This window comes from Crinia signifera, chromosome 6 (assembly GCF_055691185.1).
Source record: "Crinia signifera chromosome 6, ASM5569118v1, whole genome shotgun sequence".
NCBI lineage: Eukaryota > Metazoa > Chordata > Amphibia > Anura > Myobatrachidae > Crinia > Crinia signifera.
In genome coordinates, this window is record NC_139222.1 from 133414303 (window position 1) to 133486391 (window position 72089).

At 44.0% G+C, this 72089-nt stretch overlaps 1 pseudogene; it reads right to left on the reverse strand.

Moving 5' to 3' along the window:
* Positions 1 to 10466: 10466 nt before the first annotated feature.
* On the reverse strand, positions 10467 to 31228 carry LOC146007079 (keratin, type I cytoskeletal 17-like; annotated as a pseudogene).
* Between the last annotated feature and the right edge of the window lie 40861 nt (positions 31229 to 72089).

Here is a 72089-nt window from a genome sequence, read left to right on the forward strand (position 1 = left end):
ATTCTTCACACTGTGTATGCTCCATAACCAGGATAATGCTTTTTTGAGCATTATGGTGTGCAGCGTATAGGGCCATATTCAGATCTGAGCTCAGTACAAATTTGTTTGGAAAAGGGGCAAAACCATGTGCACTGCAGGTGGGGCAGATGTAACATGTATAGAGAGGGTTAAATTTGGGTGGGGTTTGCTGAAACTGAAATCTAAATTGTAGTGTAAAAAAAATTCAGCCAGTATTTACCCTGCACAGAAACAAAATAACTCACACAAATCGGGTGTGGTATATTTCCCCGACAGTCGGGATTCCGTCAGTCATTACTTAGATGTCGGAATCCCGACTTCACAGCGTGGGAAGCGCAATGAAGCCCCTTGCGGGCTCGCTGCGCTCGCCACCTATTTTATTCTCCGTCTATGGGGATTGTGGACCCCCACGAGGGAGCAGTCGGGATTCCGAAGTCAGAGGAATGACTGTCGGAATCCCGACTGTCGGGGGAGCCGTACGGCACCCCACAAATCTAACTCTCTCTGCACATGTTACATCTGGCCCACCTGCAGTGCACATGGTTTGGCCCATTTTCCAAACAAATTTTCACTGAGCTCAGATCTGAATAAGGCCCATAGTGTGAGGGGCATTACAGCGTGATATATAGTGTAAGGGGCATTTTGGTGTGTGGCGCATAGTCAGGGCCGTCTTAACAGCAGTGTAGGCCCCCGGGCAAAGCAATGCACTGGGGCCCTTACCCGTTCTCCCCTCCTAGGGGTGGGGGATGCTATCAGCAGCAGCTTTGATGTCCCACGGGAGGCAGGGGGTGCTCTATCTTCCACTCAACATGTAGGACCTGGAGCAGTAACTTCTGCTAATTACTCCTTTACTGCACAGGTGGTGGGAGGGAGAACACTAACATGTGGAAGGGGGCACTGAGCTGAATGAAGGGTCCTTTGTAAATGACTTCCAGGGAGGTAGGGGGTGTTTTATACGCAGTGGAGGGTTGGACAATTGAGTGCGCTTAATATTCGTCATTTTCCGGTGGAAGTGCAGCTTGTTTGACTGCAGATATCTCCATTATCTGGAAATAGATTTCTTAGCCTTCAATAGTATAAAAACCCAGAGTCCCATCTTTCAGGAGGTGCTGGGGACTTGGGGATCAGAGATCAGGACTGAGCCAGAGCAATCCATTGAGAAAAATATAAAACTGTACACCAGACGTTTGAAGCTGGAGCAGAGATCGGCTGCTGGAAGGTTGATATCTCTGGTTCTGGGACTCTTCCCTAGTGTCCACAGAAAGGGAAGAATCCCAGCTTTTGGCATATACTCTCAGAAAAACTCTAAGTCAGACACAACCTGACAATCTGACTGGGAAGTGCAATTAACAGGTTGGATGTGAACTGCTGCTTTAAAGTTGGATATCTCCATTTCCCCAGGGCCTATTTTCAAAATTCTGATATCCCTGGAAAAAGGGGATCCTCATCTATCAGTATAGGGCCCTTATACACCTGGGGCCCATGGGCAAGTGCCCATTAAGCCCATACGAAAAGACGGCCCTGCGCATAGTGTAAGTGGCATTATGGTGTGTGATGTACAGTATATTGCAAGTGGCATTATGTTGTGTGGCATAATGTATATATTATGGGGGGCCTGAAACTATTTTAGCTTGAGGGAGCAAAATTTATAGATATGCCACTGCAGTGATACTCTAACTCTTTATAGCTGGCTACCAAATGCTATCAGGTGACACCTGAATGTGAAAAGTATATGCCATGCAGCATAGTTGCCTTCCCTCCTGCCTTCTGCAGGAGACTCCCTGAATTAGCAGCAATCTCCCTCACTCCCTCATTAGTCTAGCAATCGCCCTCATTTCACCTAGCCCACATTACACTATTACATTTTTGGGGAAAAAAGGAAGGACAGACAGATACATTAACATTGAATCATCAGCACAATTACCCAGCACTTTACCAAGTATAGTAGCTCTTATAAACTGCTTTGGGGCTCATCTATATTTGGATATAAGTCATTTTAAACCACACACCCACGCTTCTAGGTGCCACATTCACAATCTTTTTCCACAATTTCTCCATATATGGAAGTAGCTACGCCCTTTGGGTGGAGCATGAAACGCCCCCTCAATGGGGCGCTGTGGAAAATTTTGCTACCAACCATAATCTCCCTGAAACTAATTTTCAAAAGTAGGCAAGTATGCCATGCAGTGTTAATCAGGCTTTCACTTATGTTGTTGGGGTTAATAGAGGACACTCAATTGAATACTAGTATACAGTAGAACTGTCTCTTCTCATCTTCTCATAACTCTTATACATACAGTATATGGCTCAAATCAGTTAGTTGTGAGAGGTGGGAGTTGCTGTTGCAACATCAGGAATGGCACCTTAACCCCCCTCACACCTCACACACACACACACACACACACACACACACACACACACACACACCCCATGGGACTGCAAACAAACATTGCCATGCCGGCGCTAACATAAATGCAGCATATAGCTGCACTTACTCTGTATTTACCACTAATGTGCCTCTCTTTCATCTTCCCATATAACCATAGGTGAATCTAGAAATACAGTAATGGGTATTCCCAGATGAAAATAATAACACAGAATGGACTTCAGAATGGGTGTAACCTCGTTTGAGGGGGCATGGCTTAACAGAGCAAGTCACTCCCCCTGAGCGATATATATATATATATATATATATATATATATATATATATATATATATATATATCTATCAGGGTTGCCTACTTTTGAGAACTCATTTCAGGGAGAAAGGTAAAAGCCAGGGGGTGGGGCTTGCGGCAATGGGGGGTGGGCCTTGCGACGCCAGGGGTGGGCCTTGCTGTAACCTTGGATTAGTTTTATGAAGCATATAGCAACTATGCTATTCCTTATTGTATATGTTATTTATGCTATTTATTTATGTAAAATGTAACATTTTTGCCACAAACTTTACAAAACATGGAGTAATACTCAGATGGGGGGGGGGGGGGGGAGTAGGGAGGAGGATAGACTACTACAAGGAGGTAGAGGAGGATGAAAATTAAATTCATATTTAATCCATGTGGTTAGGGGATCTTATGTTTTAGAACTGCAGATTAAAATATTACCAAATACATCTAACACATGGGCAGTGTAAGGATTTCTTTTGAAGTGCTGGACTCAAGCATTTTGTTGAAAGTGTTGTACTGTCAGTAGTGCAGCAAAGAAATAATAGCCACACAGTCTTACACAACGATATCATTCATGGAAATCACTCCAAGAGAAAAGGAACCCATTCTAGTTTGGCAACTACCTTTGATGCTGATGGGTCCCCAGGAAACACCGGATGGTCTGCATTCTCTCTGCTGTCATGCTGGCAGCATCCGTTCACTCCCTGAAATGGACACCTTTCCAGTGCAGCTACCGCTGCGCTTCCGCGCGATGTGCACTGCGCATGCGCAATGATGGCACCGTGTCATTGCACATGCGCAGTACAAATCGAGGAAGAGAAGAGGCATCTCCGTGAGAAAGAGACCCTCTTCCGGGAGTCCGTGAGATGTCCCAAGATTCCGGGAGTCTCACGACATTCTGGGAGAGTCGGCAACCCTGATATATATATATATGTGTGTATATATATATATAAAAACTTCATGTCACAGAGACATATGAGGCAGCACTCCTTATTAAAATGCAAAAAGGAATTTATTTCAAATCATGTGGCCAAGGTTCTAGCCAAACATGGACTGAGATGCAAGTGATGGCAAAAGGTAGAGAGGCAAGGAGACATTAATTGGCATAGTCACCCAAGTACAGCATCATAAACGGTCAGGTAGCAGTCAACGGAGCCGTTTCGGCTTATCCAGCCTTCATCCTGGACTGACCCACGTGTATATATATATATATATATATATATGCCGCTGAAGGAGGAAGGACGAGTCACCAATCAGCCGCCCATCGCTCACACTCTGCAAAGGACCATGGGAGGAGCTGCGTGCAGTTGCACATGTTCGAAGCCCTCCCGTGGCCAGCTTTATGGTGACAATCAGGGACAAAACGGGCAGCTGCGGGCGGTCAAATTTAATTAAAGTACGGGTTGGGATCATTTAGTCTACTATAACTAGGTCGACAAGCATTGGGTCCACACCACTAGGTCGACATGCAGCAAAGTCGACATGGGTTAAGGTTGACATGGGATAAGGTCGACATGGATCTAGGTCGACATGGGTCTAGGTCGACATTACATTAGGTCGACACTAGCGTTAGGGCGACATGGGTCGACAGTCAAAAGGTTGACATGGGTTTTCACAGTTTTTTTACCCAAATGTAGACACAGTCAACAATGTCACAGTTTGAAGTGCAACGCATCTGTTCGCTTTGCTCGCTTTGCTCGCGATGCTTCAGGCATGGTGCCTCGCTACGCTCGCCGCACTATTTTATTCTCCCACCACGCCCTCGTGGATGGTAGGACATGAAGGGCCGTCTGTTGGCACATGTCGCCTCAATAACCAGTGAAAAACCCCATGTCAACCTTTTGCCTGTGAACCTAGCCCATGTTGACCTAACGCTAGTATCGACCCAATGTCACGTCGACCTAGACCCATGTTGACCCTAGATCCATGTCGACATTGACCCATGTTGACCTTGACCCATGTCGACCTTGCTGCATGTCGACCTAGTGGTGTCGACCCAATGCTTGTCGACCTAGTTACTGTAGACCTAATGACCGTATCCCATAGGTACAGACATTCCATTAACAAAATGGCCAGTGCACCCCCGGACCACCCCTTAGATTTGCCTATGCATATAACATACAAGAAGTTTTTAATAATCTTCATGGCTATTTTTAATTTATTACCTCGTTTCAAGGTAGGATTAAATCTGTTTACCTGCTATAGTATATCCAGTTTGACTACATTCCAAAGTGACCCATCACTTTAGGTGAAAAGTGATCTAATGAATAAAGTGTCCATGTGAAATGTCTCTGTAAAGGAGAATTTTAAATAGTAGAAGTCTTGTACGTTGTAGCAAGACTTCTACAAAAAAACATGTCATCGTGCAAGGGCGAGAAAATGCATTCATATTTGTCTGTGGGGAATAAATAATGCCTGCTTCTGCATGTATCCTACAGATTTATTTTTAAACTGCAATTTAAATTTCAGTTTGAACACACTCTACCCAAATCTCTGTCTAGCTGCATATATTATATCTATAAAATTAAAACAGTTCTCTTGGAATGATTTAAAAAAATATATTTAATTACCGTATATACTCGAGTATAAGTCGACCCGAATATAAGCAGAGGCACCTAAGTTTACAACAAAAAACTGGGAAAACTTATTGACTCCAGTGGGACCCTCACTCGAGTATAAGCCGAGGGGGGCTTTTTCAGCATAAAAAAAGTTCTGAAAAAGTAGGCTCATGCTGCTTTCCCACTGCAGACCCGTTTTAAGTTACAGGTAATCTTAAACGGTATTTAGCATTCCCACTGCAGCAGATTACAGTTTATAATGCCATTTAAGTACCATTCCCATTGCAGGTAAAAATTTTTAGCTCTTCAAAACATTTTTACAGCACAAATGAGTGCCTGTGACTTTAATGGGCTTTTCAGGGTTAAAAAGGTGCACACCCACAGTTGTTTTCACATAATAAAAGGAGGGGGAGGGGCCAGTGGTGCATACAAATCCCGCAGCCGTCAACATTTGTGCTATGTGTCGGCTCAATTTAACCCATGGTTGACAGTAAAATATACATTGCTGGCCAGTGCCAGCTATGTATATATTACTGCCTAATAACTAAATCATTGGTGCCCAGTGGTGCCTGTAATAAATAGATTGCTGGCATGTGCCAGCAATCTATTTATTACTGGCTTAGGATTCTCATTGGTGCCCAGTGGTTCCAGAAATATATAGATTGCTGGCATGTGCCAGCAATCTATATATTACTGGCTTAGGATTGTCATTGGTGCCCAGTGGTTCCAGAAATATATAGATTGCTGGCATGTGCCAGCAATCTATATATTACTGGCTTAGGATTCTTATTGGTGCCCAGTGGTTCCAGAAATATATAGATTGCTGGCATGTGCCAGCAATCTATATATTACTGGCTTACAAAATAAAACATTGGTGGCCAGTGCTGCTCCCTGTGGAGCAGGACGGAGGGAGGCGGGGCATGTGGCCGGACCCGGCCAGCGTCGCTAACGGCATCCAGCTGCAGCAGCAGCCAGCCGGACACAGTGGGGCAGCGTGGACAAGTGAGTATGACAGGAGGGGTGGGGGGGCGGGGGGTGGCAGCAGGGCGTACCGCCGGGCTGAAAGTGGTTAATCTTTCAGCCCGGCAGCGTACACACACGGAGATGATGGCTGAAAAAATCAGCCATCATCTCTACCGTTTAAGATGCATTCCCATTGCCTCTTAAACGGTAGATTACCGTGTAAAACCCTGCTCTGAAAACGGGTTGAAATACCGTTTAACTTTAAACGGTATTTCAACTCTGGCGCTTTCCCACTGCAGCCTTAAACGGTATTTTGCCCTCAAAAATCGGCAAAATACCGTTTTAAGGCTGCAGTGGGAAAGGGGCATTATACTTGAGTATATATGGTAATATTCAATTTATCAGACAATGGGCCTTATTTTGGTTCATTCTTTCTGACAAAATCCTTCTTAGATGGGCAAAACCATGTGCACTGCAGGTGGGGCAGATGTAACATGTGCAGAGAGAATTAGATTTGGGTGGGGTTTTACTTCAAAGTGAGATCTATATTGCAGTGTAAAAATAAAGCAGTCAGTATTTTCCCTGCACAGAAACAAAATTACTCACCTAAATCTAATTCTCTCTGCACATGTTACATCTGCCCCCCCCTGCAGTGCACATGGTTTTGTCCATCTAAGAAGGATTTTGTCAGAAAGAATGAACCAAAATGTAACACTATTACAATCACTGGCTGGGGTTTAAACACCTATAAAAACAGATACTTTTCTAAGCATTCGACAAATACATAATGTTAATATCTTTATGGCTAATATTCCAGGTTTGTCATAATCTTACTGAATGTCAGTATATAAATATTGCTTCTACAGTTAGAAAGTCCTTACACAGCCTTACATCAGTAAGAGCAATTTCGATGTTATTCAGTGTCCATGCTTGGTGTTGCTCTAAATCATGACCCTCTTATAGCTGTGTATTAATTGTTGCTGGGCACCTAACTGATGTTAGTAAGAACAATAAGCAATTATGTTCCAAATCCATGCTTGATACTACTTAACTTACAGTTCTCTCACAACTGGAGTTAGTAATAAGCACATAGATTGTGCAGTTAGTATTAGGCATATGCAAAAGCAGGATTAGTCAATACTCACGCTTATGAGGCAAGTGGTATTCAATATCCAAGCTTAGCACAGCTTTTACTTACAGTCATGGCCTACTTACAGTCAGGTGCCCTAGGCTAATACACATGTAGCCCCCCTTGCTGTTAAACACATGTGTATGACTATGGGCTCTCAGGGACTCGCCATTCATACTGCCCGTGTGCATGTGACAAAGGTTATACAACTGGCATGTAGGATCTAATGCTTGTGATGTGTGGAGACTTTGGGCGGGATGTATTAATATACATTGCCGCCCTTCACCTGACAGCCGCCACGATGCTGCCGCATATGTACTAACATATGCGGCTAGCATTGGGTTGCGGTGACGAAGACCCCCGCGATACCTGTGATGTGGTCTGCGGGGGTCTCTGTCACATCCCGGCGGCTGCCAGTGTCCCCCTGCGTCTCCTCCTCCCCCTGCAGCCGGATGTCCTCCCGGCTGTGACACCTGCTGGGGGCAGAGGTGATCAAAGGAGGACGGGAGGGGGGGCGCGCAGACAGCGGGCGGCAATAGAAGCCCATAGGCTTCTATAGGGTGGCGATACCCTGTCAGGCGAAGACGGGGCGGATGGGTATTGGTACATAGGAAAATGCGGTAAAACCCCCGTTTTACCGCATTTTCCCTTTAGTACATCCCGCCCTTTGGCTTTAGGCTGTCCAGCTGCCACGGTAGCACAATGTAAATAAAGTAATGGTTCCATCAATAACTTACCATCTGGCAGTCACCTTTATAACTTTACCCCCCCATAGTACATCGGGACTGGTGATAGCTAACAAGTGTTGGCACCCTAGGCTGCAGCCTAGTCAGCCTATTGGTTAATCAGGCACTGCTCACAGTTCTCACAATTATTGTAGTCAGTGACCGAAGCGTAGTTGTCCAAACTTCCAGGCATGAATAAATACTGGAATAAACTCAAGGGATCAAGGTAGTTATGGCCAGCATAGAATGGGGTTCTGTACTGACGCATTTCCCTGCCTGTGGTAAAGTCAGCAGCATTATCAGTTGTTTGTTCACTACCCACTGAGAGTGTGAAAAAGTAGGGAAAAAACTTTATTGTAAGGTAAATATTTCTATACTTGTCTCAGAGCCCCTTGGATTAATGACTAATTAGGCATTTGTAAGTTTTTGGATCAGGGCGTAACTGTAATAAGCGCCCCCCCCCCCCGGAAATTACAGAAGTGCCCCCCCCCCCGTAAAATAAATATCCCCCCAACCCCGCCTTACCCCTCAAATGTCCTCAAATGTAATGTGGCCGCCGGGACCCACAAATCACCCCTTGTCTGCAGTCCGGGTCCCGGTGCTCCTCCTGGCTGCTGCTTGAAAAGGACCCCTCCGCATCCTCTAGCACCCTCAAAAAGTGTCTGTTGTAAGGGGGCAGACATTTTGTTATGGTAATTTTCAAGCAGCAGCCAAGAGGAGCGCAGAAAAGGAGATTTGCGGGTCCCGGCGGCGGCATCACATTTGAGGGTTAAGGCAGGCTGCTGCTCCCGAGCATTGCAGAGTTACAATAGCCCCACAGATATAGCCAATATCCAGATATAGACAATATATCCAATATCCAGATATAGCCAATAGCAGATATAGACAATAGCCCCGTCGCCAACCCTTAACTCAGCGCTTCCCCGCGACCGCGGGGGCTGCGTGGATATTGTTACGCCACTGTTTTGGATTAGTTTACTTGTACCAATAATTAAATGTCAATTTTGGGTTGAAACATTAATAACATCAAATTAACCCCAAATCATTTTTTTTTGTTACAGTAGATTATGCAATGCAGATTTAATTAAAGCATTTATTTCAGCTAATAATCATTGCTTTGGGTCATTTATACTTTACAATGGCCACAAATGACACCCACAATCACTTTTTTCTACCTTTTTTGCATCTTTCATTTAATTTTGTTTAAAAAAAAAAGCACAAATCAGCCATTTTGAATCTTTTAAACTTCATCACGTATTTTCCTTTTGCAAACTAACACAACTCTATATTAATCTGATAATGAGATGAATGAAAGTGGGGGACATGAAGGTCTCCCCACTTTTTCATTTACTTCTCCCACATTTCATAGCTTGCGCATCCTTGCTGCATGCTTCATAAATAAGAAGTTCTAACTGGACTGGAGAATTACTGGTAGTGCACATCTGTGAGGAGTCTGTGATTTTCATGAAATAACGCTCATCTAATAAGATTGACCCCTATATCTGAGTGCAATACATACATGTTTCTTTTTAAATCCTCATAATTACTATAAGCACACAATAAATAGAGGCAGCACCATTGTAATTGCACAGAATAGTGTTTATTGAACAAGAAAAGGAAAACAATAAATACAATAGAGGGATTTCTATAAAACTTGTGCACAGAAAGCTGTAACGTTGCCCATAGCGATCAATAAGATGTTAGATTTAATTCTATAAACGCATTAGAAAAATAGACAGTGAGGGGGAAATTTACTAAGATGGGAGTTCTATTGCACATGAGATGTTGCTATACGCAACCAATCAGATACTATCTAATATCTTCTAGAGGGCGCTAAATAAATAAGGAGTAGATTCTGAATGGTTGCCCATAGCAACATCCCATACTGAAATAGAACGACCATCTTAATTAATCCCCCTCCCCACCTAGAATCTGAGTGTTGTTACGGTCAACGCTAAAATGTAATTGTTGAATTTTTTTCTTAAATTATTATGGGGCAATCTGTTTTCAGTGACATGTTTGGTGTTACACAAGGAAAACAAGTAGAATTAATCCCACCACCAATGTGATTGAAAGAGAAATTAGATGTTTTGCAGATTGCGCAGCCAAGTAGGACTGAAAAGATCAGGATACTGCTGTAAATTGCACTATAATAAAAGCTTAGACTCATCATTATTATTGGTGCTGAACCAGAATTTTTATGTGCTAAAGCTCTCAATGCCATTCAAAGTCAAGCAAAGCCATGACTAAAAACCGTATTATAGTGATATCTGTCTGAGCACGTGTTATTCCCAACACAGCTTCTACCAGTGCTGCCAAGTTCTCTAATTGCTGCAAAATGATAAAGGTTGGAGATGTTTAAAACAACTATGTTCTAAAACACAGATAGTAATTGGCTCTTTATCGCTCAGATTTTTTGTTCGATCTTGTCCACTTTGGTCGAGACCACTCTCCCGTCCACTCTGTCCTCTATGATTGTGGTCACAAGCCGGCTTTTTTTTTTATCTGAGAATGTGTCAAGTAAAGAAAACAAATGTTACATAGAAACATATTGTAGGATTTGATGACAGAAAAGAACCACTTGGCCCCTCTAGTCTGCCCATGTAAAAATGCACTCACTGAAACGCTAGAGTTCATTTTTGTCTGGAGCCAATTAAAAAGTGACATGCAGTGAGGTAAATGGCTGGGGAGGCATTGGCAGGTATCAGAGTCAGATTTACACACATCTAGAGGCCATATTGCATATGCACCAAGCCTAGAATCCAACAGATTCCAGGGCTTGGATGTGATGGACAATGCCATCTTCAGATCAGCGTTGCCCTATAGAAGCCTATGGCCTGTTATTGCGGCTCCCTGCTGTGAGAGATCCCTCTGGATCCCTCCCAGCATGTGTGTCACTTGACGGCTGTGCAGATAGGACTGTGGGACCATAACCCGGAAGTTCTACATCACAAAGAATGGTTCTTACCGCAAGAGCTGTCTTTTGCTAAAATAGATGCCAAAATGCATGCAGAGACTGGTGGGATGTATCACAAACAAATTGCAATAATTGCTGCATCCTGCCCAAAATAGGAGTCCAAGGGTTCATGTGGGCATTATAAAAAGGTGCCACAGTATATACTGCTGGATATTTAGTGAGTTATGACCAGAGACATTTTACTCCAGAGTTTTGACTATAAAAATGGATCGAATAATACATAAGAAGATATTTATAATACTAGAAAATATTTAACTTCTTTGTATTTTTCTTATCATTTGTATAGTTGAAAATCTGGCAGGTATGACAGGTTAAGGTGGCCACACACAGTGCGATGCCCACCGTGCACTTTGAACTAGATCACATCACATCTAGTTAGGAATGCATGCAATGTGCTAAAGCAGTGTGCCTTTTGAACTAGAAGCAATGCATGCAGCACATACTTTTTGGGTTTTGCGTTGTTCGAAGCGCGCATCGCCTCACAAAGCAGAATTCCTCCGCGTATTGGTATCTTTATGTGCTGCCTAATTTGCTTCACTTATCATTATATTTTTGGATAGTGGGAAGAAACTTGAGTACCTAGAGAAAAACCAAACAAGTACGGGAAGAGTATACAAACTCTATATATGATCCTATACATGATGAATATTACTCTGCCCATAACACAAATTGACAATAATCAAGGCCCGAAAAAAGTCTAGTACTAAACAAAAGTATTATCAATTGGAATTTAATTTTATTCTCTGAAATGTTACCTGCTATTGCAGCAGCAGTAGATTCTGCCCTTCTGTCATGTCTAGAAGACCACTCACTAATGTTTGAACCACTGCAAGAAAAAGTAAAAACTTTCATTAACATTTACTTTGCTAACTCTTTACTTAAACTCTAGAAAAGATTAATTCAAAAGATAAGAAAAAGATAAGAAAAAGGGGTACATATGTATTATCTGGACTCCCATGTTAAATGCACCCCATTTTTTCATACCCCTACTACCCAACTACGCATGGAGCTGATTTTATATAGTGTGGCGAGCGCAGCGAGCCACCGTGCCCGAAGCATGGTGAGCGCAGCGAGCCCCGCGAGGGGACGCGGTCTCATAAGAAAAACGGGAGTCCAGATATTACATAAGTACCGAAAAAGGTTTTAGTCTTAAACAGTGGTTCAGACTTCAAAATGGCCGCTGCTTGTAACTTTTTATTAAAATCATGATATGCTATACTTAGGTCACATTCGTTTCACTCACACCCAGATCTCAATTCATGCATACTACACAAATTTTTTGGGAAACTATCAACTTTTTTTTCTCATGGGGCCAATTCAGACCCATTCGTTATTGGCTGAACTTGGTCCCTTCCTCGATGTTTGGGGAATGCAAATGGTCGCACATGTGCATGCTCAAACCCCAAGAGCAAACAGCTTTGGCAAATTTCACACTTGCATAGCCATTTTCTTAGTAAGGGGCGGACATGGAGCAGCAGCCATGGAATGCCCAGCCTTTATGTGTGTTCCCAGAAATGCTCGGCGTTCCTTTGCTAATGCAGGCATGGTTATGCCAGCGCCTGAATTCAGAGTACAGTGAGCATCTGAAAAGTAAGTATTGACTTACTATGGACCCCCCTGCCCAATGCCCGCTGCACCTACAAGAAGGGGGGAGCTGGGGGGAGTAACAATAGTGCCCACAGACCCCCCCCCCAGCACATCCCCGCTCTCGCAGGGGCTGCAGCGCTATAGTTATGCCACTGCTCCTTGAATCCCTGACTGAGATTAGAAAAGCCATCAGGACACACAAAAAACAAAGATGGTGCCAGTCGCACTGGAGATACTACATTTAATATGTGTTTTTTTCGGGGACCCCTTTCAAGGAATGTATCGATTTTATTTAGATTCTTTATTAATAAGTTTCTGTAGGGGGTGCTACCATCAGACACAGGGCAAGACAATTTTTAAAGAAAAAGGAAGAGTGTCACTGCGTGGTGCACATGAAAGAGAAATAAAGTAAAAAATAACTTTTATTAGATTCTTGATAAAACGTTGCGAAATATTGACATAAAAACTATACACAAAATGGACAGTGTGGTTAAAAAGGATACTTGATCCTAGCACTGTGGTTCCCCTCCACACTGCTTCCCCACTGTATATGTCAGTGTTTTTTGCAGCAGACGTCACAAAATAGATATATACTGCAGCCTTATTTTATTATTCCTACCCTTTCACAAGATATAGTTGGATTGGCTTCCTTGTGGAGTCTGTCAGTGTGTATATCACGGTAGGTTAGCAATAAATTGCGTGGCTACAATGTAGCGGGCGGCTGTTAATAAGCAATTAGGTATACAATGTCGGGCAATGTGTACTGCACCACAGCCCTTAGTAGGGGCAAGTGATGCGTACCCGCACAGACCGCTAAGACTCCCTGCTGAATCACTCTCAGCCGCTCAAAGGGAGACCATCGGCTATGTGTCCACCAATAGGGATCACAGGACCTTTACAATTTATATTGTTGGATATACAGAGATTATATTGTTTGTTCTCCACCCTCTCCTGATATTACTACCTTTGCACGGTATTGTTGCAATAGATAAGTGGATCCAAAGTACCATAGTGCACTCTACACTTCTTTCTGCACTTCACGGCCAGGGTGTTATCGCTAAACCACTGTTCACTACAACAATCCTTGTACACAGTGGACAGCAGCATACACCAGGGACTAGAGTGAAGGTGTACTCTTTACTATCCACTTATCCAGTCAAGGTTCTCTCATTCCCTGGGGACCCAATACCCGACTCTGCGCTGTCCTTGGAGCCAGGCTGGTCACCCCTGGAAACAGCAGAAACCTCCTTTCTGTATTCTTGTACCTGTGACGCTCTCAGGGTCCGCTCAACTGTGCATTTACTGATATTTATCATATGCACAGGCAGCAGCCACCATTTGAGTACCAAAAACTCAGGTATTTCATCACCATTTAACCTCACTCTGTTGCTTTAACATCTTAGCAAAAATCTAAGTGGAACTCATTAGCAGCTGCACTGCTCCATGTCTGACTAGACACTTGGACATAGTTGCTACAGTGACTGTTATGTTGTTTACAGGGGGCCAAGTTTGAAATATATTATTAATTGATATCTATTTACTATTCTGAGACCATTTAGGGTCAGCGAAGGCGTTTTGTCTGAAATTTTGACATTTATCTAAATATTTTCTAACATTGAGGTATCCTTCCTCCTACTTTCAGACATGTATAACATTATATTTCACTACTTTCTCCTCTTATGTACTTGTATATGTTATCTGTATGTCTTTGTCTTATGTCCGTCACTTGATCCACTGACAGGATCAATTTTAGTATTAATAAAGTTTAATCTTAACTGATACTTATTTTCTTAGAAGGCTGTGCCCCACCCGGGAGACTTTTTTGATATCCTCTCTTGGATATCACATTTTTTCCATATACAGTGGGGAAGCAGTGTGGAGGGGAACCACAGTGCTAGGATCAAGTATCCTTTTTAACCACACTGTCCTTGTCATTTTGTGTAGTTTTTATGTCAATATTTCACAACGTTTTATCAAGAATCTAAGAAAAGTTATTTTTTACTTTATGTGCACCACGCAGTGACACTCGTCCTTTTTCTTTAAAAATAGAAAAGCCATCAGCCTGATGGTCAGCAACATGGAGTCGCGACCCCATGCTGAGGTTGCTGGGACCCACTTTGAAGTAAGGACCCACAGGTTGAGAACTGCTGGCATATGGCATAAAAGGGGTTGTATGAGGACACATTTGGATGTATACAGTGGAGAAAGATAATGTACAGTCTGCTTCTCACATTTTTGAAATACGGCCTGTAAAAAGGTAGTTAGAACCAGATTAGCTGGAAATTCACTTTATCTCTCTTTAATGCTTGATACATTTCCCCTAGGTAACAGATGCATTTTGGTGAGCATGCCATATAATCACTGTGTTGTACCTTTTCATATAGTAATCTTCAATGCCTAATGGTACTGTCACATGGACTTTTTTTAACATTTCAGAATGCACTGTGTCTCCCGGTCCAACCCCGATGCTTTTACTTTAGCAGATGTGAAGTTGCGGGGGTGATGTTCCTTCCCATTACCCTAAGCCAGGGGTTCTCAGGACCCCACACAGTTCACGTTTTCCAGGTCGCCCGGCAGGTGCAGGTGCATTCATTACTCATTGACACATTTTAAAAGATCGACAGGTGGTGCCCATTATACATATGCCACACACCGTGATGCCCATTATACATATGCCACACACCGTGATGCCCAATATACATATGCCGCACACCGTGATGTCCATTATACATATGCCACAAACCGTGATGCCCATTATACATATGCCACACACCGTAATAACCATTATACATATGGTACACACGTGATGCCCATTTTACATATGCCACACACTGTGATGCCCATTATACATATGCCACACACCGTGATACCCAATATACATATGTCACACACCGTGATGCTCATTACACTATGCCGCCCACCATGATGCCCATTATACATATGCCACACATCATGATGCCCATTATACATATGCCACACAACATGATGCCCATTACACATTTCACACACACCATAATGGCCATTACACATAATGCCACATACCATAGTAATGGGGGAGATTGCGGCCAGGCAGTGCTATACACATAGTGGGCAGCTCAAATGCCCCTTCCTCACCGTATACGCCCCGCGCCTTACAGCCCGCTAATCCCAGCCCCTCAGAGTCCCTTCTCCAGGTGAGGCAACCAGCCCTAATCACGTAGCTGCAGCCTGACCCTGACAGCCAGAGCATCCTTCCCAGCAAGAATACTCACACAGCACAGCAGTGCTACATTACTGCATTAGCCGGGGCACATGGCACCCTGCCCCCAGCCAGCCACTGCACAGCACCCTTCTGTCCCTACAACTTTACTGGTGTCTTCCAAACCCATCTCCCCAGCCCACACTCACCATGCTTGCTGCTCCGACTTCGTGGATGGCATGGCTCCTCTTCAGTGTCCCCCTCTCTTCTAGGACAGCTGGGGATTTCCTGGAGATGGCACCGCCGGGTGGGTGAGGGGGGGGGGGGGGGGAGCGGCTGCCATCTGTGTTTAAGTGGGGATTGGGGGGGGGGTCATGGAGGCAGCTCTGTGAGATGCTGTCCGCCGGGGGAGGGAAGGAGCAATGGTGTGGCTAACACACCGACTGCAGTATGATGTTTGAGCGGGGAAGGGGGTTGAACTTGGGATGAAGGACAGGCTTACAGAAACATCTCTGTATGAAGCAGACCTGGCTCTCCCTTGTGGATGAGAGGGGGAGCCAGGTTCTGCACCGCAGTAAATAATAATTACAAAAAAAAAATCAGTGCCCACTTCGAGCACTGCTGTGATTCTGTGAGGAGACTTGCAAAGCATGCACTGTGTGGGGTCTTGAGGACTGAGTTTGGGAACCTGAGGCCTAAGCAGTGACTTATTCAGATCTGATTGCAGGGCTCGGCTAAATCGCCCTGCTGAAATCAGGTCTGAATAACACTTTTGGCCCATTGCCACTCTCCCAACCCATCAATAACATTGAGGAGCATCAACAGCTTCACATGTACTGTAAGAAGTGAAAGAGTGAGTATCTTTGTACCTGGAAAAACCATGTTGCACAGCAAGGAGTGAAAAAACATAGTTTTTGCAAGCACGGTAAATACTGGCTGCTTTTGCATGTACAGTAGCCCATACATGATGTACATCCTTATTTTTACACTGCAAATTAGAGTTTAGTTTGAACACACCCCTCACAAATCTAAATCTCTCTGCTTATTTTAAATCTGTCCTACCTGCAGTGCAACACGATTCTGCCAAGGTGTACAGATTCTTGCAATTTCTTGGTTTACTCCCATCCCAAAATCAGGCCTAAAGTCCTCAATGAATACCTGATTTTTAGTATTGACCTTAGATCATGCCTTATCACCGTTTACCTCTATGAAAAATACGCGAATCCATGTAATATACTAGAATGCTTTCTTACCCTTCTTCTAGCAAGCGGCGGTACATCTCTATTTCATTTTCAAGCCTGGTCTTAATGTCTAGAAGTAGCTTGTACTCCCGGGACTGCATCTCCATATCGGACCGCAAATGAGACAGCTGCTCCTCCAGGTTGCTCACCAAACCCTGAATTTGAGCCAGCTTGGAGCAGTACCGACCTTCTGTTTCAGCCAACGTGTTCTCCAGAGAATTCATCTATGTGAGGGTAAATTTGCGATTACTCATTTCAGAGTAAACTAGTTACAAATCTCTATCTAGATAAAGGATTGTCATTAAGAAATTTTAAATATTCAAAAGGTAGCTTTTAACATTGAACCACTGGCCCTCCTTTGTAATACCACAGATGTAATTCCCAACTAGGTGATATATTGGGGGACATTTACCAAAATGGATTCGTAGAAAAAAGGTGTATTCATAGGGAGAAATACACCTTTTTTTTACGAATTTGTATTTTCGGGATTTACAATCCCAAAAATACAACAATTCGTAGTCCTAGGGATGAAACATTCGTATTTGTATTTACAAATACGAATGTCCTACACCATCGATAGGATACGACAGAAATTACCATTCAAAAGAATGGTGGTTCCTGATGTACTAAGCAGCCGTACTGACAATACGGCTGCTACTTGGTTTAAAACACCCACGCAAATACTACAGAAAAATAGAACACCATTTTCCTGTTCTATTTGCGTTTTAGCCTGCACGGATCAGTCAGATCCGTGCAGGCTGCGGTGTAAAAAAATAGAAAAATTAAATAAATAAAAAAAAAAAACGGCGTGGGGTCCCCCCCACAGCCGTAACCAGCACCAGGCTGAAGGAGCCGGGGCCGGTAATTAAAAATCAGGGAACCCGACAAATAGGGGTTCCCCGATTTTTAACAACCAGCCCCAGGCTCCAGGTTCCCAAAATACGGGGGACAAAATGACTAGGGGTCCCCCGTATTTCAAGAACCAGTCCCAGGCACAACCAGCCAGCAGGGTAATGCCACAGCCGGGGGGAGACTTTTTATACAAGTCCCCCCGGCCAAAACATTAACCCCCTGACCGGTCAGCCTGGCCAGGGGCCCTGGGGGAGTGGGAACCCCCCCAATGAAGGGGTCCCCCCCCTCCAGGACTTACCTGACCAGGCTGAAGCCTGGTACTGTCCCCGATGCCCCTGGGCTGATTATGGTGTAAAAAATAGAATAATCTATTGTTTTTTACTGTGGCACTACAAGTGCCAGCAAGCCTCCCCAGCAAGCTGGGACTTGGAGAACCACAAGTCCCAGCCTGCGGGGCATTAAAGGGCCCGCTGGCACTTGTAGTTCCACAGTTAAAAAAATAGTGCACAAAACACACTGACACACTTTTGAAATAAAACTTTAATACACACAAAGCCCACACATACTAATACTTACCTATCTTCTTTCTGTAGGTAGCCCTGGTCCTGTGTCGTCTTCTGGATCCATGTCGACGTCCTTCTTCAAGTCGACGTCGCTGTCGGCGATGGCGTCCGGATCCGACGAAATCCATGTGGAGCTGTGGAAGGAAACCATACTCACCTGTCCCAGCGCGACGTAGTCCAGGTAAGTGTCTTGGCAAAAAACAAACCGATAGCCCGAAACCAAGCGGACAGGGAGACGCACGGTGTTTGTTTACATCGTGCGGCTCCGCCTCCCGAATGCCGCTATTGGCCGCCTTGCGGCCTAGCGGCTCCTGATTGGCCGCTAGGCCGCAAGGCAGCCAATAGCGGCATTCGGGAGGCGGAGCCGCACGATGTACACAGAGTACCGTACGGCTCCCTGTTTGCTTGGTTTCGGGCTGTCGGTTTGTTTTTTTGCCAAGACACTTACCTGGACTACGTCGCGCTGGGACAGGTGAGTATGGTTTCCTTCCACAGCTCCACATGGATTTCGTCGGATCCGGACGCCATCGCCGACAGCGACGTCGACTTGAAGAAGGACGTCGACATGGATCCAGAAGACGACACAGGACCAGGGCTACCTACGGAAAGAAGATAGGTAAGTATTAGTATGTGTGGGCTTTGTGTGTATTAAAGTTTTATTTTAAAAGTGTGTCAGTGTGTTTTGTGCACTATTTTTTTAACTGTGGAACTACAAGTGCCAGCGGGCCCTTTAATGCCCAGCAGGCTGGGACTTGTGGTTCTCCAAAACAATAGATTATTCTATTTTTTACACCATAATCAGCCCGATGCCCACCGCCCAGGGGCATCGGGGACAGTACCAGGCTTCAGCCTGGTCAGGTAAGTCCTGGAGGGGGGGGACACCTTCATTGGGGGGGTCCCCACTCCCCCAGGGCCCCTGGCCAGGCTGACCGGTCAGGGGGTTAATGTTTTGGCCGGGGGGACTTGTATAAAAAGTCTCCCCCCGGCTGTGGCATTACCCTGCTGGCTGGTTGTGCCTGGGACTGGTTCTTGAAATACGGGGGACCCCTAGTCATTTTGTCCCCTGTATTTTGGGAACCAGCCCCGGACCTGGAGTCTGGGGCTGGTTGTTAAAAATCGGGGAACCCCTATTTGTCGGGTTCCCTGATTTTTAATTACCGGCCCCGGCTCCTTCAGCCTGGTGCTGGTTACAGCTGTGGGGGGGACCCCACACCATTTTTTTTTTTTTATTTATTTAATTTTTCTATTTTTTTTTACACCTTGCAGCCTGCACGGATCTGACTGATCCGTGCAGACTGCTAGAAATAATTCGTATTAGCAGCCGTATATACGGCCGCTAATACGGATGGTTACACCATCGGAGGGTTACAAAGCAGTCGTATCTGACTGCTTTGTAATTTCCCCTCCGGAACACGACTTTGCATACGACTAAAACAGTCGTATGCAACCGTAGGGGAAATACCAATACGAAAAACTAGGTTTTTCATATTGGTAAATTTCCCCCATTATGTCCATCATGCTTTAATGCCTGTGCATTCCATTACGCGGTTGTGCCGCAAACTAGAATTCCCTGTAGCATTTTTGTCTGCTCAAGAAGTCAGGAAGATGTCACAGGAGTGGTGGTGAGGTGGTAGACAGAGGCATGAGCATGGACAGTTTTAAAGAGGCGACTAGGAGACAACAGCTGGTTAGAAAGAGGCATGAGGAAACCAGGTAAGACAGGAAGCACTGGTGTCATGAAGGAAAGACAAAGGGGGAGATTTATGATCAGGTGCAAAGTACTGGAGAGGTATCTGTGCCCACTATGAGCCGCAGATACTGCTTCCTGAATGTATGATGTTTGCCTTCTGTGTTCTATGCTTTTTGCCCCAGTCATTATCTGCAATGCTATACAAGATGTGCCTGCGGATGTATGAATGGAAGTTACAGGTTGGCATAAGCGAATCTAAGGGGTGGTCTGGGGGTGCACCGGACCACCCATTAGACTGCCCGGCGTCTGTACCTTTAAATATTTATTCTGACCACCTCTACCCAGATTTTACACTGTAAACATGGCCACCGGACTCGGGAGGGCTGCGCGCATGCCCGACTGCACGCAGCTCCTTCCATGATCCTTTGTGGAGCGTGCATCTGACCTTGGGCGGCTCCTTCCGTGTCCTCCACCCTCCTCCATGTGCTGCTGCTGCGGCGGCGGCTAGCGCGCGCATGTGTGTGCGCAGCAGCCAGCAGGGTTCGGGTCACGCGGCGGTGGCGGGGATTGACAGTCCCGTCCTGAGAGAGACTGCTCCTGACTCCTCTCCCTCTGGGCACCGGTAAGTGTAGTGAGTGACTCACTGTGATTTCTGCAAATTGACTTGCCTGCCCCTGCATTGGGTGCATTGGGGTGTGGGGGTGGGGGGATGGGTGGATGGGTTGAGGTAGTGTGTGGAGAGGTTGTGTGACAAAGATCCAGGGAGAAAAAATGTGGGAGTGACTTGCCCCTGTTAAGCCATGCCCTCAAATGCCGCTCCAAATCCATTATATTTATTCTGGTACAACCCATTGGCATATTTCTAGATTTCTCTATGCAGGCTGGGCCTGGAGGCAGACTTGTGGGGATGCCCTGCTCTCCCCTAATGTAGCAACAGTGCATTGCTTAGAACCGCATAGTGCATTACTGTGCATGAGCGAGTCTTGCAGAAAGCTGATTAAAGTAAAATAATAATTTGGCATAACTTGATATTTAAGTGAATATCCAATTTGGACCTCGGTACTTCTGTTTATGTGAGGAGAATCAGGTACCGACATTTATAGGTTAGTATTAGCTGTCTCTTCTAGAGACTGGAGAGGGGTTTGGTTAGAGATCTGCACACAAAAGAAGAAGGGAAATTTTTTTTGACCCTATTGAGTCAGGGTATTGACCGCTATATTGAATTCTACTAGCGGGGGGTGCTATCCTATCGACTAAATACGATAATTATAGTAAAAGGAGAGAAAGAAAAGTAGTCGTAGCGGATGCACACCACATTCATTTGGGGTAGTTATTGTCTTGATGAATAATTATTTTAGTTTTATATCTTAAGTGGGGAATCCTTTTAATCTTTATTATTATTGGGATTCAGGATACACCCACTGTAGTTTGCGAAATACAAGAAGTTAAAAATTGACATACAACATGTATATACAATTAGTGACAAAAAGATAAGAATAGGTGCCCAATAGTTTTTTAAAATATAGGTAGACCGGGTTGTATGGTGTGGCGCCTGTTATGAGCTTGGGATTTATATCACCGGGATACACACAGTGTGGTATGATTGAGTCCCTTGTGGGTATGTATCATTCATGTAGTGCCTCTACTGGCTTATCATACTTAAATGTTGTGTGTATCTCTGCTAGACCCCTATTAGACACTTGTTATTGGATGTTACTCTGAGTTATATGGAGATCTATAGGATGCATAAATCATCTCATGGCATCCCCCCGGTATTTTTGGAACCAGGACAGGCTCAATGAGCCCAGAGCTGGTTATGCTGGGGGGGGGGACCCCACAATGTTTTGTTTTTCTAATTTTAACTTTTGCACATTCTTTTACACAGAACCCTGTACAGATCAAACTGGTCTCTGCATTGTGGTGTCAAACTCATCAGGCTGAACCTGGTCTATTTTTTTTTGTGCGATTTTTGGTAATTTTAAGGGTGCAAATTGAAATTTGGCACCCTATTACATTTGCAATTTTGATGATTTCTATGAAAAAACATTTGGATTCGATTTGTAATGTGGGATTTTTTAGACAGGTAAAAACGTGCAATTTTTACATTTCGCAATTCGGAAAACGTGCAAATTCGGACGTTTTTGTCCAAAAATTGCACAAGTCTAAAAAAATCACACCCTTTTATATCTCGCCCAGTATCTCTGAGCTGTTGTGCTCAGAGATGAAGTGATTATGTGGTGGCACACATCTGTAATCATTGCTTATACATATTTTCTTTCCATATAGATTTTCTATGATGGGTTCATTGTTAAATATATTTAAAAATACAGTAGTTCCTATGCTATCTCAACCTTTGCAATCTTTACTCACTACAAACTTATCATGCAGTTGCTGTTATACATGTAGAGCAGGCATGTCCACACTGTGGCCCTCCAGTTGTTGTGAGACTACACATCCCAGCATGCCTTGCAATAGTTTCAGCATTTTATAATAGCAAAACTGTGGCAAGGCATGATGGAACTTGTAGTTTCACAACAGCTGGATGGCCATAGTTTGGACATGCCTGATGTAGAGATTAATACTATACCATAGAATGTTGTGTTTGCAAGTCTATCTCCATGGTTTGCATAGTACGTCTCAGTTCCGTGATCTCAGAATTACCCGATTCAAGTTGCTTGCTACTACTTGATATCTCACTGTGCAGCTCTGTGATCTAAAACAATAAGTATAAATACAAAAACAAATGAAACAGACAATATAAAGACAAACAGGTACATGCAGTGATGGGAGAAGATATTTATGTGTCCAAAAGTGAATGGAATTTGACAACATTACAGTTGGATGAGCTGGAGAAATGGCAGTATGGCATCATGGTGTACGAGTACCACATCAATAACTCGGTATATAAAGATATGTCATCTGATGCCCAGGGAGAGGATGCACAGTAACTGTATCTCTCCACATAAGAATCTATAATATAGTTCTCCACAAATAACTTCTGACAGATGTCCCAAACTATTGCTAGCTATTGGGCATCTCTACAACTGCTTGTCGGATGCTTTCCTGTTGTACATTTATATAGGTATATGTGATACATTTGAAAGGATATTATTTTAGAAGTATTAGCGATTGGCCACGTCATTAATTGTTTTAACAGCAGAATGTCGAACTTATTTTTTTTTTTTTTACATTTAGTAATTTTTATTACATTTTCTGATACACAGATTAACATATCAAACATAAACAAATTTATCGACTGAAATTTAGAAAAAAAAAATATATATATATGTATATATACATACACATATATATACATACATAAACATGGACAGGAGGAGAGGATACACTGCTACAATTCCTTAATCATCTCAACTCACTACCCGGCACCATCAGATTCACTATGAGTTTCAGCGCACATACAATTAGCTACCTTGATGTCACCATAACCATTAAGGACCAATCTCTATCAACCAAAATCTTCTCTAAAGCAACCGATAAGAACACACTCCTCCATGCGGACAGTTTTCACCCAATTGCACTCAAGAAAGGCCTCCCCTACTCTCAGATGCTGAGAGTTAGCCGCATAAACTCAGACTCTAGCACGCTTCCAGAGGCTCTAATGGAGATGGGGACAAGGTTCCTTGATAGAGGATATAACCAGCATGATGTTGAAGAAGCCATCTCTAGAGTACTTGCGCTCAACAGAGACGAGCTATTGATAAGCAGCAAGTCAAGAGGAGAAGTTGAGCAACGACTCAACTTTTGCAGCACCTACACTGTCGCTTCCCAGTTCATCAAGAAGAAAATTTTGGAGCATTGGCACCTAGTGGCCACTGATCCCATACTTGAACCAATACTTAAATCCCCACCCAGATTCGCTTATCGAAGAGGACCAAACCTCAAAGACTTACTGGTGGTAACCGATCTCTCAGGTAAACCATCAAGCTCTAACACATGGCTAGCACGCAAGAATGGGGTATACAGATGCGCAGGCTGCGCAAACTGTAAGTTCCTATACACAGAAGACACATTCAGTGATCCAACTACGGGACACAAACATAAAATCCGCTACAGACTTGATTGTAATAGCAAGTTTGTGGTTTATGCCCTTGTCTGTCCATGCAACTTCCTCTATATTGGCAAAACCTCCAGAATGATCAAGGAGAGATTAAGCCAACACAGATCTTCTATAAAAAAGAGCCTCAACCCAGCATCTGAGGTACAGGATCTTAAGTACCTACCGGTAGCCAGGCACTATCAGGAGAAGAAACATAAAATGGACCAACTTAAATGCTACATAATTGACCATATCCCACCTCTGAGAAGGGGTGGAGACCGTGACAAACTGCTTTTGCAGCGTGAACTGCAGTGGATCTTCCGTTTGAACACACTCGCACCGAATGGCCTCAACGAGGACTTCAAGATGGGCTGCTTTATTTAATCCCAACAGCGGAACATATCCCTAAGAAATAGGTACACAGATAGGTACCCCTACTATCTGTTGTTCACGCACATATGTTAGTTTATTTCCCGACATTACAGATGGGACCAGACAAGTTGTCCACTACCTTGGACACTTGCCTATAACCCCATCTTTTAATTACACCTCAAACACGAAGAACACTAATTTTTCTATAGACCCATGGACTTTTGATAATGATGGGAGCACACTGACGTTTGCTCAGATACTTGTCTCAATCATTGCAATTAATGTCACTACTGTACCTGAAGACTGTAAGAGACTCATGTTCAGTGCAATCTTTATTGACAGCATGTTGCTATATTAGACATTGCGATTTGTGACTGTCCTATTGCTGCACCGCCGTGTGCACATCTTGCCCTTGGACAGCCTGCCTTATAACTTTACTGTATTAGACACCGCCGAGTGTCAGCAATCCTCTGTCCTGTGACAGCCTGCCTCATATCTTTATTGTTTTAGACACTGCCGAGTGTCAGTAATGCTTTGTACATTCTACCACCGAGTGCTCTAATATTGAATGCCTACAGTATTATATATGTGACTGCTGATGCCTACAGAGATGCTTTCTGTATAACACCGCTGCCTCAAGACATGAGGTTCTGCCTTTGATGCACAGCTACGTGCACTCATTGATGTTAATTGATTTGTTTATTTAAGTGGCGTTGCCATGAGACCAGATAACTTTGAGTGGTGCCTTCCAGTTCATTAACATTCCTGTTCACGTTCTGCACATTCTCTAGCCCCGCGAATACAGCTTAATCACGTAACTCAGTCACAGTCTTGTTACTTTATTAGTTAAATGTAGCCGCTTCCAACACTTTCACTCCTTCACTGTGTAATACGGAAGCTGCCTGACAGCTCACTGCGAGTGCTCTCGGCAGCACAGTTTGAGACCAGCCTACGTCACAGGGATTCCCTGTTGACGCCCCCCCCCCCCCCCCCCCCCCCCCCCCCGGCTTTCTCCAGCATTCTGCACAGCGCAGAAGCGCTATTTGAAAATGGTACTGATTGACAGCTCCCTTTGAAAGGGCCGCCGGTTCCTAGGATAGGTAAGTGCTGTCTATACATACATAAATAAATAAAAATAAAAGTAAAATAAGATAAAATAAATAAATAAATAATAAAAAAACATCAATACAATAATATTATATAATAAATAATAAATATAATATAAATATTAATAATAAATAAGTTACATTAGCAGAAATATATTTATTTTCGAACAAATGGCATTATCAAATTAACATGGATTAGAAGGTAATCTAAAATTAATAAAATTATGTCTTAATAGATGAATATTTTGATGAAAGCCATCGGGACCAAATATGATTAAACTTAACTTCACGAACGAAATTATTTTAATGTTTTTTTTTCTATCTTCTGTCCATCTATCTGTCATAGAGCTGGCACAGTCTCTCTTGGTGGCTTCCTCCTTGCCCTAAGCTTTAAGAGGCAAGGGGGTAAATTGATTAAGATGGGAGTTTTATTGAAGATGGGATGCTGCCTGTAACAACCAATCAGATTCTACTTATTTATTTAGCACCTTCTAGAATATAATAGAATCGGATTGGTTACTATGGGCAACATCCCATCAGGGGCGTATTAAAAGAGGAGGAGGTCCGTGTGCAGCCCATTCTCCTCTGCACAGAGCAGTAGGCACTAGAGTGCTCAGACCCTTCTGCGCATGTGCAAACCTCTGGAAAACTGGCACGATGGCCAATTTTACAGTGATTTTTGCAGCCCAACAGCAGCGCTGCTCCAGAGTCTGAGCACTAGAGCTCTCAGACTCCACTGCACATGTAAGGAACCCTGGAAAAATGGCCGCCAAACCATTTTTCTAGGATCTCAGCAGTGCTCGTGCAGCCGCTGGACTCCGGAGAGTAAGCATTAGAAAAATGGGTGCAGTGTGTGCAGTTTGGGCTCCCATGGGATTTAACGGCCCATGAGCACCGGGCACACCGCAACCATTATAAATACGCCACTGCATCCACTCTTCAATAGAACTTCCACCTTAGTAAATTTACCCCAATAAGGTTTTCTCTGGCAATTGCAAACCTGTTACATTATTGAGCTCTGTTGTAATCCATATGTTTATAGTCAATTAGGATCAGCTCCTGTTTAATTAAAGACAGCTTTTAAATGACGGGGGAAATTTACTAAAGGAAATTTGTAAAAAAATAGGTGTAAAAATAGGTGTATTTGTATACAGAAATACACTTATTTTTGACATTTACTATCCCAAAAATACGGCAATTTGTAGTCGTATTGATGTGCTATCAATACGAATACGAATTGCCGTATTTTCGGGATAGTAAATGTCAAAAATAAGTGTATTTCTGGATACAAATACACCTATTTTTTTACAAATTGCCTTTAGTAAATTTCCCCCGACATGTCAATTAGAAAATATTACACTTTTCCGTGATTTATAATAAAGTAATCCAGCAAAATACTATTTTTGTTAGAAATGTGCCCAGAAATCAAGGCGAGTTTTTAATAGTTTTTTATTTGCCAACTCTCACCTTTTGGTTGTATTCGTCTTCTGCTTTCTTACGATTCCTTTCTGCCAATTCTTCATACTCAGTCCTCATGTCGTTCAGGATTTTAAGGATGTTGCTTCCAGGAGCAGCATCCAGTTGCACATTGACATCACAAGTGACTCCTTGCAAGCTCTTCATCTCCTACACATGGCAGACATGGCAGGTCAGTTGATCGCTCCATGTTAGTGTCATTAGATCTATACATGAGCATGCATTACGTAATACAGCTGTTTGCTCACTGCTGCAGTTGGGTCTCTTCTACCCAAAGCTCAACACCAGTAATTTATGTGAAAAGTGTATACAATATTTATATTAGCCCCTCCTACACAAAAAATATATATTCTTTTATCTAAAAAGAATGCTCTATATCTCGGTGTGGATCATTAGGTCTACAGCATGTTGGTCAACAAATCACTAGGTCGAAACCACTAGGTTGACATGCTGACACTAGGTTGACATCGGACAAGGTCGACAGGTCATTAGGTTGACACAAGCATTAGGTCGACATGTGCAAGTCGACAGTCAAAAGGTCAACATGGGGTTTCAGTGCTGCATATGTTGGATCACTATTGGAGTAAACCTTGTTTCCTGAAATATACATATGTTGCTAATGCATGGCTCACCTCCTCATGGTTTTTCTTGAGATAAACAAGTTCTTCTGCCAGATTCTCAAGCTGACTCTCAAGGCTTGCCTTATCCAGGGTCAAATCATCCAGAACCTTTCGTAATCCATTTATGTCTGATTCCACACTTTGACACATGCTAAACTCAGTCTCATACCTTGAGGATACAGATGCACATTTATATAACTAAAGAATAATAACTTAAAATAAAATGTTAGCAATAGTATGCAGTATATAACCCCTGTGTGTGGTACTCAGTAAACTCAATAGTAAAATCAACAGCCATTCATTTTCTATTATAGTAGTATTCCAGTAACAACCAAAACATTCTAGTCTATAAAAGAACCATTGACAGTATATATATTCCCCACAGATTTAAATATTTACCCAAATTCACAAAAGTGGCCTTAATAGTGGACAGATGGGCTGGATCGGCAGGGGTTTCTGCTGCAATAGGCTCCTCATCCGCCGGGTCCTATGTAGCTACCAGCGATGCTGATCCAAGCCCAGCTCCCAGTTCCCTGGGAATTATTAGCACAACAGATGTATTGCTATTTTACAGCATTAAAATGTTTTAATAGATTTCTTTTTTTTCTAATGCTTTTCTTATTGCAACATATTCATTTATACAGTACAGTATGTTTTTTTTCTGCACAGTCTATGTGGTGTCTTTAGTTACGTACTGTACCTAGTGGTGCAGGAAGAGGGAGCTGTGTACTCAGGGAGACCATAATACAGGGCTGAGTGTCAGTTATGTTTATGATGTGAAGTCAGTTACTGTAATCCTTTTATTCAACCAGAAAATGTGATGAGAGATAAGATAGATAAGGTGGAGAGAAATAAAGGACCAACCAACCAGCCCCCAACAGTCATATTTTGAACCCACCCTGTAACATGGAAATTAGGAGCTCTTTCAACTTTTTATCTCTCCAAGGCTTAGTCAATTTAACTCCCTGCCTAGTTGTAGAGCTGTACCTGCATGTTCTACATTAAGAAACTGAGTAAAACAGAATGTGTTTAAAGGTTCTACATTAATACAGGCAGGACCAGCTCTACCATTAGGCAGCTTTAGGCAGTTGCCTAGGGCGCCAGGATCTGGTGTGATTAAGTACATGAATCCTTGAACCTAATCAGGTGGCAGCTGTAAAACTTCTAAGGTGTCTCCTCCACGTCCAAATGTTACAGTCAATACAAAATTTATGTTGCTCAAATATACAGTATATTTATATATATATCGCATGTAGCCTTTTTGGGATCCTAGCAAGTGCTGCCGAAGGGTGTATTATTCAACAGATCATTAGCGCAGCAGATGAAATGTAGATGCTCTGATCCGATGTGCACAAGACCACACATCGGATCGGATCTAAAACACATGCAATTTGCCTCTTTCCACCCGATTTCTTTGCCCGATGCTTCGGAATCGGGTGGAATCGGTCAAAATCGCACTAGTGTATATCCAGCTTTAGTTAAGTGTTATTTGTGCTGCATTATTACAGAATTTGTAGACATGTCACTCCTTGCAAATTAACAAGAAAGCCCTCTATGAGCTAACTAGAAAGCTCTTCATGATTATCAAAATGAGTACTTTTCTTTTATTAGTACCAATCTAGAACGTTATTGGAAGGTAGTAGTAAATGCTTGCTTTACTTACTTTACTTTGAAATCTTCAGCAGCCAGTCTGGCATTGTCAACTTCTAATTTAATGTGATTATTATCCAAAGTGGCATCATTGATCTACATTGAGAGATAGAATTATACAACTGACTTAAATAAAAAGGAGTGCAAAACAACCTTTTTGTATGCTAAAAATATTATAATATTTAAAAATATGCAGATATTCGGTAAAAGGTGAGATATGAAGACATATGGAAAGATCCATTACACTGTATTTACTTGTGTCAGCCAACCAGGGACACATGTTTGACTTAAAGTAAACGACCCTTCATAAACAATCTCTGCTACATCGTTATTAAAGTTCATTTACTAAAGTACAAAATATGTTCCCCAGAAAAATATGTATCTGCACTAATGTATATAATATATCCATCTTCTCCAGATGGTATGCTTTCAGCATGTCCGCAGTCAGGATGCCAGATCAGTATACTGACATCGGACTGTCTTCAGAATATCAGTGCTGGAACAATGAACGGGCCATGATGCCGAAATCAGATTTTAGGCACCCAGCATCCAGATCAGTAGTTATGTGGGCTGAAGAATGGTTGGGGGTTAGGTTTAGGCATTGGTGGGGAGGGGGGGGACTAAAGGTTATGCTGCGGCTAAGAGAAGGTTAGGTGAGGGGTTAGGTTTGGGGCGGATTGGCCATTAAAGTCACCGGGAAGATTCCCAGGAGGCCGGTCGACCCTGAGGCCGAAAACTGCAGGTGACACTGAATAAAGGGGCCGGGCGCCGCGGAGTTATGGGTAGCGGTGGCCGTGCCCGGAAGCGGTTCCCCGGCTCCAGCTTTGTGCGCATAGCTGCCCCTCTTCCTGCTTCCCACATTTGTATAGCGAGAGGAGGCCAGCGGGTTTAGGCCATAGTTTTTATGTGATTTTTCCGAGTATGCATTTCCAAGTAAGGATTGTCTCCAAGTAAGAGTAGTCTGTAACTACCTAGTTTGTTTTATCCCTATCGAAAAGCACAATGGAAAATTTTCTCTTAAAGTACACTACTATTTTATTCTTAATTCATTTTGAGAATGAGGGCACATCAGGACTATCTTTGATATGTGTCACTTTTGCAACTTTCAATATTTTTATTACATGATTGCTTACATGCACTGTAAATGATCGTACTAGCATCAACAATGGCTGCATGCTAAATATCTGGCCCCTCCTGAATACCCATAAAATGCAAATCTTTGTAATGGAAGAGCTGCTCTAGGGAATAATTTCACAAATATGCTCTTTCCACCTTTTAAATCAAATTCAAATTTAGTATCCCATATGAAAATAAAAACATATTTCTCTAATTTGTAGTTAGAACCTTGAGCGTGCATTTTGATATGAGCAATGATACATTAGTGCAAAAAGTATTGATTGCTTTTAATAATTAGCAATATAATTTATGCTGTAGAAAGCAAATTTAAATTCAAATATGCAGATAACTTACCTTATCTTTTAGATTTTCAATGGTCTTGTAATAGTTGCTGTTGTCAATTTTCTGAGGTTTATGAGTTTCATACCAATGTCTGATTTTCCCTTCAAGTTCTGAATTTGAATCTTCTAATTTGTGCACCTTTTCCATATATACTGACAAGCGAGAGTTAAGATTCTGCATTGTTTCCTTTTCTCCTGCTTGAAGAAGACCATCTTCTCCTCCATGAGTAAAACCACCAAGGGAGACACTGCTAAAGCCTCCTCCATATGCTCCCCCAAGTGAACCTCCTCCAGATAACCCACCAAAACCCCCACTACCAGAAACACCCCTGAAACTACTACCAAAGCCTTGCCGTCCAACTGTGCTCCTGCTACTATATCCAGTTGTTGACATGCTACCAACACCGCCATTTGAACCTCCAGCAGCAGAGTTTCCACCAGAATATAAACTTCTTGTGACAACGTTTGAGCTACCACTAAAGCCTCCTCTTGGCCCACTACTATGGCCACCAGTATACCCACTTCCTGACACTCCACTGGAACTGCCACTAAACCCTCCACTATGAACTCTACTGGATCCACTAGAATAACCACCGGAGTTACCATCATATCTTCCACTATGAACTTCACTAGTACCACCAGCATATCTGTTGTTATGTCCACTATAGCCTCCATTTTGCCTCCCACTGGAGCCACCAGAATATCTGCTTGAGCTGCCACTATGCCTTTCAGCATGCCCACCTTCATTATTGACACTATAGCTGCCACCAGAGCTTCCCCTTTGCCCCCCACTGGATTCATTTGTTTGCTCCACAGAATAGCCACCTCCTGAGGGACCACTGAAGCTTCCTCCTGAGCTTCCTCTCTCCCTACCAGATGAACCACTTCCTGAAACACTATCAGTGCCTCCACCTAGGCTTCCTCTATGACCACTTCTATGCATGCTACCAGAAGTTTCCCTATTATTACGACTTGAGCCTCCATAAGCTGATCCAGTATCCTGCCCATGGTGTCCACTAGAACCTTCTCCAACACTTGATCTTCTTTCATCATGTAATCTTGACCCTGATCTGTTGTCATCCTTAGACCCATCATCAGTCATATGCCGTGAACCTCTTTCTTCAGGTTGTCTAGATGTCCATGTAGATCCTGCATTCCCACAGGATTCTTGGCTGCTTGTACTTCTATAGGACATTTTTTACACAGAGAAAGAAGGGTAGTGTTCCAAGCTAGGTGATATGGGCGAAGAATAAAGCACAAGTGATTTTTCAGCATTTTATACTAAATAAAATAGGTGGTTACATGATAGGATTCAATTAAAGTGTAGGTACTAAAATGTATGCCAAAGCAGAATCCATATAGTTATAATTATAATTGTTAGTAACCAAGTCTGAGGCCATTCGTTACAGTGGGTAATAAATGTAAAGTTGGATCACATTTCAGAAAATAGAGACAGGAGAAGCTAATTTAGAGTTTTATTGCTATGCTGTATTTAATGTTTTTACATGTATTTTTATTACTATGCTGGTGAACTAAATAATTACCATTTTCTGTTTCTGAGAAAATTATCAACCTTTCACATGCTTTAATTGGATTCAACAAATCCTTCCTTGTGTATAGCATGTTTGTAGTATATAAAAACCCTGAATAACCTTAGAACCATAAAAAAATTATACACTTATAAAACCATACAAGATTAATGGTAGCAAATTTTGGGCAAGGCGATAGTTTAAATGCATGGTGGAACTGGCACAAGCTGTTTTTAATTGCTGGATGAGGAGTCAGTGTTAAATAAATATTTATTTATTGACGATGCAAAATTATATAACCAGTGTAGATGGCAGTTTCCTCACTTGTTAGCATTTTATCAGGGACGTGCAGTCAGGGGAGGCAGTGTCATAAATCACAAAATAAACAAATTATTGGTATTTTTTTTTTACAGTGTATTGGGTGAGATGCTGTGTGGGAGGCAGCGGGAGCGGTGCCTCGCACTGACAATGGAAAACTGTCAGAAGCGAGGGCGGTGCTAAATGCGGGCACAAAAAGATAAAGAAAAATAATGGGGAAGCGGCACCTGCACATATGCCTCAGTGCCAGGGATGTCAGCCCACATCACTGAGACAGATGTGATAGGACCAGGGGCGTAGGGAGGGCGCTTGCAGTGGAGAGTGAGCTCCAGGAGCCGCTGCCGGGAAAGAGAGAGCAGCATTGCCGCTGCTGCAGGTCAGCAGAGCCCCTGCTCTGGGAAGTAACAGTGATAAGGACTGGAGACCATCGGGGATTAGCAAGAATGCTGCCGGCAGCACGGAGGAGACCAGTGGCGATTACTGTGTGTTGGCTGTCCGGCTCCTGCTCACCTTGTGCTTTGCTTTGGGACGTGGCAGGCTAGCAGCACGTAGGTCAGTGGGGATTAGCGTGGAGGCTGTCCTGTTCTTACTTGTCCAGTGTGGCGGGGGAGGGGAGGCATGTTAGGATCTGTTAAAATGCTGCTGATTGGGGCCATAGGTGTGCTTTGTTAGCACATATCTTGAAGTCGGAAGGCATTGTGTGCAAGCTCCCGGCTGCTCTGATCCCCTGCAGCACCGGCTGTAGCATCAGCTCTGACTAAGTGTGTGAAGTTTCAAGGAGAAGCAGTCTGCTTTCTCTACAACCAGGTCCCCCGTTGTCACTGTCCCAACATCCCCCCCACTGTCACTGTCCTCACATCCCCCCACTGTCTCTGTCCTCACATCCCCCCACTGTCACTGTCCTCACATCCCCCCACTGTCACTGTCCCCATGTCGATGTGCCTGTCTCCAATGTCTCCAAAAGCAACTGCCTCACCTGACACTAACCTCACCGCACGTCACTGCATTTTATTGTAAAAAAGGTTATAGCACTCTTGATACCTAAAATTACCCAGCAGCATCATTGTATTTCAGCATCAAATACTTTTATGTTTATGGTATCTGTACAAACTATTTCAGAATAGAGTTTAGTTGAATCTTTTTTATATGAATACTCAGATTAGCTCATTGACATTGTGGAGGGTATTACATATATGGCAATATTTTGTGACAGGAGGGCTAGGGTTAGATTTGGCGAAGGTTAAACCCAAACCTAAGTACTCCGCCGTGGGGGCCTATCAGTAAGAAAGACACATGAGCTGCTGTTTGAAAGTTTTATATATGCATTAGAGCCAGCCCTAGCCAATTTGATGCCCAAGGCAAGATTTTGGCTGGTGCCCCCTAGCACCGCTGTCAGCTCTGATTCTGAGTGATCAACACTCTTACAGCATAGCACCCATCGCCTAGCAGCGCAGATCACAGCATCAGCCAGCAACACCCAAGACCCCTCACCCATAGTAGTCCTTATCCACAGAGCCAAGAGTACTGGCGTTCCCTCACCCATGTTATAGATAGGGACAGTGCATACCAAAAAGGATCATGCTCTTCCTGGAAAGGGCCTTAGTCACACAATAGTACTGCCGATTCAAATTAGGCCACACAATAGAGCAACCTTATTCACATTACAAGACACATAGGGGGAAATTTACTAAGAATACAAATCCGAAAAATCAAATTCATATTCTTAATACGAATGCATACGGCTGTTTTCGTATTCCGGAGGAAAATTTACTAATCAGTTGTATTTGACTGATTCCCGATGGCGTATCCATTCGCATTTTAGCTGATACAAATTTGTATTTTTAAATACAAATTCGTATCGGAATCAGTGTGAAAAAAAAAAAGAATATATAAATAATAAAAAAAAAATACATGGGCTCCCCCCATGGCTGTAACCAACCCCAGGCTCAAAGAGCCGGTCCGGGTTGTAAAAAATCAGGGAACAATTGACATAGGGTTCCCCTTATTTTTTACAACCAGCACCAGGCCCAAGGGCCGGTCCTGGTTCCCAAAATATGGGGGACAAAATGACTAGGGGTCCCCCGTATTTTAAGAACCAGCATCAGGCACAACCAACCAGCGGGATGCTGTCATTTGGTCTACAGCATGATGGTCGACAGTCATTAGGTCGACATGGGAATAGGTCAAAATAGTTCTCGGTCAAAAGGTCATTAGTTCAACAGATCATTAGTTCGACAGTGTCTAGGTCGACACTCAAAAGGTCGATTTTGGGTTTTTCACTGTTTTTTGAGCCAACATGTGCCGACGGTATTTCATGCCATACCATCCACTAGCGATGCAAGGGGATGCGGTGCACTTTAAACGTTGTCCATGTCGACTGTGTTGACATTTGGGTAAAAAACAGTGAAAAGCCCCATGTCGACCTTTTGACAGTTGACCTAGACACTGTCGAACTATTGACCTGTCAAACTAATGCTCTGTCGATCTAATGACCTTTCGACCTAGGACCATTTCAACCATTTCCCATGTCGACCTATACCCATGTTGACATTTTCCCATGTCGACCTAATGGTGTCGACCTAATGACTGTCGACCATCATGCTGTAGACCAAATGATCCCAACCCCCAGCCATCAGGGTAATGCCACAGCCAGGGGGAGACTTTTTATACAAGTCCCCCGGCCAAAGCATTAACCCGCTCACCAGTCAGCATGGGCAGGGGTCCTGGGGAAATGGGGACCCCCAAAGAAGGGCTCCCCCCCTCCAGAACTTACCTGCCCATGCTGAAGCCTGGGGCTGTCCTCGATGCCCCTGGGCGGTGGGCATCGAGCTAATTACATTACAACATTGCTTGCATCAGGCCCTTTCTCTCACAGAGTGCAACTAAGCTGATCATTCACTCATTGGTCATCTCACGGCTCAACTACTGCAATGTTCTCCTCACCGGCCTCGCTCAATCCCAACTGGCTCCTCTCCAATCTGTCCTCAATGCTGCAGCCAGGCTTTTTTTCCTCTCCCGCCGCTCTAATTCTGCCACTCCCCTTCAACAAAATCTGCACTGGCTTCCATTCCCCTAAAGAATCCTCTTCAAACACCTCACACTCACATACAGGGCCATCTCTAATTCCATTGCTCCATATATCTCTAACCTCATCTCCATTCATACACCCTCCAGCCCTCTACGGTCGGCTGACGACTGTCGTCTCTCCTCCACCCTGATCACTGCTTCCCATGCTAGAGTACAGGACTTTGCCCGTGCTGCACCCCTTCAGTGGAACGCACTCCCTCGCTCCATTAGACTCTCCCCGACCTTGCAAAGCTTCAAACGGGCACTGAAAACTCACCTATTCATCAAAGCATACCCGTCCACTGCATAAACTAGCTGGTTCTCCGACCCCTTGCCTGTTTACATCCTGCTATCTAACCACCACCCACTCGCTTGCACCTCTTGTAATCTGTCTGTCTCCCCTTTCTACTAGATTGTAAGCTCCTCCGAGTAGGGCCCTCTTCCCTCCTGTTGTCAAAGCCCACTTCTCTTCACATTTCACTCACAGCTCTCCTATACTCCAACACTCAGTGACCATCTTTGTCCGCATACTCATCTCCATCATTGGCCTCAAGCCTCTAGTTGTATGTTGATTGAGTCCTCACTACTTACATTTAAGCTGTAATGTGTATTGATCTGTGGCGCTCTTTATTTGTACTGTATTTTTGTTATTTATTCAATGTTATGCCAAGCTTTGTCTCCCTGTATTGTTCCTTTGTACGGCGCTGCGAAACACTTGTGGTGCCTTATAAATAAAATTATAATAATAATAATAATAATAATAACTAAATGTGTAAAAATTAGAAAAACCATTGGGTTTTGCTGTGGAACTATGAGTCCCAACAATCCTGGAATGCATACTAGGACTTGGAGAACCACAAGTCCCAGCTTGCGGTCCACTAAATGGGCTTGCCCAACTCTTAGTTCCACAGCAAAACCAGTAGTTAAATAAAATCACACTGACACATAAGAAAAATAAAGCTTTAATTCATACATAGCCCAAGCATACAGATACTTACCTATCGTCATTATTATTATTATTATTATTTTTACTAATAAATCAATTTTAATCTTGTGATACCCAATTGATCTAACTAGTTATTCATATCACGACAAACTATATATAGCGCTCCACATACCATTCCTCTTTTTTCTTGTATGCTATTTTTTGGAGGAGTGACCTCCCTCTGAGTGTGAGCTGCTGGTCAAGGCAAACCACCTAGTGGCGCCCACTGCTTGTTCCCCCTAGGGTGATCTTTTTGTTATTCAAAAAAGAAGTCGACCTAATGACCCTGTCAACATAACCCCATGTAGACCTTCTGTCATGTCAACCTTCATGCTAGTGGTGCGACCTAATGCTTGTCGACCTAGTTGTTGTAGACCTAGTGACTTTTTCCCGTGCAACCTAGGGAACAGGTCTGAATCAGGACCTACCTTTGTAACGGTTAATCAAGGGGACATGTTATTAAATGGTCAGTAGTATAATATTGGCTTCTCCTTTTAAGATTGTATAATATCATAAAAAAAATATTTTAGGACTTTATGATGTTTGAAAAATGTTATGGTGCTCTAAAATTAGCCCAGGTGTTAAAACAATAAGCACACATATAAATGAAAAGCTCAAACTATAATTAGTTATATCTTAGTCATGGTTAAATTATAGTTTCTCCATTAGTCTGAATACTCTTTGATAATGATACTGACACTAACTTATCACAAATATGGCAGGGATCATTTAATTAACTCACCAATCTGTTTTTATGGAAGAAAGTCCATCCAATAGAGCTTTATGTAGGTTAGAGATGAGCAAACTTATAAACCACTATGTTACACACTATTTGGCTGAAAATCTTTGGACATTTAATTGATGGAAATCAGCCTTTTCCATTATTACCAATCAAGGCCAGATTAAAGCTTGAGGGACCCCGGGACAAATAATGTAGGAGAGACCAGTGGCAGGAGGGGGTGTACAGTGGCAAACGCAGGATTTTCAGAAGGGGGTTTCCAGAGGGGCGGAGCAAAGCACGGAGATGGACACTTAGGTGACCCAGTATATGCCGGGTCAGTTAAAGTATTATAGATAGACCAAATGTATATAAATATATATATATATATATATATATATATATATATATATATATATATATATATATATATATACACACACACACACACACACACACACACATATATATATATACATACATACATATATATATATATACATACAAACATACATACATACAGGGGTGTCAACAGCAGTGTAGACCCCTGGGCATAACAATGTATTGGGGCACCTACCGATCCTCCAGCGGTAGGGGTGGGGGAAGCTTTGATGTCCCCCGGGTGGTAGGGGCTATTATATCAACCGCTCAGCATGTAGGGCATGGATCAGTAATTTCCACTAATTACCCCTTTACTGCATAGACGGTGGGAGATGGGGTGGGAGAAGGGGGCATTGGGTGGAATGAAGGGTCCCTGATATATAACTTCCAGGGTGGTAGAGGATGTTTAATACGCAGAGGATGCGTGTATAGTGGAGTGGGCTTATTATTCATAATTTTCTGGTGGGAGGACAGCTTGCTTGACTGCAGATATCTCCAGTTCCCAGAAATAGATTTCTTAGATTTTAATGAATTAAAAACTAGAGGATCCCACCTACCAAATGGTATTGGGGACTAGGGGATCAGAGTTCAGGAGGCAGAGCAATCTGCCAACGAGGATATAAAACTGCATTCCAGGTGTGTGGAGCTGGAGCAGTAACCAGGTGCTGGAAGGCTGGTATCTCTGGTTCTGGGAAAAGTAGAGACAAGCTACTAGTGTCCATCAAAGAGGGAGAGTCCCAGCTTTTGGAATATACCCTCAGAAAAACTAAGTCAGACAGAAGCTGAAATATCTGACTGGGAAGAGCAATTAACAGGCTTGGATGGGGACCACTGCTTTGAAGTCAGATATCTCCGGTTCCCAATGGCCGATTTTTAAAATTCTTGTACCCATGGAAAGAGGGGACCCTCAGCTTTCAGGTTATGGCCCTTAGACTCCTGGGGGGTTTCTGTGTACTCAGAAACCCCCCCTGCGTGCGCTACTGGTGTATTTTGAACTGTGCATACCTCCAAACATGACCCATTCCGGGAGCGACAAAATGCTATCTGGACTTCCTTCTTAATATATGATTGGTGTCACCTGTATTGAACTATTTGTGGAAGAGACAGCATCTCTCATCATGAGAGTAATGTGGAGGTTCCATACCAGGTTTTGGAGCAGTAACAGAAGCCAGGTGTGTAATCAGCAGCACCTGTGATCTCTTGATATAAGTGTTTCCAGGTCAGAGTGCTCTTGCTCTTGATAATGGATTAGCTGCCCAAGCGCTAGGCCAGAGTATAAGCTATGGCAGGGAACACTGGAGCCTTTGCAAGAGTCTATTTATGCTGGGATTACCTCTATGCTACTACCTGTAACTACACTTGCCTTTAGGCTATGCTATGCTGTGACCTGCATTATAAAATAAAGAACAAAGTCTTCATCTGAATCCCCATGTACAGTATGTGATCATTGTCACATATTTAATTTATAATAAAGGAATATCAACATGCAATCATAGAAAGGAAAGTCAAGTCACTTTTGCTTCCTGGAATGGCTCATTTGGGAAGTATGGATTGTGGATATTAAATTGAAACCACTATAGTATATTCGATTTAAACTAATAGTTGAAAATGTCTGGGTACTGTTTATAGCTCCACCTAATTGAGAGAAAACTATTTTATAAATGTATCTTGTAGTGGAACAAAGACAATAAAAACAACCTTAAAATCTATGTAGAAAATGCACTGGCCTTGACAGAGGGAAACAGTATCCAATGTGCCCTCCCCATCCTCTTAATCTGGCTATGGTCTCAGTCTTACCACAGCCACACTACAAAGCAGAGTTAATTTATCATCATGTGCTTGACTTTATCCTTAGACTAAACTCAAATCCACAAATTCCATATTGCCAAACTTATATCAGTTTTTCACTTACTGCATGGTCTAAATTAAAATGTGTAAGTTTGTGTTAGCATTTTGGTCATCCCTAGTGGTAAATATATTAATCACAATGGTTAGAAAATTTACTAGACAACTAGACATGCTAATCACAGAGGTTAGCATTCCACCTTCAGCCAAATATTACCGTTTTCACTTTGCAAACACAGGTCAGACACAGCATTGCGATTCTGAGTCCAATCTGGCTTCAACCTGGGTCCGGTGCATTCACATTAAACCCAGAGTGTGACCTGAGTTTAACCCTTCGTATAACTGAACTGCTGGGTTGCTCAACTTGGAATATAAACACACTTTTGAAAAAAAATATTCATTTGGGTGGCGGGTGCGCTGGACGCCAGGTCTGAGAGTGCCATGGTCAGCTCTGTAGTGGTGGGAGTGCGGGCGGCCAGGCGCCGGGCATTTTTTTGTCCAGAGTCTCCCATTGGCGAGGCCTATTAGTGAAGCTCAAGAGACGGTATATGCGGCGCTGGGTAGGCCCCGTGTATGAGGAGACTGCTGAGCAGCGGCAGCTAGTGACAAGGGGGTCCTAGGCAGAGGCAGCCACATTGAGACAGGGCCCATGGCGAAGAAGATGTGCAACCTGCTCTTCAAGCGACGGGGACTCAGGAGTGGGCTTCTCCAACAATGACTTCAACACCACCATCATCTCAACCATAGGTAAGAGGCGGGGAGACACAAGGGCCTGTATGACAAAAGAGGGAATACCAGGGTCTGCGTGATGAGGATAGGGGGGAAGCTGGGGTTGGGGCCTGTGAGATATATATATATAAACGTTTGTTTGCAGGTTGGCACTCCAAGCAGATCCTTAAGATTGTTACTTGTGCCAGGCACATAAGATAATGAATAGAAAGCACTTACCCCCCCACTTGGAGAAGGAATGGAGTCGGCACACACCAGTTAAAGAAGAAAAAACGGTTTAATGTACAAGCAAAGTTGCAGACAGTAGCAGCTGTAGACCTGACAGCTGTTTCAACTGCTCTCAGGCAGTTCTCAGACCTCTGATGAAAACTGTCTGAGAGCAGTTGAAACAGCTGTCAGGTCTCCATACCCTCCAACATTTTTAGGGCAGAAATCGGTACACATACTGAAAGGGGTGTGGCATGGATAAAGGGGGCGTGGTCAAGTCCCCTTTCCAAAAGTATACTTGGTATTTTTTCAGATATATGCATTTAAAATGCAGGAGAAGAGGGGGGGGGGAGCCAAGCCATGTTGGAGGGTATGCAGGTAACAGAGCCCTGGGGGCATATGGCACCCTGCCCCCCGGCCCAGCACCTGATGCAGCTCATGTCACATGGTGGCTTGGTGGGCTGCTGGCATATTAAATAAGTATATTTAATATACTTATTTAATAAATAAGTATATTAAATATACTTTTTTAATATGCCAGCAGCCCACCAAGCCACCATGTGACATGAGCTGCTGCCTGCAGCTTATGTCACATGGTGGCTTGGTGGGCTGCTGGCATATTAAAATAAATACCACCATGTGACATGAGCTGCAGCCTGCAGCAGGTGCGTCACATGATGGATATTTGAGAAGAGTCAAGAGAAGTGTGGAGAGAGCCCTTTAGATGTCCCCCACAGTAGTCCCATATAACAGCCCCCTTTAGTGGTAGCCTTAGTAATGCCCCATTAGTAGCTGTAACCTAAATAGTTTTTCTCCTCTCAGTAGTTCCCCCTTAGTAGCTGTACAGGAGTAGATGTACAAAAGTTCCTGCACCATTAGTTTCCCCTTAGTAAATGTACCTTTTATTCCTTCCCAATATTTTTTTGTCACCCTTAAGCAGCCCCCAAAAATGTATAGCTTCAATTAGTTCCCCCCTTAGAATGTCCCCCCACAGTGGTATTTTGTCCCCATAGCTTTTTTTCTGTGTGCACAGACAGCAGGGACACATCCGTGCTGTCTGACTTCTACATGCCAAATGAAGATGGCGCCGGAGCCGGCTCTTTTATAGAGATCCGAATCTGACGCAGGATGATGACGTCTTGGCCTCGTTTTGGACTCAGAAAGATGACAGGACCCGGCGAACTCCTCGGATCCGGCCTCAGATAAAGTAAGTTCGGGGGGTTTCGGATCTCTAGGATACGAACCCGCTCATCTCTATTTTAAACCAATACTATTAGGAGAAGCTATGTAGTGTTGCAAATAGCTCAATCTGTAAGGTATCTGCCTCCAGTTAGACATGTTACAGGTTCTGATACAGGGTGTGACACTTGCAAAAATTATGTTTAGAATAAGAGAGGTTGACGTATGTTGCCCTACTAGTTGGGGGAGTCAGCCACAGAAGCTGAAGGTACTGCATAACACTGTGTACATTTCCCAGCTCATTGGGCCACAGACTGCCCTATGCTCCTCCCTGTGTTGACATTTGGTGTGAACACACAGCTGACACTCTGGGCACATTTCTTCTTTCCCATCAGCTTCTTTGGACAAGGGCTTTGGAAAGGTGAAGGTACTGTACGGCACTGTGTCACCAAGCAGGGATATTGTAGAGTTAGATTTAGGTATATGATAAAACTGGGTGAGAAACAGCCAAATTCTGCTACAAATGTGAGGTTGTGGAAGACAGTTTCATGTCATTGGTCATACACATTGGCAAGACTGAGCACAGCAAGACCCAAGGGGTGAGATTTAATAGAATGAGAGATTCAGAAAGTGAGAGATTTGGTTAGAAATCTCCAGTTTTTTTAAAGCAGTAATCATTTACACTGCAAAACCAGTTTGATTTTGAAGTGTAAATGATTGCTGCTTTAAAAAACCTGGAGATTTCTCACCAAATCTCTCACTTTCTGAAACTTTCATCCTATTAAATTGTTAACAGGTGTTATACTGTATCAGTAAGGTCTCAAGGCAAAGATTTTAAGATGTGCTGTTCAAGCTATTTTGAAGAAGCACAAAGAAATGGGCAATGTTGAGGACTGTAGACACTGTGGTTAAGCACAGAAAAATTAGTGCATCAGATGGAAAACACATCACTGAAGAAATGCAGCCAAAAAGCAATACTTTGTTGTGGAAACAAGGCCAAGCGAAGTGTACAAAAACATAAGAAATTGGATGTAGAATAATGCAGGTGCTCTGGATTAATGAATGAAAATTTTGAAAATCATCAAGCGCAGAAATCACGTGCAACACCTGCTCACGGTCGCCCAGTGACATCATCAGAAGAAGACAGACCGACCTCTGTGATATCACTGCCTGGAGAAAACAGGTGGCGTTCCACAGGCCACTTCCGGTTATGTTCTATTCAGTTGCCATATAATTGGATGTGACACTTACATTTCATTTGCAACTTCCAGCTGCATTCCAAATGGTGGCCATCTTTGATGTGTATAAATAAACGGATTCTTGATTTCCAAAATTATATATAATGCTCAAATGGTGTTTTTCTGCACATTCTTCAGATTGAATCCTATGACATTTAGCTCCATCAATTAATTTGGGTAAAACAGATCCCCTCACTCCCCTTACCGGAAGCTGTACTTCACATTGTATTCCAGTATTGCCCATCCCTATACCAGGGAGGAGGGGACCGTATTAACTCTTACTTGATTCGATACTTCAAATTCAGGCTGATTTATAAAGAGAGAGAAGGAGAGAGAGACAAAGATCAAGGAAGGAAACACCCTCAAAACATACATTTTGTGGCAAGGACATACCACTATGTATATTACGTATCTGGTATCACAGTCCATTTCTCAACATACCATGACTCCATGACTCTAAAGAGTGTTCCCTAGTACATGTTTGGGGTATCCAAGCCATCTTGCCAAGATGGCGGACTAGGGATTTTGAAAAGCGCCTTTTCCAAACTGAAATGAGGTGGATTCACCATTTGGGCACCCTTGTTCCCAAGGGACTAAATGGTGAGTTTGAAGGCAAGCATTTTCTTGAGTTCTTAAGAGCTATTTCACACACTCCAGCTCCTGCCGGACGGCAAAATCCCGCATGGCCAAAGGCAGTGCCGTGCAAAGTAGTTGTCAATGGAGACTATTGTGTCCATTCACACGGGACGGCCATGGCCCGGCCGTCCGGTTGCAGCCGGATCCCACCAATGGAAGGGACGGCTGCTGGGCTGTGGCCATCCCCTCCATTCTAAACTTATTAGTGTGGCACGGCTTCCCGGCCGTGCTGGATTTCGCTGTCCGGCAGGATCCGAAGTGTGTGAAATAGCCCTTAGACTATTCATTAGATTGGTGTATTTCTTACATTTTCTGTATATTTATTAATTGTAAAAGTGCAGGTAATATATGGAAGTGCATAATGCATTCATACATTACTACATAGATATGCATCTGTATTAAATTGCAAGAAATAAAATATTACTACATTTAAAATATTATTAATCCTTACTATTTCCATATAAGTTGCCAGCACATTGGTTTTATAAAATTTTGTCTGTTTATAGTTCTGATATACTTCTTTGCGATCCCAATATAGATACTATGCAATGGAATGCATAATGTGGGACTTCTGGTATGGTCAAACACATCGCCATACTGTATTCCGGTCTGGTAGACATGCGCAGTTGAGTAAAATCAGCGGCACATCTAATGGTGTGTACACCTTCGAATTGGCTTGCTATTCAAATCCGATGCGATCAGATCGCATTAGGATCGAATCACACGGCAAGTCACCCGACATGCATGCAATTTGGACTACTGTATATTGTGCACATCTGCATATATAGTCATTGCAGCCCTGTCTATCTGGGTTTGGATTTGTGCTGCCACAGGAGCGGGCATCGGGATTGCATCAGGATCACAAGGTAAAAAAACCTGTGCGATCTGCATGTGATTTTGTATAGTCAAAATCTCATGCTGATTGTACCCGTGTTTACACACCATAACACAGCTGCTTTTGGACACTTTTGGGTATAAATACCGGTGAGAGGAGAGCCTAAACATGCCTGGGGAAAGCTCTATATGATCTGAAAGGTGTTAAGCATGGCTCTGTTTTAGACTTTATTCCGAGGACTGACTGACTGTGAGCTACCATTCCTGGAGGACTATTGCTGTATCCAGACTACAGCCTGCCTTTTCCATCCCAGGATGGTCGGAACCTGTCAGCTGCTCGCCACGGGGTTCAAATGTCATGCTGTTTACATCTTTTATATTGTAAGTGCATTTTATTAAATTCAATTGTTTTGTCATCATTGATTTGCACTATTCTGCCTCTTTCCGATGTCCCATATTATATGAGCTGGCAGATCTTGCTTTTTCAGAATTCACGGACCAAGAATCAAGGAATTTTTTGAAGCAACCATTGTGGAATTCCTTATATAAAGGACAGTTCCTTATTTGACTATTGTGTCAATTGGTGTTAGCATGTAATTTATTTATTAAGTTAGTCAGCCCAGGAGTGCTTGTATAAAGCTGTGCATTTTACAGTATGTCACTGTTTGTTGAATGTCATTAGATGTAATTCTAGTTGCACTGTTTTATGTTGCATCTGTGTCTTATGTGCACTATATCATATTAATCATATTATTGTCTACATTATCTTGTCTAGTGTGTTTGGGGCTTAACTGTCATGTTAGGAGCTGATTGGTTTTCACGTTATCTCTCTCTGATGAATCTCTCTCCAAGTTTGGAGACATCTCTCCCCATATCGCCACAAGCTAGGGTATATTATAAGTTTTCCTGCATATGGAATTAATGTTTATATAGTGCTTCTGGCAGAAACACAGAATAGTCAGTTTACTACAAGTAGATGCATAGTCCCTGGAACAGAAAAACTCTCAATGCCTCAGGGAGCTGTTTTGGTGGGTGTGCATTTTATTTAGATTAAATTGTTAAAGAATAAAATGAAAAGTATCCGTGATGTATGTACAGATTTATCTTAATTAATTGAATTTATCTTAATTGTCTCTGGAGCTTTGTAGGCAGGTTATTAACGCAAAGCAGCAGGGATGGACTGGCCCACAGGAATACAGGGAAACCCCCACAATGGGCCTCACTGCCAGGGGGCCCAGCTACTTGTCTAATTATCAGGTTCCTGTTTCTACACCTGAACTACAGTAGAACTTTTTGGCCCCAAATAATCTTTTTAAGGGGCCCCCCAACTCAGGTCTGCACCAGAGTGGGTATGACATCTATCAACAACTTCCCAGCCATATAAACCCTTATTCTGGTTCACATGCAGCGCTGCAAATTAATGTAAGCCTGTCCACAGTTCGCATTGCCACCCGCCCACCTTTGCACGGCTGCAAATGGATGTTTTGTATAAACATCTATTTGCAGTTTAGGGGATGAGACGCAAAATGAAGACACTCAGGTGCACAGGGCGGGCAGCTGAATAATAATTGTATACACTGTATAATAATTGGCACAATACCTCCTCATACCAATAAGGTAAATACTAACCTAAACAAACCATCATAAATACACGTTTATGGCCATGGATGTGCTGGGGTTGTGAAGCTGCCATGGACGTACTGGGGCTGTGAAGTAGCACTGGCATGTCCTTATATGTAGTATGACAGGGGGGGGGGGGGGGGTGCTGCCATAGCTGAAGGAGGGAGGGTGTCGCAAGCCATCGGGCATGGTCTCGCAGAATGTCTCCACTTTGGTCTAGAACTAGGGCCAGTTATAGACCAGAATTCACATTGTCGCACAGTAGTGCCTGTAATCTACATTATATCACATACCAGTGCCCATAATCTTCATTATGCCACATAGTTGAGTCTGTTAATCACATAATGCCACACAGTAGCGCCTGTAATTGACATTATGTCAAAGTGTTTTGTCTGTAATTTACATTATGCCACACAGTAGTGCCCGTAATTCACATTATGCCAGAGTTGTGCTTGTAATTCACATTACAAGTGCCTGTAATCTACATTATGCAACTAATTGTGCCCAACATTATGCAACTAGTTGTGCCCAACATTCATACTAAGCACACAGTAATGCCGGCAATACACTTTATGCCAGAGAGTTGTGTCAGTAATTCACATTATTCCACACTATAGTGAGCATAATGCACATTATGCCACAGAGTAGTGCCCGTAATCTACATTATGCCCCACAGCATGATCTGTATGTATGTATGTATGTATGTATGTATGTATGAATGCATGCATGTCCTTTATGTATGTTCTATGTGTGTACATTGTATATATTTAGCAGCACCCCTGAAATTATATGACACACTTGGCTCACCCCAGAAATTAAATGACACGCTTGGCTCACTGCTTGACTGATATGGCACAATTAACAGCCCTGGCAGTAAGAAAAAGAAAAAAAACAACCTTTTTTTATTAAAAAAAGGGCAGCTCCCCTGAAATTATATGGGACACTTGCAGTAAAAAGAAAAATCCTTCTTTTTATTTAAATTAAATTAAACAGGGCAACAGGGTAAACCACAGCAGTCCCATATAGCAGCCCCCCTTAGTACTGCCCACATTATAGTACCTTTGTAATGCCCCTTAGTAGTTATAACCTTTAGTTTCCCAGTCAGTAGTTGTCCCCCTTAAGCAGCCCCGATATAGGGCCTTATTCTGATCGTAGCGGCCAAACGTGCGTACGTTCCAAAACAACGTACGCTATCCGTACGCGGCCGTTGGGGTTAAGTCCACCCACAACTCAGCCGCATACGTACGGCCAGAAACAACGTCAAAGGTGAGTGGCGTACAATTGAGCGTACGCCAACGTACACGGACGGGCCAGCCCTTACACTCCGACACCTGGCGTACAACTGAGCGTACGCTGCCGTTTACGGACGTCTCTCGTCCGTCTTCCCACCGACTTCTTGCGGAGATCTGAGCATACGCCAGCTTGCACGGACGGGTCCCTATTGTTTTCAATGGAAAACTCAGCTTATGTCACCGCTCGTGAGAGTGAGCGTACGTCCGTGTACGCTGGCATACCCTTCACATATATGGACCTGCAAATCTTGCCTTTCAACTAGAATTCTGACAATTAATTAATTATTCTATTTGTTATTCAATTATTGTTTTCTATTAACTCAATTGTCTACCTTAATAATGACCCTAATAAAACAACATTTTAACCCTCATTACATGTATATTTGTTATGTTCTAATGTGGCATTTTAATCATTATCTATGTGTCCCCATATTGCTGTTACTTTTAAATCATGTTATGTTGGTGTTTCTGTATATGCACTAAATTATGTCCATAATTACTTTGTCCAAAATGTGTAACATGTATACCTACCCTGATGTTATGTGTGATGTTTTAATCTAACAACATTAAACATTCATGCATTTTCACTATGTGTTATTTTACTCAAAAACACACACATTCACACATCAATCATTACCCCTCACCTCAAATTACTAATATAACTTACATTACACATCTGTATGTACCTACCCTTACAAGCCCTCTAACATATTTATTATTAAAAACACAGGCAATTTATAACACAATATAAACTTTTATTTATAACAAACATAATAATGGGGGGGGGGGGGATAAAAATAAATTAAATGCGGGCCTCCAGTAGGCCAAAAAGAATTTGCAAATAAAAAAGGGTCAGGAAGATCTCCCGAATAAGGGCTGCCACCTCCTCCTGCTGCTGTTCAGTGTCTGTAGTGAAGGGATAAAAAAAAAAATTAATATATAACATACACAAATGTTTGTTGTATTTGTACATAATAAAAAGTTGTGAGTTATGTGTGAAGGCCACATATATTTTTAAACTACATTGAAGATGGGTCTGCTGTAAACACAGTACTAAAAAATAATATGTTAACACACACATACTGTACATAGTAAATAACATTAATTCAATTACTCCTTCTTGGATGAATGTATGCTGTATCCCAATTGCTAGTTTGGTTTTGGGGGACTCTCCTCTAACCTCACAATTAGGCTGTGCTATTTAAGGGTTATGACATTGTGGCGGCTTAAGCACTCCTTACTATTTTAAATTTAGGACATTGCTGTACAAATTATAGGCCTACAGCTATGTTTGTAAAGCATGCATCCGCATGGCCTCACACACTATTAACAAAACAATCTCTACATTTATGTTGCACATCATGCTGGGAACTGGAGTTACCCAACACCTGGAGCCACATAACTACAACACCACTAATGTCGGATATCTCATTGGATGTACTGTTATGTCAATTATTCAAGGGGTGAGGCATGGCCACACTCCAAAAAACCACCAAGGGGACCCTTGTTCCTGGAGAAGGACAGGCCACACCTCATGATCGCCCTGCAGTGATATGTTGCAACTAATGTTGATGTTGGATACACATATGTGGTTGTTGTGATTGTTTATGTGTAGAAATGTGTAGGTAAACATTAGACACATTATTTACTTACGGCTACTTGAGCCATCCTGGTCGCCGCTGGTTGGGTGTGCGGTGGTTGGGGGGGTCAGGAGCAAGGGGGATGGGATTGGAGTTTGGATGCTGGTAGTGGGTGTGAGTGGGGATTGGAGAGGTTTGGGGGTGGGTGGTGGAGAGGTGTAGGGGGGTTGGAAATGGGGTGGGGAGGGGGTGGGGGTTGAGGAGGGGGTGGGGGTTGTGGAGGGGGTGGGGGTTGGGGAGGGGGTGGGGGTGGGGGTTGGGGAGGGGGTGGGGGTTGGGGAGGGGGTGGGGGTGGGGGTTGGGGAGGGGGTGGGGGTTGGGGAGGGGGTGGGGGTTGGGGAGGGGTTGGGGGTGGGGGTTGGGGAGGGGGTGGGGGTTGGGGAGGGGGTGGGGGTTGGGGAAGGGGATGGGGAAATTTGGTGGGCCCCAGCTTGACCCATTGTCTCCTCTTCCTCCTCCTCCTCTTCCTCCTCCTCTTCCTCCTCCTCTTCCTCCTTCTCTTCCTCCTCCTCTTCCTCCTCCTCTTCCTCCTCCTCCTCTTCCGGCTGCTCCTGGGCTGCCTGGTCACGGGCTGCCTGCTCCCGGGCTTCTATGCGGGCTCTTGCCCGTGCTGAAATGTTCATGTTGATGGCATAGAAATCGAAGATTGGGTTTCAGAAAAAAGGGGGAAAGAAAAATTCACATTAGTCATGCTCATAACCTTCCACATTATCATTGCTGTTATATTTCAGACATTTATCATGCAAACTAATTGATATGCTACACCCAAAAACTGAGCAACTACTTAACCCCCCCTATACACCCCCTATACACCCATATACACCCCATATACACCCCCTATACACCCCCTATACACCCCTATACACCCCATATACACCCCCTATACACCCATATACACCCCATATACACCCCCTATACACCCCCTATACACCCCCTATACACCCCCTATACACCCATATACACCCCATATACACCCCCTATACACCCCATATACACCCCCTATACACCCCATATACACCCCCTATACACCCATATACACCCCATATACACCCCATATACACCCATATACACCCCATATACACCCCCTATACACCCCATATACACCCCCTATACACCCCATATACACCCCCTATACACCCATATACACACCATATACACCCCATATACACCCCCTATACACCCCATATACACCCCCTATACACCCCATATACACCCCATATACACCCCATATACACCCCCTATACACCCCATATACACCCCCTATACACCCCCTATACACCCCATATACACCCCATATAAACCCCATATACACCCCCTATACACCCCCTATACACCCATATACACCCCCTATACACCCCTATACACCCCATATACACCCCATATACACCCCCTATACACCCCATATACACCCCCTATACACCCCCTATACAGCCCATATACACCCATATACACCCCCATACTCAGGAACATATTTATAAAAAGTACAGAAAACATTGCAAAAAAACGCAGTCATACTAGTAAATAAAAACTTACATTGGGCAATATGGCGGCGAAGTGAGCATAGCAACACTGGCTGCCGCCGGCGCAGGTCAGACCAGCGCCGCTCAAGTTGGCCCAGGTTTCTGTTGACGCCGGTCCGGGCGAAAATTAGCTGCCGGGCAGCATTATATGCCCGCCGCTTGTCAAGATTTGACACATAAGGGCCCCTGAGCCCCAGGCGGCGGTCCATGACCTCAACCAAGGCCAATAGCTCCTGGGTAGAAAACGCCCTAGCCCTGGTTGAAGTCATAGTGGCAATGGCGCAGTTATTAATTGCAGGTACATATATAACTTTTGGTGCTTGCTGATTGGTGTAAAAAATTGTTTGTTTAGTATTAACTTTATTAATCCTTCTTACATGAACAAACTGGATGCGAATAGAAACTTACGCGGACCGTTCCGATATACACACACCATAACCAACAGCATGCATTCAATGTATAGAGAGGAACTGTATATACAGTGTGCGAAAAAGAATACACGCAAGCGTCTACTAATAAATACGCTGCTAAAAGGGGCCCAATGCAACATGTTGGTGTATGACAATTTCAGACTCATGACATATGTAAGGAAAGCATTATAACGTGATGTTTTGAAATGTGACTCACAAAGCATACACGAACTCAAACAGATACCAGCTGACAACACTCATCATTGGAATGACAGGTGCACACATTTCACGATGTAGCACACAATGCTCCACAACCTGTGTATGTGCATATACAGGTGATTGATCAGGTGCGTGGAGACCTGCGTAATTTAAGCGGCAATTATCGGCGGGAAATAACGGCGTAAATTAGCAAGTACATTGCGGGGAAAAATATACGCCCCCTTGTTCATGGCGGGAGATTAACATATAAATATTCAGTCAGATGCAGGCCAGAATTGCTGCAAACATGTCTAACTCAGACGATTCCGCAGCTGAGGACGCTCTGCAGAGAGCACAAGCAGAATCCCTGCTTGAAGCGTTACAGAAGAGGGAACAGGAGCGGAGAAGGAGGGCTCAAGAGAGAGGTAGCCTGCCAGACCAAGCGGGCCCCTCACTAACAGGCCCTGTTCAACCTCCACCAGCTCCACAAGGGCCAAGCAACCAGCCAGAACAAGAGGTTGCATCTCTCCAAACAGGTGTGACCCAGCAGGTGCATGGTGAGAGAACTGGGGCCACCAGAAAACGAGCTGCAACATCTAGGGTGAGGACTGAGCAGGATACCACCTCCAAAAAGAGAAACCCTGCATTTGTAGAGGCAGAATTAAGAATTTTAGTGCCCAGAGCACGTGAATGGATAGAATTGCCAATCAGGAAGCCGGGTGCCAGTGCAAGGAGAAACCTTTGGGACAAGATAACAGAGGAAGTGAACCAGGTGTCACCAGTGGTCAGAGATTGGCTATCGGTGAAGAAAAGGCAAGTGTGTTTGTCCCCCTGATAATGTCATATGTGTGTACATATGTTACATGTATGTTTTGAGAATAATAGAAAGGTGTGTTTGTAGATAGTGCTACACTTCAATGTCACATGTGAACACAACCATGTCTAATAACCCACATTGATATATGAAACATGCACCATTGGTGTGATGTGAGGTTATGGGCACAGTTCTGCTCATGTGAAGTATGTGAAGTATGTGATGGGACAAGAGAAAGTGTGTTTTGGAAAGAGTTGTTGTAAAGGTGCCCATACACGTTACAATTATTGTATACAATATTGTATACAATATCGCATCTCATAGCATATCGGTTTAGCGATGAGTACAAAAAGTATGTGCAGCACATACTTTTTGTACTAGATCTCATCTAATCTGATCTCATCGCAAAACCGATATGCTATGAGATGCAATATTGTATACAATAATTGTAACGTGTATGGCCACCTTTACATGTTCCATATGATGCAACTGAAACAAGAATGAGCAAACTGTGCACATGTAGCTGGTGAGAAACTACACATCCCAGTATGCCATCCCATAGTTAAATGACTCCATAATAACCACACTGTCAAGCTATGGTGGAATGTGTAGTTTCACAACAGGTGGAGGTGCCTAATTTGGCCAGGGATGATGTCATTTCTGCATAGTGATCTATGTATGTGCATTTAGTGGCCTAATGAATGAGATGAGACACTGAAATGCCTCCTAATGGAGACATTAATGTGTATGTGGGACACATATGGCTAAAAAACATAAGATCACCCACACTAGGAAATGTAACGTAGTCATGATGTTCACTAGCACAGTGGTGCACATATCTCATGGTGATATTTGTATTTTTAAACTTGTAGGTGGACCGACTTCAAAAGTACACTGAAGAGGAAGATGACTGACCGGTACAACCACAGCATGTCCACCGGGAGAGGTCCTATGCCCGATACTTTGGAGTATACCCCCCTGGAGCAGGACGCCTTGGACGTCATTGATGTGGCCGAGGTCAGGGGGATCTCCAATATGGACAGTGAGCTCCCGGCGGAGGTCTTTGATGCTGCTTTTGATGGTAAGTCACAGTAATGCATTGTATTTTGAAAGAGATTTTTTAGTGCGTATGTGATGGTGACATTGTTTTCAATTATTATCCTAGCAGAAGCAGAAACCCAGGATGTACCGGCAGCATCTTCCTCTGCAGAGCCACAGGTGGAGCAAGTGGTCCAGCCTCCACCAAGAAGACACCCCCAGCCACAGGAGACATGGGATGAGAGCATGATGGTGACGCTGGAGAGGATCGAGCAGCAAGGGGTGGATGCTGCGCTCCGTCAGCAGCAGATTGGGGAATTTTTGGAGGATTGGAAGGCCACAAACAGGCAGCAGTGTGAGGCCTTCAACCGCATTAATGACACTCTGGCGGCTGGCATGCAAAACATTGGCCAACACCTCAGCCGCCTGAATGACATTCTTGCGGAGCTGCTGCCCACCGCCAGGTCCCTAAGGGACAATCCCCCATCTGCTGGCCCACCCCAAGCTGCTCCCCAACCTTCCACCTCTGCTGACCCTCCTGTGTCCACTAGGGGAAGACGCCGTAAGCCATCTGACCCAAAGGCCCCTGTCCCCAAGGCCCCATCTAAAAGGGGGAGAAAAGGGCCCAAATAATGAGACCTGGTTCACTTCCTCTGTGGTTGGACCCCAAATGTTTAAATTGCACTGGACATCCACTTCCTGAGTTGGCCATCTATCCATTTTCGTGCCATGGGCATTAAAGTTCTTATTTTGACCTCTACAAATGCAGGATAAATTTTTGGTGGTGTGTATCTTGCTTAGTATTCACCCTGGTTGTTGCAGTACGTATTCTGGTGTCCCCATTTCTTTCACCATTGCATTTGCAGGGTAACACATGTTTGGAGATATGCAACCTCTTGTTCTGGCTGTTTTTTTATTTTTGTGTCTATTTTATTTGTTTATTTGATTTATGACATGAAAGTGTCTACTAAGCTGTGATGCTGAACAGCAAATAAATTTATTTTACCAATTAAAACAAAATTGTTGTATGTGTAATTTCTTGTGTGAAACAAATACTAGATTTATGTGTACTTACTGACCAGGGTATTTTTGAACATTTGTTGAAGTGTGGTCGAAGTTTCCCATGTGTAACCCTCTCCATGGTCATTCCCATGTTCCTATCCAACTTTTCCCTGCTAATTAGTTTGTGTCAGCACATGTGCAGAGCAACTTAATAGGTGAGAAAGCAGTTTGTGTGCAGGTGAGGTAGCTCCTACAGTAGTAGGTAAAAGCAGGTCCAGAACAATGCTTTCCTCATGGAGTGGGTGAGGCAGACAAACAAGGGTCAAAAGGTACATTTGTGTAGGAATGCATATGTGTCCTCCCTAAAAAAAGATGTGTGAATCGGCCAAACATGATAAAATTGCTTGTGAAGAAACATGTATAAGTTTTTAAATATATATGATTTTACAGTGTCATAAGCAGATGTAGGAATCCTTTGTTAGAGAGATGTGAGTGCAATAATGTGATTGGTGGCATCTTACATCCAGAGTGTAGTAAAATCCAATTCATAGCAGATCAGATAGTGGTACAGTTCTGTATTTTGGGTACTATACAAAGATTGTGTGCAAAATAGTGGGCATGGGCTTAAAACATTGCTGAAACATCCTTTGTAGGTGTTAGATGTGGTTTATGTTATTGTATCATAAATACAAAACCTATGTTTGTATTAGAGTGAACACGTTGACACATGTCGACTTGTGTAGATTGAGTGTGCTACTGTGTAAAGTCTATGAAAGCACGTAGTGAATGTGTGTAACTGTTTAGCAAATAGCTACCTTAGCATATATAAGCAGGTCTTAAAAAGATTCTTACCTTAAATTAAACAAACCTTTAAATGTAGAGAAGTATAGAAAGATAAGCTTCCAATGTGTTTGAGTGCTGTGTGTGGCTTGCAGGTAGTGAAATCATGGTTTGGACTTAATAGACTGCAGCATTGGTTATTACATTCAAGTGTATGTGTTTGAGTAGTAATCAGCGTAAATTAGCAAACCCAGGCGCACGCTGGCATGCGGTATCTGTAGGGGTGGTTTGAGTTGGCGGTTGGCGGCCGCCTGTTTTGTGTCCGAAATGAACGGTGCCTTAGTCGATCGTGCGGTAGTAGCACCGCTCATTTTTGGTGCACACCCCCGTGTACGCCCATATTTACGCCCATTTTCCCTCATTATTTCGGCCGCTCCCCTCTTCACGCCCCTATGCCGCCCCCAATGCCCGTACACTCGCGTATAGGTTTTTTCGCACGTAGAGGCCCGTCCGTAAGCGTTGTGGAGTGTTCGCGCCTGCGCATTAGCGAATGTACGCATGCGCAGATCATAAAAAATCCCGGGACGTACGCGTACGGCCCGGCCGCTACAACCAGAATAAGGCCCTAAGTTAGGTAGCCTCTGTTAGTTCCCCATTAGTTTGTCCCCCCATTAATTAGATATTTTTCCCCTTCAGCCCCAAAGCATTTCCCCTGTCTGCAGACAGCACGGACACATCCGTGCTGTCTGAATTTCACATGCGGACTGAAAATGTCACTGATCTCCTGGACTTTTATAGAGTCCGGGTATCCAGTGAAACCGACAGGAGGAAGATGGCGTTTGGCCTCGTCTTTGACTCAAAAAATGGTGGGACGGTATTACACATGGGGCCTTATTCTAGTTCACTCTTAGAGGCAAATTCGTTTTCAAATGGACAAAACCATGTGCACTGCAGGCGTGGAAGATATAACATGTGCAGAGAGAGTTATATTTGGGTGGGGTTCTTCTTCAAAGTGAGATCTATATTGCAGGGTAAAAATAAAGCAGTCAGTATTTACCCTGCACAGAAACAAAATAAGTCACCCAAATCTAATTCTATCTGTACCTGTTACCAGTGCCAGTGCATGGCACCGGAGCGCCCCATGTGGGGGGGGGGGGCTATGGCCCACTCACCCGCTCCATGGGGAGAATGCGGCCGCCGACGATTCGCTCCGGGGGGGGGGGGGTTGCAGCCACCGCCACCGCTTCGCTCCGGAGGGGGTCGAGTTGGCGGCGGGAAATGTGGCACGGGAGGGGAGTTGTTAGAGATGCAAAGGCCGCAGCACTGGGTGGGCTCCAGGAGGGTCTGTACGGGCGCCACCCCTGACTCAGACAATGACCAGCATGGGGGGGATGCTCTAGGGGGGGCGGCTCACTTACCTGTTCCCAGCTCCTTCCTGCTGCTCTTCTCAGCCGGAGCTTTGCCGCTGCTCACTACCGCCCTCCAGTGGCCGGCGCCCTAGGCAAATGCCTAAGGCTGCCTAGTGGTGGCGCCGGCCCTGCCTGTTACATCTGCCACCCTGCAGTGCACATGGTTTTGTCCAGCTGAGTAGGAATTTGCCTCTAAGACTGAACTAGAATAAGGCCCATAGTTATATAGTTACATACTAGGTGAGGCTGAATACAGACTTGCGTCCATCTACAGTAGTTCAACCTACTGTATGTTTATAATAGTTTATCCCTTGTTGTATAGTATGTTCTGATATTTTGAAGATAGATTATGTTACTTATTTGTACCCCTGGATGTTTTTAACCAATAAATGTTTATCCAACCTTGTTTTAAACATATTTATAGTATCTGCCGACCATAGGCGAATCTAGGGGGTGGTCCGGGGGTGCACAGGACCACCCATTAGCCCATATTGTAGCTGAGGGATGGGGATTTCCAATGAGCCCAGCCCCGTGTCTCTAGACCCCTGGGAACCGGAGATACTGCTAGGCAAAGCTGGAACGTTTACCCTATAGGATAACATGGGACCCGCTAATTCCGACCTCCACCCAGTTCAACGGATGCCAGTTCCCCCTTCGGCATCACTGAAGCTCGAGGTTGATCTCAGTCGAACCCAAATCGCTGGGCCTTCAATCTGATACCAGGCTGGATCCATATGGGTTAATTGGTTCCAGGGATATTGAGGTTAAATCGTTTTTTTTTTTTTTTTCTTAAATGTAATTTCATGACTGTTTATGTTCTTTGAGGGCAGATTTCTCTGGAACCAAACTGCCCAGTTTCACGGGACCAAAATCATTCGAAGCCAACTCAAAAGTTCTTCAATATGATACTGGTCTCATGTAAATGGGTCAGTTGGTTCCGAAGATATAGCTGGTTGGTTAAAGGGGGGTAGGGAGAGGGGAGTGGTTGTCTCCCCCCCTCACACCAGAAAATGCATCCATATTCTCAGGTAAATCCCTGCATTTTCTGTTGTGAAAGGGGTATTATTTCAAACAGCCGTGACCTGTAGTGCTCTGAATACAGCCGGGCAGCCCCCTGCTCTCTGCCCAGCTGTCAATGACTGTCACCCCTGCAGCTTCCGGTCCAATTCTTCTCCCCGCTTTCACCTCAGCCCGCCCCCCCCCCCCTTTAATCATGTTGTGCCGGTGCCCGGCGTTCTCCCCCGACGTCACGCACAACAACAGCGCGCACAATATTTCAAATGTCCACTTGGCTAGAGGGGACACCAGCGTGGGAGTGGTAGCGTGCTCTGAGCTGCGCTCTGCTTCTCTCCCAATAGAAGCAGCTGCACCGCTCTCCATCTCTCCCTGCAGCAGCAGCGAAGGCTCATATAAAAATTTACGGTACTTCTGTAGTTTCACGGCGCCACCGCACCACAAGAAACTTGGCAGCCTGCCAGAGGCTCTGTTTCACTGTGCGCGTGCCGCTCTAGCTCTGTCTGACTGAGCTTGTGCCGCTCTATCTGTACGTAAACAGCGTAGCGGCCGGCCAGCAGCAGCGCTGCCCAGGCGCTGACAGGTCAATGTCACTGTGGCACTTGTAGTTCCACAGTGAAATAGGCAGCGCCTGGGCACCGCTGACAACGGGGGTATGTTAAAGTGGACACCCCGGCACAGCGATGCCGGGGCTTGTAAACTGTACGCGAGATTCAGACGCAACTGCGTCTGAATCTCGAGTCACATAGATAGCCGCTAAGAAGCCGGAAAGCCTGGATTCAGACGCAAAAGCATCTAAATTCAGGTGGCCCTAGGGGAACACTATTGAAACCCACCCTCAGTACCACTAGTGGACGCCACAGCTGTGGACCGTGTAAATCCCACTATCCACGCCCACCCGAAGCGTGGCGAGCGCAGCGAGCCCCGCGAGGGGAGGCGGATACCTTCACAGCTATCCGAGTCCCCTCGCGGGCTTAACAGGTGTCAGCGTCCGCTCCCCACGCACCGAGCCCGAAGCGTGGCGAGCGGACGCTGACACCTGTGAAGCCCGCGAGGGGACGCGGATAGCTATGAAGGTATCCGCGTCCCCTCGCGGGGCGCGCTGCGCTGGCCACGCTTCGGGCTCGGTGGCTCGCTGCACTGGCCACACTTTCTATTCTCAACTCCACGCCGACATAGATAGTGGGGGTATGAAAAGGTCGTAGGACGCGTACCGCCTCCCCTCGCGGGGCTCGCTGCGCTCGCCACGCTTCGGGTGGCCGTGGATAGTGAGGCTGATTCAGGAACACATTCACACCTGCACACTCACACACCTGAGACAGTAAAGACGAAATTTTGCCGGGAGTGTGAATTGAGACGCTAAAAGCGTCTCAAACCGCAATATAAGTTAGCGTCTACATTCGGGACACCCCCTGTGGTAGCGTTGTGCCGGGGTGTGCAATTTATAAGCCCCGTTTAGCCCTGTTTGTCTCCTTTTTACACTTCATTACATTTCAACTAGAGTGGCACGCGCAGCGCTACGCTACATCACATTACACTATAACACTTTAGCTAGAGCGGCACGCGAGCCTCTGGCAGGCTGCCAAGTTTCTGTTACTTCCGGCGCCGTGAAACTACAGAAGTACCAAATTTACAGTAAGTGGCACTTTTGGGGGCATTGCTTAAGGGACGCTACAAGTGGCGGTATGTGGGGGCATTACGCATAATGTGTGGCTTAATGTGTAAGGGGCATTACGGTGTGCAGCATCGTGTGTAAGGGGCATTATGTGTGCAGCATCATGTGTGATGGGCATTATGTGTGCAGCATCATGTGTGATGGACATTATGTGTGCAGCATCATGTGTAATGGGTACTATGGTGTGTGGCATCATGTGTAATGGGTACTATGGTGCGCAGCATGATGTGTAATGGGTACTATGGTGTGTGGCTTAATGTGTAAGGGGCATTAAGGTGTGCAGCATCGTGTGTAAGGGGCATTATGTGTGCAGCATCATGTGTGATGGGCATTATGTGTGCAGCATCATGTGTGATGGACATTATGTGTGCAGCATCATGTGTAATGGGTACTATGGTGTGTGGCATCATGTGTAATGGGTACTATGGTGCGCAGCATCATGTGTAATGGGTACTATGGTGCGCGGCATCGTGTGTAATGGGTACTATGGTGTGCGGCATCATGTGTAATAGGTACTATAGTGTGCGGCATCATGTGTAATGGGTACTATGGTTTGCGGCATCATGTGTAATGGGTACTATGATGTCATCAAGCAGGAACCCCCTAGCAATGAGCATGTAGGTAAGCAGTACTTATGTGGCAAATATGTAATGAGCATTACGGTTTGTTATATAGTATGTAATGGGCATCATGATGTGTGGCACAATGTGTAATGGGCATTATGGTGTGTGGCCTTATGTGTAATTGGCATTACGGTGTGTGGCTTTATGTGTGATGGGTATTACGGAGTTTGCAAAAATGTGTAATGGGCATTACTGTGTATGGTCTAAAGTGTAATACCACACCCCTTTTTGTGATGCCACACCTCCTTTCCATGAGACCACGCCCCCTTTTTAACGCGCGGCGTCACCGCGCAAAGGTCCCACTTCTGTTATGTCTAGATCTGGGACCATCCATTACCATAATTCTAGATTTGCCTATGATAGTATGTAAGGGTATAGGATGTGTGAGGGGGTATATATATATATATATATATATATATGGGGTTTGTGGCAGGGATAGGTATATGGTACTGTATATTTGGGGTGTATGGGGGGTGATAGTCATATAGTACATAATAGGTATGTGTAGGGTGGGCATTTATGTATATAAGGGGTGTTGGGTGGGCGTGATAGACATATAGTATATAAGGGCTGTGTGTGTCTTGGGTGATAGGTATATAGTATATAAGGGGTTATTAGTATATGGTATATAAGGGGTGTATGGGGTGATTGGTATATGACATATACAGTGTGTGTGTGTGTGTGTGTGTGTGTATGACAGATATTTATGTATATAAGGGGTGTTGGGTGCGGGTGATTGACATATTCGTATTCTTAATACGAATGACTACGACTGCATATGGCTGTTTCAGCCGTATGCAAAGTCGTGTTCCGGAGGGGAATTTACAAAGCAGTCAAATACGACTGCTTTTTAATCCTCCGATGGTGTAATGATTCGTATTAGCGGCCGTATTACGGTCGCTAATACGAATTCGAGCAGAATTGTATTGGCCGCTTAGCGGCCAATCAGGAGCCAAGAAAGCCAGCTCCTGATTGGCCGCTAGGCAGCCAATAGAATCATTCGGAGGGGAGGCGCGGAAGATTAAACATCTCTGCGCCTCTCCTCAGTCCGTGTCGGGTACCGCCGGAATCGCTGGTGTTTCTTATTTTCAGAAGACCAGAACTACTACGGACAGAAGAGGACATGATCTTCGCCGGAGGACCTTGGTAAGTTGGATTTCCTTCCACAGGTCCCCCTTTGGATTCCTTCGGATCCAGGACTCCGGACAAGCCCCTTAACCAAGGCCCCGGACTCTGCAGCCCCGGACCCAGGAACCAAGGCAACGGACCCTGGAGACCTGGACCCCGGACCCTGGAGCCCTGGACCTGGACCATGGAGGCCCGGACCCAGGAGCACCGGACCCAGGGACCTACTGACGGGCTCAAGATAGGTAAGTTTCAGTATGTGTGGGCTTTGGATGTATTAAACTTTTACTTTTCTTGTGTGTCCGTGTGTTTATTTTACTATTTTCATACTGTGGAACTACAAGTGCCAGCGGGCCCTTTAATGCTCCTCATGCTGGGACTTGTGGTTCTCCAAGTACCAGCTTGCGGGGGAGGCTTGCTGGGACTCATAGTTCCACAGTATTAAACAATAGTTAAATCTTTTACACTGAATCAGCTCGATGTCCACCGCCCAGGGGCATCGAGGACAGTACCAGGCTTCAGCCTGGTCAGGTAAGTCCTGGAGGGGGGGTCCCCACTCCCCCTGGGCCCTTGGCCAGGCTGACTGGTCGGTAGGGTGAATGTTTTGGCCGCGGGACCTTATCTAATAAGTGTCCCCTAGCTGTGACATTACACTGCTGGCTGGTTTGGCCTGGGGCTGGTTCGCAAAATACGGGGGACCCCTAGTCATTTTGTCCCCCGTATTTTGGGAGCCAGACCTGGTGCTGATTTTTAAAAATCGGGGATCCCCTATTTGCCGGGTTCCCTGATTTTTTATTACCAGCCCCGGCTCTTTCAGCCTTTTCTGCCAAATACGACAGGAAAATAAAGTGTATTTTCCTGGCGTATTTGCCCGGCCATTCGCGGCCGTTTTACGCAAATTAGCGGCCGCTTAGTAAATCAGGAACCACCATTCTTTTGAATGGTGATTTCTGTCGTATTGTATCGATGGTGTATTAATTCGTATTTGTAAATACAAATACGAATGTCCCATCAATACGAATATTCATATTTTTGGCATAGTAAATGCCCAAAATCTGTATACGCCAAAAAAAAAAATCGTATTTTCTTATGAAAATACGATTTTTTTCCACGCATTTTTTTTAGAAAACTTGCCCCATAGTATATAAGGGCTGTGTGTGTCTGGAGTTATAGGTATATAGTATATAAGGGGTTATTAGTATATGGTATATAAGGGGTATATAAGGGGTGATTGTTATATGACATATAAGGTGTGTGTGTGTGTGTGTGCTTGTGTGTGTATGACAGATATTTATGTATATAAGGGGTGTTGAGGGGAGGAGGGGGGTAATGAGCCACCCAAGAGCTAGCACTTGCAGCAGAAGACACAACTGGAAACAAGAATATTTATGCTTGTGACCAACTATGTGGCCACAGTAAAGACAACACACCCTCACTTACAGTACATATGGTTGATTACCCATTACAGCCTAGTTATACCCCTTCAGTCATAAGTGCATTTCAAATGCATACAACTCTGCATGTCTTATAGTTGAGTATACTTAGTTGACACCCATTTTCCTATTACTGTGCCCATATAGAAACACCAGGGCCACTTGCATAAATTTGCCCCAGGCTAAAAGTTGCCAGCCAGCCCATGTGTGGTACAATGGTACAATGGGGCTGCCCCACATCTCATTTTCTGCTAAAGTCCAGCAAGGTTTAGTAAAGAGACTGTAGTATTGCTTTGTATGATGAACTTGCCCACAATGGTACATGTGTACTGTACAGTATATGGGAAGCTCAGTGAGTGTTTCTGCTTATTATAAGTATTTGGTCTCCCTTTACAATTCATTTTGCATATAGGGTTGCCACCTCTCCTGCTTACACAGTGCTGGCCATTTTCGGGATTCTCCCGTCTTTGGTGGCAACCCTCCCGGAGGCGTTTCCAGTCTTCCGTATTCTGGGATGCCCTTGTTTTGAGGCAATGCCAACTGTTTTGGTAATATGCATAAATAAACCCCCTCCCTTCCCTGTTATGGTGCCCCTCTGTCATTTAGTTCTGGATCTATCCCAGCCGGGCAATGTATCAGTGGCGGCAACGCCACAAAAGGGCCCTGCTGCTGGATGCAGTCCCACCTTCTACCGCCCACTGTCCTCCTCTCTGCCCGTTCCTGGCCACTGCTACCATCTCCTCCCACCCCACCTCCTTCTCCCAATACAATTCAGTAAATATAAGTCCCAGCGCTGCTGGATGTGGCTCCGCCTACTGTTATGCTGGCTCCGCCCATCAATGATTTGCTGCCGCCCACATGAGGCCACTTCCAGATATTTTCCACGGCCACTTTTAGTCCCCAATCCGCCCCTGGTTCGCCAACAGTATCTAATTTAAATGGTACATTTAACATACCAGTGGAATTCGGAATTCACTTGATGGAGCAGCAATTGTGTGAGATCAGGCTTTTTTGGGATAGTTTGGACTGTGTCAGAGAACACGGCTATTTCTGGTAAAGTTAAAAAAGAATTGAGAAAGATCTCCATAAGAAATTCAAAGCCATATTGGTTCCTCAGAATGTTATATATAACACCTCTTATTGTTGCGCTTCTTTCCAATTTATGCATTTAAAATCTGCCGATGCACGGAGGTAGTGGAAAGCGCTCACCATACAAGGAATCACAAAAAATACATTTACTTTTCTTTTATTGGCACAATAGACTGTTTTATTAATCAATATATATTAGATTTACAACATATTATATCATAATACAGTGAAATTCACCTGGAGGTAATAATAATCTGTATCTTATAATGTAATGCCGTCTCAGGAAGTCCCCTAATTACCAATGGACAGTAGAGTATTGGTAAATGCCGATAGCACTAGCAGCAATAACAAACGTATGTACACCATTATTTGCACTGCTACATAGAATCTGTTGTAAATAATCATTTTGGACCCTGTTGATTTATATCTGTATCTAAGGGGTAGATGTATTAAGCCTGGTAAAGTGATAAAGTGGAAGGTGATAAGGCACCTGCCAATCAGCTGTGTTTAAAAAATGACAGTTAGGAGTTGATTTGCTGGTGCGTTATCACCTTCCAATTTATCACCACTTTATCACTTTAACAGGTTTAATACATCAGCCCCTGAGTGTTCCCAGAGCTTCTACATTATCCAGTGTGCAAGGACTTTTTGTAGTTACCAATGGATATCTCTGTTCTGTTACTCAGTATAGTCATCATTTAGGAGATTTATCATTACATTAACATGGGTGACATTGAGGTTCTTAGCACAAAAATGTGAGCCCGCCTACCACGTCAAGGTGACCTCATCAGGTGGGTTGGTGGAGGGTGACTATGTTATTCTAAGCTATGCTTAGCTATGCTATGTCTATGGTCTTAGTATAGCTATGCTTAGCAATGCTAAACATAGCTATACTAAGACCATATCCACAGCATAGCTAAGCATAGCATAGAATAGCATAGTTACCCTCCTATGATTTTTTTTATTATTATTATTATTTTTAAGGTTTTTTTTTTTTTTTAGCAGAAGTCCTATCGTAAATAGAAGCAGATCTTCACTTCAGGATAGTTAATAATAAGGACTGTAATTTCTTTGCGCCATATAACAAAAGGCATAACTTCATCATCCTTATAAATTACTTCTGACTCCGAGTCATCTTTGGACTCCACCAGGACCTTTAATTCGTCCTCTGTTTCATCTGGAAAACTGTTGGTCTCATACAGTGTTTCCAGGCTCTCAGCCTCCTGCAGGGAAGTGGCGTCCTTCTGCAGGGAATTTGTTTCCTCCTTCAGGGAATTGGTGTCCTCCTTCAGGGTATTGATGTCTTCCTGCAGGGAATTTGTGTCTTCCTTCAGGGAATTTGTGTCTTCCTTCAGGGAATTTTTGTCCTCCTTCAGGGAATTTTTGTCCTCCATGGAATTCGTGTCCTCCAGCAGGGAATGGGTGTCCTCCTGCAGTGGCTCAGGAGTATAAATGTCATCATTTTCATCATTCGTTTTGCAACTGTTGAAACAGTTGAAACACTTAAGACAGCTAAACCAGCCAGAAAAGTTTGCCATGACTTGTCGTCTGCTCTGTCAAGTGTAAGAATGTTCATGTTTCCTTTTGAGGTTCTATTTATAACCTCTGTTTGGGGAATTCCGGACTTTGTGATGTCATAATGGTGGTTTTTCATGCATTGTGATGTCACAATGGGCCCTTCTAGGTGATTAGTTTTCAATGCTTTGTGATGTTATAGATGTTTTCTAAGCATTTTGCTCAAAATAGTGGTTATCTATGCATTGTGATGTCTTAAAAGTAGGTGGGTTTTGGTTAATTAGCAACCGAAAATGCTTATGAATCGTAAACGTAAGCCTCTCGCAGTTTGAAAGGAAGCCGGTGTTTAGGGGTGGTACCCTGGCATTTTCAGGGTCTTACGGACTAAAACGTAGATGTGCCCAGGCAATTTTGAGATGTCTGTGATGTCAGCAAAGACCACTTCCAGCCTCAGTCGCAGATTAGTGGAAGCCTCAAACCTACTCACATTTGCACAGACCATAGGTAAATCCTTTTCATGGTTCTTGAATTGCAAATGGATTTGTAAGTGGACAACTATTAGCGATCCATTCATAATTCTCGCGCCATTTTAAAAGGGAAAGTTACTCCTTCTGTCTGGGTGGCTTACACACTGCAAATTCTCACATTAGTGGTCAGGTCAGAATCAGGGCCTATATGTTGTGTTTTGAAATTTTAATATCAGTTATGGTTTTGTTTTGATACTTTATATTGGGTGTATTTTACTGGTATATCCTATTTCTGTAATACCCCTTTTCCACCAAACTTTTGACCTTGGTTACTGCTGGAGCATCCTGGGTTGAGGAATAGTGGGTAAAGGTCAGCTAAAAATGACATGGGGTGTGATACATGGGAGTCCGAACCTGGTAACTACCAGGCAGATTTTTAGCGAATAATTTGAAAGAAAGAAATATATACAGGTTGAGTATCCCTTATCCAAAATGCTCGGGACCAGAAGAATTTTGGATAACTGATTATTCCGTAATCCAGAATATTTTTATATTTCAGTGATGTGTCTTGAAGTATCTTGCATTTATGTTGTACAAACACATCAAACATATGAAATACAAACAAATACATTTTATTTGTGCAAAAAAACAAGATTTCAATACATGAAACAAAGTTTGTGTACTATCTCCAATACTTAATTTAAATGCCAAGCAATAATTTAATTTTCTTGCACATATTTAGTGCCAGTTACATATCATACCCTCAGTAGTGCTGTTACAGATGTCCCCAGGAGTGCCAATTACATATTGTGTCTTTAGTAGTGCCAGTTACATATCATGTCCTCAGTAGTGCCAGTTACATATCATGTCCCCATTAGTGCCAGTTACATATCATGTCCCCATTAGTGCCAGTTACATCATGTCCCCAGTAGTGCCAGGTAAATATCATGTCCTCAGTAGTGCTGTTACATATCATGTCCCCAGGAGTGCCAGTTACATATCATGTCCCCATTAGTGGCAGTTACATCATGTCCCCAGTAGTGCCAGTTAAATATCATGTCCTCAGTAGTGCTGTTACATATCATGTCCCCAGTAGTGCCAGTTACATATCATGGCCCTAATAGTGCCAGTTATATATCATGTCCCCAGTAGTGCCAGTTACATATCATGTCCTCAGTAGTACTGTTACACATCATGTCCCCAGGAGTGCCAGTTACATATCATGTCCCCAGGAGTGCCAGTTACATATCATGTCTCCAGTAGTGCCAGTTACATATCATGTCCTCAGTAGTGATGTTACAGATGTCCCCATTAGTGCTTTTAGCAAATAAATAAATAAATTATATATATATATATATATATATATATATATATATATATATATATATATATATATATATTGACTTTCTGCAATGTATGGTTTTTGGAATAATTTGGATAAGGGATACTCAACCTGTAATTATAAAATAATACATCAATGCTGGGTTTGTCTGTATCCTTTGTTTTTGGGAAGCTAATGACATATTTCCTGCATTGATTAAACTGAAAAAAGATTAGGATATTGATAAAAAAAAATCTCAAGAGTATGGGGGGGGGGGGGGGATTTAATGGGGGTTACTTGCTGTTCCTACCAGGGGTGTATTGGGCATTATAACCACCGGGAAGTTTCCTGGGAGGCCGACGACTTGTGACTGCAGCACTAATGGAGAGGTGTGATACCCGCGGCGAGTACAGTGGAGTGGCGCACCGCACTTATAGTTTGCCGCGGTCTGTGACTCCACATAGCTGTGTGACGGGTGGCATGGATGCTTTCTCAGCCAGCCACCGATGGTTGCCAGAAATCAGCTGAGCCACGCTCAGCCCAAGCTGTCCCTGGGACCCTGGCTCATGTGCAGTGGCAAACGCAGGATTTTCAGAAGGGGGTTTCCAGAGGGGCGGAGCAAAGCACGGAGATGGACACTTAGGTGACCCAGTATATGCCGGGTCAGTTAAAGTATTATAGATAGACCAAATGTATATTAATAATAATAATAATAATAATAATAAATATACATATATATATATATATATATATATATATACATACACACATATATATATATATATACACACACACACACACACACACACACACACACACATATATATACATACAGGGGCGTCAACAGCAGTGTAGACCCCTGGGCATAGCAATGTATTGGGGCACCTACCGATCCTCCAGCGGTAGGGGTGGGAGAAGCTTTGATGTCCGCCCGGGTGGTAGGGGTATTATATCACCCACTCAGCATGTAGGGCCTGGATCAGTAATTTCCACTAATTACACCTTTACTGCACAGATGGTGTGGGAGAAGGGGGCATTGGGCTGAATGAAGGGGCCCTGATACATAACTTCCAGGGTGGTAGAGGATGTTTAATATGCAGAGGAGGGGTGTATAGTGGAGTGGGCTTATTATTCATAATTTTCTGGTGGGAGGACAGCTTGCTTGACTGCAGATATCTCCAGTTCCCAGAAATAGATTTATTAGATTTTAATGGAACTAAAAACTAGAGAATCCCACCTACCAAATGGTATTGGGGACTAGGCAGAGGCAGAACTCTGGGAGGCAATGGAGTCATCTGCCGCCGGGCTCCTGCTCCCAAGGGGGCACCTCTCCTCTCCTGCAATTTTGAATCAGTTAATTGAAAGCCATTGATATCACTTCTGTGGCTGACTCTGCCTCCTAGCAGGACCATAGAAGTCACAGTTTCTTTATTTTTAAACATAATATAAATAATATACATACATACATATATATATATATATATATATATATATTTATTTACTGTATGTAAGGTGCAGTGTGTGTGTGTGTGTGTGGGGGGGGGGACACCAATATTTATCTTGCCTCCGGGCAACTGGGACGAACTTACGCCACTGGGACTAGGGGATCAGAGTTCAGGAGGCAGAGCAATCTGCCAACGAGGATATAAAACTACATACCAGGTGTGTGGAGCTGGAGCAGTAACCAGCTGCTGGAAGGCTGATATCTCTGGTTTTGGTAACAGTAGAGACAAGCTACTAGTGTCCATCAAAGGGGGAGAGTCCCAGCTTTTGGAATGTATCCTCAGAAAAACTCTAAGTCAGACAGAACCTGAAATATCTGACTGGGAAGAGCAATTATCAGGCTTGGATGGGGACCACTGCTTTGAAGTCAGATATCTCCGGTTTCCAAGGGCCGATTTTTAAAATTCTCGTACCCATGGAAAGAGGGGACCCTCAGCTTTCAGGGCCCTGGGGGGGGGGGGGGGTTTCTGGGTACTCAGAAACCCCCCCTGCGTGCGCTACTGATGTGCATCACAATGGCCTGGCTCCTCCTCCAGCCCTGGGCCCTGCAGACATAGAAATCAGCATTGAATTAAGGAGGAACATCCCCCGGCCACACCAGAGCCTGCAAACGTACTGTAGGTAAAAACTGCATGGCCTCGTAATCTACAAATATATAAGGGGTGTATGTGGGGTGGTTAAGGTAAATAATAAATAAGGACTGTGTGTGGGTGAGAGGAGGAAAGGGTAATGGGGTTGTTAGGTATATACATTAGTATATATGTGGTGTGGGCGAGGGTGGTAGGCATTTATGTATATTAATGGGTATTGGGGGAGGTAATGGGTATATGTTATATAAGGGGTGGGGAGGGGGAGGCTGGGTATATAGTATGCATAGGCGGATCTAGGGGGTGGTCCGGGGGTGCGGATCTAGGGGGTGGTCCGAAGGGAGTGGTTGTCTCTCCCCCTCACACCAGAAAATGCATCCATATTCTCAGGTAAATCCCTGCATTTTCTGTTGTGAAAGGGGTATTATTTCAAACAGCCGTGACCTGCAGTGCTCTGAATACAGCCGGGCAGCCCCCTGCTCTCTGCCCAGCTGTCAATGACTGTCACCCCTGCAGCTTCCGCTCCAATACTTCTCCCCGCTTTCACCTCAGGCCGCCCCCCCTTTAATCATGTGGTGCCGGCGCCCGGCGTTCTCCCCCGACGTCACGCACAACAACAGCGCGCACAATATTTCAAATGTCCACTTGGCTAGAGGGGACACCAGGAGGGGAGTGGTAGCGTGCTCTGAGCTGCGCTCTGCTTCTCTCCCCATAGAAGCAGCTGCACCGCTCTCCATCTCTCGCTGCAGCAGCAGAGAAGGCTAATATAAAAATTTACAGTGGCACTTTTGGGGGCATTGCTTAAGGGACACTACAAGTGGCGGTATGTGGGGGCATTACGCATAATGTGTGGCTTAATGTGTAAGGGGCATTACGGTGTGCAGCATCATGTGTAAGGGGCATTATATGTGCAGCATCATGTGTGATGGGCATTATGTGTGCAGCATCATGTGTGATGGACATTATGTATGCAGCATCATGTGTAATGGGTACTATGGTGTGCGGCATCATGTGTAATGGGTACTATGGTGCGCGGCATCATGTGTAATGGGTACTATGGTGCGCGGCATCGTGTGTAATGGGTACTATGGTGCGCGGCATCGTGTGTAATGTGTACTATGGTGTGCGGCATCATGTGTAATGGGTACTATGGTGTGCGGCATCATGTGTAATGGGTACTATGGTTTGCGGCATCATGTGTAATGGGTACTATGATGCCATCAAGCAAGAACCCCCTAGCAATGAGCATGTAGGTAAGCAGTACTTATGTGGCAAATATGTAATGGGCATTACGGTTTGTTATATAGTATGTAATGGGCATCATGATGTGTGGCACAATGTGTAATGGGCATTATGGTGTGTGGCCTTATGTGTAATTGGCATTACGGTGTGTGGCTTTATGTGTAATGGGAATTACGGAGTTTGCTAAAATGTGTAATGGGCATTACTGTGTAAGGTCTAAAGTGTAATACCACACCCCATTTTGTGATGCCACACCTCCTTTCCATGAGACCACGCCCCCTTTTTGCCTCGCGGCGTCACCGCGCAAAGGTCCCCCTGCTGTTGTATCTAGATCTGGGACCACGCGTTACCATAATTCTAGATTCGCCTATGCTGCCGACACCACTTCTCCAGGAAGAGAGTTCCAAAGTTTGACTGCTCTGACTGTAAAGACATTTCTTCTTCTAGATCAGTGGTTCCCAACCCTGGTCCTCAAGTACCCCCAACAGTGCACGTTTTCCAGGTCACCCAGCAGGTGCACTCATTATTCAGACACATTTGAAAAGATCCACAGGTGGAGCTAATTACAGCACTTGTGATTCTGTGTGGAGACCTGCAAAACATGCACTGTTGGGGGTACTTGAGGACCAGGGTTGGGAAACACTGTTCTAGATGAACAAAATCTTTTTTGTTCTAATCTAAACTTGTGCCCTCGCTTCCTAAATTCCTTTCTAGCAGAAAAAAGTGTGTTTGACAGTTCCTTATATTGGCCTCTAATATATTTATACATATTGAGCATGTCCCCCCTTAAACGTCTTTTCTCTAGTGTAACTAGTCCCAAATTGCTTAATCTTTCCTCGTAGCTTAAATTCTCCATTCCCCTAATAAACTTTGTTGCTCTTCTTTGGATTTTTTCTAATTCTATGATGTCCTTTTTATAGTGTGGGGCCTAGAATTGTACTCCGTATTCGAGGTGCGGACTAACCAATGATTTGTACAGAGGCATAATTACTTTTGAGTCCCTAGTTTCCATGCCCCTTTTCATACATGGATACTTGGAGAGAGAAAGGTTTGTCATTGGTGGTGCACCAGTTACAAGAAAAAAGTCATAAAATATACCTTTTATTATTTATAGGTTAAAAACTGCGAAATATGACAAACAACATATAACATAAACACAAGTGGATACAGTGCAATTTAAAAATGCACATGCGGGGTCTAAGAGCAACTGCCTGTCATGTGTGATAATAACCTAATATAATAGGCAACACCTTACAATTACTTCCTTCAAGAAATAGTTTCTTAAATATCTATATATAGGAGAGGGTGTCTCCAAAGTCTTATTGAGGTCTGTGTCAATTGTTTAATGGGTCCTGCAGATTCCTGAGTAGTTCAATGGTTAATGACACTTTGTATGCTTGCATAACAAGAGAGTATCAGTTGTAAGTGTAGTACTGTTCAGACAGACGCTAATGTGTAGTGATTCAAATGAGCTTTTAGTTAGAGATGCCGGCAATTATAATCCCTTACAGTGCAGAGGCACCAATAAGTATACTATTCATAGATGCCGCATAAAAGATAAGAGGAATGTCACAGGCAATCGAACACTTAGTTTTGGTTGAGATTTCTGCTATCTGAATGGTCTGGTGCCAAGTTAAAATTACAATGTGGCCAATTTCTACGTGCTGTATAGCTGCGGGCACAGATTGCTAATAAACAGCTATTGCATTCAGTTGCCAAAACGGATTAATTGTAAAGCGTCTGTATGAGAACAGGTCTAATCCATAGAATAACATTAACCACTACTCATGAAATGACACGCTGTTGCCATTAGCAGCGTCTCCCTGTATTAGGGATGCAAACTGCAAGGCAGCTCAGCGTTCACTAGCCAATACAGCGGCTGAACTGAGGCTGGATACGGTGCTGCACAGTGGGTACATTAGAGTCCTGAAAAGGACCTATTAAACAATTACACAGAAAACAATTATGACAGTGCTCAGAAGACGTCCGCACGGCTTGGTCAGCCGGGGTACGCTTCGCAGATCTTCCTCTGAGGAGGAAGATCTGGCCACATATTGGGGCAGATGTATTAAGCCTTAACAAGAGATAAATTCAAGTGTGATAAGGGGCGGGATGTATTAACATACATCGCCGCCCTTCGCACGGCAGCCGCCGCGATGCTGCCGCATATGTACTAACATATGCGCCCAGCATCGGGTTGCGGTGACGGAGACCCCCGCGAT